This window comes from Peromyscus leucopus, chromosome 1, assembly GCF_004664715.2.
Source record: "Peromyscus leucopus breed LL Stock chromosome 1, UCI_PerLeu_2.1, whole genome shotgun sequence".
NCBI classification, from domain to species: domain Eukaryota; kingdom Metazoa; phylum Chordata; class Mammalia; order Rodentia; family Cricetidae; genus Peromyscus; species Peromyscus leucopus.
This window is the reverse complement of record NC_051063.1, coordinates 36604486-36676574: the sequence shown is the minus strand read 5'-3', so window position 1 is coordinate 36676574 and position 72089 is coordinate 36604486.

The following is a 72089-nucleotide window of genomic DNA, read 5'->3' as shown; positions in this document are numbered from 1 at the left end:
TCTTGGAAGAGGAGTGATGATCCAGAGAGAGGAGAAGAGTCCAGAGTCTCTCCTCTCTCTCTCTCTCTCTCTCTCTCTCTCTCTCTCTCTCTCTCTCTCTCTCTCTCTCTCTCTCTCTCTCTCTCTGAGTTCTTGTGCATTTGCATCTATTCAGGGAAGGGAGAAAATCACTTTTCTATCTACAATTTCCCCAAGATTATGTTTTATCTGTTTAAGTTGCTCTTTTCCTAATCTAGTCATGATCTTCTAGGATATTAGGGGCAGGGAAGAAAATATGATTTTAAAATATTTCAAAATTTATGCTCAGAATCAACATTCAAAGGAGCTAAGGTGTAGAACAAACACCATGTCTACCAACAGATGAATGATAAAAATGCCATGACATATCTACACAGTGGAATTTAAAGACATTCTGTCTTTAAAAAGATAGAAAATTATGACTCATTTTGTAAAATGAATGGGTGTTGAGGACACTGTACTAAGGGAGAAAAGCCACATTCAAAGGGATAAGTACTAAATGATACCACTGAGGCACTTCATCAAAATCACAGGTATAAATAGAATGGTGGTTATGGTCTTAAGGGATTAAGGCAAGAAGGAAGTGGGCATACATTTTTTTCCATTTTACAAGAATAAAATGAGCCTGGAGGTGGATGGTGGCTATGTTTTAAAATGTTCCCAATGCCACTGAACTATACATCCCAAACAGTTACTATTAAAATTTTATATCATGTGTGTTTTACTAGAATATAATATAAACTGGGGAAAGTCAATTAGGATGGAGTGATGGGTAATCTTGTTTTTCAACTTTATTCCATTTATAATTATTAGAGAAATGCAGCTTCTGGGTGTATCTATAAGGATGTTTCCAGAACTGTTTAGCTGAGGAAGGAAGAACCAATGTGAGTGTTGGTGGCACCTTTCTACAGGCCTCAGTCCCAGACTGACTGAATAAAAAATACAAAAAGAGATGAGCAGCAGAATTAAACTTTCTTGCTTCCTGATCATGATGCAATGTGGCCAGCCACCTTTTTCTCCTGTTGCCTGGCTTTGTCTTCTCCAACATGAGACCATATCCTTTCTAAAACCACAAGCCAAATAAAACCTTCCCTCCTTGTTTCATATTTTAGAGCATCAAGAGGAGTAACACAGATTTTCATTCTTTCCCCAGTGTTTATGGATATTGTTTCCCAAACAATTGATATTATGACTCAAACATTCTTGAGATAAGAATCTCACATAAAATATTTTACTGATTTACTTCACAAAACTTGACAGATTTGATTTCCCCAAGAATGCTACCTGTTCATGAGACTAACATGTGTAAAATATAGTTCCTAATGTGATGTTTAACAAGAGCTTTTGATTTTACAAGGATGTGAAGTGACCTTTGACTTTTCATCCTAAGTACATTGTTAAATAGAGACTATGGTACAGGCTACATTACTTAATAAGTGACTTTTTTCTTAGATGGTTCATCTCAAGTACAGAGTAGCATAAGTATCTTGAGACTGTTTAAATCAGACTGTGCCATAGTGCTTCATAAATTTGTTGTATCATGAGTAATTTTAATATATAGTATGCTTGACAGGATGTAATCCCATTGTAAGTTGAATAAAATCAATCATGAGTTCTGGGGATGTCTTCTAGGGGCCTTGCTTTTGCATTTCAGTGAGTTCGTGTCTCTGGTGTTCTTTTTGGGGTTTCACGCCCAGGACACAACAGTATCACACGTATTTTTAATATATAGTGTGCTTGACAGAATGTAATCCCATTTTAAGTTGAATAAAATCAACAATGAGGTTAGGGGATGTCTTCTGGGGGCTTTTCTAAGTGAGATAACAGTTGCAGTTTATGTTTATAACAATGTCAACATGTTAAAAACAATTTCAAATTATATTCTAAACTCTCAGAAATATCTTCAAATTTCACTGTTGAAGTTACTGATGTAGGTTGCTATGGGGATGCTTTTTAAGGATAGAGAAGACTCACCAATCTTATGCAAGGATAATTAAAAAATTTCAAACTCATTTCAATTATGTGGATCTATAATAGAATTCACAGAATCCATTTGCAAGAATCAGTACATTAAAGATCCTTTTGCCATCAACCAAATGATCTTTCCAGGATCATTCAATAATTACCTTCAATTTCAAAGATTAGTGAGAAAAAAAATGTGTGAACTGTTTCATACAAAAACATTTAGGAACTTCAGAATATAAGGGCCCAAAGTACCCAAAACTATAATGTATTATAGTTAGATTTGAAATTTTCAAAGCTGAAAACAACAATATCATACAAACTTAAGTACTTTCACCCTTCACTCTGTTCTGAGAACATCACGTCTTACATTTGCAACATGATGCTTTGCTCCAAGCATCACGGCCTTACCAGGTAAGAGGCTGCAAGTCATAAAGCAAGAAGCTATGTGTGTGTGTGTGTGTGTGTGTGTGTGTGTGTGTGTGTGTGTGTGTGTTAATTTTATCATGGGACAAAGTATTTTCTAGACGTTCCCTCACCACATTTTGCCCTGTGTTTTATGGAATGTTGTCACACAAACAACACACTGCAGCAGGATATCTATTAGCTTGTGTTATTTATCCCTATAAGTATCTCACTTAAGAGAAGTAAAATTTATATAATATTACACATAGCTTGAAAATAAGCTAGCATAGAAAGATGGACTAAAATGCCTCAAAATGAGGAGGATAATCAGTCAGTAGGAACACACCCCAAATGGCAAAACTTATGAATCTGTCTTACTGAGAGGCATTGAACAGTGAACATAACTATTATCTAACTATTTGATTACTGTAAGAACACTTTACAATTTCAAGAAACTAGAGATTTCACTGTTAAGTGCACTCATAAAGGACATAGAAAATGCCAGTCAAATTTCCAGGAATGGAAACCACAGTGTCTGAGACAGAAAACAAATGGTACTCTGTGAATAGCAAATGTAAGGATAAAGAGATTAAAAGGACAGGATAAGGGCTTCAAGTTGCACTTTCTCATCAGGGTTCATTTTCCTATTGTGCCATTTGTGTTTCCATATGTATTATTGGTATACTTTGGTGGTTCTGTGAGGAATGACATTGGAACTTTGGTGGGGGTGATATTGAATCAGCAAATTGCTTTCAGTAATGTAGCCATCTTAAAAATATTAATTTTGCAAATCCAAAAACATGGGAAGTGTCTGTTATTTACTTTTTCTTTGGTTTCCCTTCCCTTTTCTATATCTTAAATTAACATTATAGAGATATTTTAGTTTGGATTTCTTTCCAGATATTTTTGGAGCTGTTATTAATGGATATTTTTCCCAATTTCTTTCTCTCTGACTTCATTTTTATTATATTTGAAAACGATGGCATTTTCATGTTTATTTTGAGTTCTGCCACTTCACTGAAATAATTTGTTACATCTAAAACTTTTTTAGTAACACTTATAGAGTCTTATAGTTTGATTTCTTCATTTCCTACTTTAATGTATTTTTCTTACTTAATGTTGTTCTAGCTAAGCCTTAGACAACTAAGTTGTGTAAGAACGAAGAGAGTGCACATTGTTGCTCATTCTTGATTTTAGAGTAAATGATCCCATTTGTTCATCCTTTGGAAAAATGTTAGCAATAATATTGTGACTAACAACCTTTATTATTTTGATATTCCTTCTGTTCTTAATTTCTCCATGGCTTTTATTATGGAAATATGTTGAACTTTGTTGTTTCCATATCTATGGTGTTTATCATGTGATTTATGCCCTTAAGTTTACTTACATGGCATATTACATTCATTAATTTATGTATGTTTAAGCAAACATATTCCTGAGATAAATTATATTTGACTATAGTGTAGAGTATGTGGGTTTTTGAACTTTGTTAGTATGTCATTTGGCATTTTTGTATCTATTTTCCTCAGTAAAATTAGTTTGTACTTTGTTTTATTGTAGGTCATTATTTGGTTTTGGTATTGCATTTTGTGTAGTCGGACATTCTTTTATTCACCAGCCCCAAATGATGACATGGAGACTTACTATTAATTGTGAAAGCTTGGCCTTTAGCTTAATCTTAATCCCAACTAGCTCTTATAACTTAAATTAACCTGCTTTATTAATCTGTGTTTTGTCATGTGGCTTTTATCTCTCTCAAATTCTCTACATCCAACTTGATCTGAGTCTCGTTGGTACCTCTCAGGCTCTCTCCTTCCTAGAATTCCTCTTTCTCCCTGGAAATTTCACCTATTCTCTCCTGCCTACCTATTGGACAACAAGCTCTTTATTTTAAAAAATCACAAGGACACATCTTCACAGAGTGTAAACAAAGATCCCACAGCAGTTTTGGCTTGATACGATGAATTTAGAAGCTTTCCTTACCTTTCTATTTTTTTCAAAAATTTGAAAAAATAAAACATTGGTATTGAGCCTTATTTAAAAGTTTGAAAGAATTCAGGATTGAATCCAGGTACTTTCAGACTTTGCTTTATGGGGAGCATTTTTATTGCAGATTTGAGATCATTGTATTGTTCTGTGACTGTGTTGAAGTAGTTTAATTTTATAGATTTCATTTTGGTAGGTCATATGCATTTAAAATTTTATCAAGTTTATCTAGGTTTTTTGAGCCATATTTCAAACAGACATCCTGTATTTCACTGGAGTCTGTTCTAACAACTTCCTCTTTCACTGTAGCTTTGTTAACTTGGATTGGTTTTTTTTGCTTTCTTACTTTTTATTTGTTTTTGAATAAGGGTTAGTTAAACTTATCGACTTTATAAACTAATCACTTCTTTGATACTGTGTGTTGTTCTTTTAATCTCTATTTAATTAATTTCTACCCTGACACTTATTATTTCTTGCCATCTGTTTCTTATCTTGGTATTAGCTTCTTGTTTTCTTCTGGTCTTTAGGGTTGTTTACTTGAGATCCTCTTTATTTTTTTCAGTATGATCACTTTTGGTATGGAGTTTCTTCTTAGGATTGCTTTCTTTGTGTCCACAGATTCTGGTAAGTTATTTTCTCATTTTCATTTGACCCAAGTAATTTAAATTTTTTCTCTTTGGTTTCTTTGATTATCCACTGTTCCTTCAAAAATGTGCTGTTCATTTTCTACATATACTTGTAGTATTTGCTGTCTTTCTTACTGTTGATTTCTAGTTTATTCTGCTGTGGTCCAATAAGATACAAGTAATTTTCTTGTATTTGTTAAGGTTTTCTCTTTGGCTTATGATATAATGAATTTTAGAGACAGTTCCATGTGCTACTGAGAATAATGTGTATTCCCTATCTTTGGGTTAGAATATTCTGTGTATATCTGTTAAATCCACTTGATGACAATATAATTTGGTTCTAAGGTTTCTTACAGGTTTTTCGTGTAGCAGGCCTATTTAAATATGAAAGGTAGGTATCGAAGTATCCAATATTTAGGCAGGACCTTTTGGGCTTTTTATGTTTCATAGCTGTTTTCTTTTTAAATGAAATAGAGAACTCATATATTTGATATACCAATGTTAAGGATTGTTATATCTCTTGATGGTTTTTTCCATTTAGTAATATATAGTGCTCCTTTTAATCTCTTTTGATTGGATTGGGTGTAATCTACTCTGGTACACATATGAAGAGTTACACCTGCTTGTATAGAGCTTCTGTTTGTTTGGCATAGATTTGTTTTTGCCTGATTTAACTGTCCTATAATATATACACCCTATAAAACATTGCATGGCATCCCATTAGTATGTACACATTTTATGTTTCAAATGTATCAGTTAAAAAGGCAAAATAATCATCCTTGTTCCACATCTAGTATTCTCCTATGAGTGAGTACATACCATGTTTGTCTTTCTGAGTCTGGGTTACTTCACTCAGGATGATTTTTTCTAGATCTATCCATTTGCCTGCAAACCTCATGATGTCATTGTTTTTCTCTGCTGAGTAGTATTCCATTGTGTATATGTACCACATTTTATTTATCCATTCTTCAGTTGAAGGGCATCTAGGTTGTTTCCAGGTTTTGGCTATTACAAACAATGCTGATATGAACATAGCTGAGCAAGTGCTTTTGTGGTATGATTCAGCATTCCTTGGGTATATGCCCAAGAGTTGTATAGCTGGATCTTGGGGGAGATTGACTCCCAATTTTCTAAGAAAGCGCCATATTGATTTCCAAAGTGGTTATACAAGCTTGCATTCCCACCAGCAGTGGAGGAGAGTTCCTCTAGCTCCACATCTTCTCCAGCATAAGGTGTCATCAGTATTTTTGATCTTAGCCATTCTGACAGGCATAAGGTGGTATCTCAGAGTTGTTTTGATTTGCATTTCCCTGATGATTAGGGATGTTGAGCAATTCCTTAAATGTCTTTCAGCCATTTGAGTTTTCTCTGTTGAGAATTCTCTGTTAGTTCTATAGCCCATTTCTTAATTGGACTGTTGGGCATTTTGATGTCTAATTTCTTGAGTTCCTTATATATTCTGGATATCAGTCCTCTGTCAGATATGGGGTTGGTGAAAACCTTTTCCCATTATGTAGGTTGTCACTTTGCCTTGTTGACCGGATCCTTTGCTCTACAAAAGCTTCTCAGTTTCAAGAGGTCCCATTGATTGATTGTTTCTCTCAGTGTCTGTGCTACTGGTGTTATATTTAGGAAGTGATCTCCTATGCCAATGCGTTCAAGACTACTTCCTACTTTCTCTTCTAGCAGATTCAGAGTAGCTGGATTTATGTTGAGGTCCTTGATCCACTTGGACTTAAGTTTTGTGCACGGTGACAGATATGGATTTATTTGCAGCCTTCTACATGTTGATATCCAGTTATGCCAGCACCAATTGGTGAAGATGCTTTCTTTTTTCCATTGTACACTTTTGGCTTCTTTGTCAAAAATTATATGTTCACAGGTGTGCGGATTAATGTCAGGGTCTTCAATTCGATTCCATTGGTCCACATGTCGGTTTTTATGCCAATACCAAGCTGTTTTTATTACTACAGCTCTATAGTCACCAGCGAGGCTCCTGGAAAACAGACACGGGGATCGCCCAAAGACAGAGAAATGGATGAGATCTACATGAAAAGCCTGGACATGAGTAGGGGTAATGAAGGGCGAGGGTCAAGGGAAAGAGAGCTTGGGGGAGCGGGAGATCCCAGCTGGATCAAGAACAGAGAGGGAGAACAAGGTATAAGAGACCATGGTAAATGAAGACCACATGAGAATAGGAAGAAGCAAAGTGCTAGAGAGGCCCACAGAAATCCACAAAGATACCCCCACAATAGACTGCTGGCAATGGTGGAGAGACAGCCGGGACTGACCTACTCTGGTGATGGAATGGTCAAACACCCTAATTGTGGTGCTAGAAACCCCATCCAAGGACTGAGGAATCTGGATGCAGAGATCCACAGCTAGGCCCCAGGTGGAGCTCCAGGAGTCTAATTAGCGAGAAAGAGGATGGTTTGTATGAGCGAGAATTGTTGAAACCAAGGTTGGATAAGGCACAGGGACAAATAGCCAAACGAATGGAAACACATGAACTATGAACCAATGGCTGAGGGACCCCCAACTGGATCAGGCCCTCTGAATAGGTGAGACAGTTGATTGGCTTGATCTGTTTGGGAGGCATGCAGGCAGTGGGACGGTGTCCTGTGCTCAATGCATGAGTTGGCTCTTTGAAACCTCAGGCTTATGCAGGCTCGCTTGGCTCAGTCTGGGAGGAGGAGACTGGACCTGCCTGGACTGAGTCTACCAGGTTGATCTCAGTCCTTGGGGGAGGCTTTGCCCTAGAGGAGGTGGAAATGGGGGGTGGGATGGGGGAAAGGGGAGGGGGCGGGAGGGGGGAGAACAAGGGAATCCGTGGCTGATATGTAGAACTGAATTATATTGTAAAATAAAATAAAATATAAAGAAGAAAAAAAAGACAAAACAGGAGCAGTGGATCTGGGGCAGAGGAGAGGTGGGAGTGCACAGAGTGGTGGGAGGGGAGGATGTCATTGGGATGTAGTGTATGAGAGAATAGTAAAGAAAAAGAAAATGTCAATTAAAGTAATAGGGAAATTCATAGAAACATCAGACAGGATGATTGTTTATGCCCGGAGTTTTAAGGCAAAGATGACTTAAGGGACATAATCTCTCTGTCTCTGTCTCTGTCTCTGTCTCTCTGTCTCTCTGTCTCTCTGTCTCTCTCTCTCTCTCTCTCTCTCTCTCTCTCTTACACACACACATGTGCAGGCACATAGGCACACACACATACATGCACACACATTCACATGCACACACCCACCCACCCACACCCACACCCACAGAAACACACACACACACACACACACACACACACACACATACACACACACTCCACTAAGGCAAGACACATGAGTCCTATCAACCTGCCTAAGACCATAGTCTATATTTAACATTACTACTTTATACTCTCAAATTTTATTAAAATAATGCATGAAAAAGACAGGAGATATAAACTCATTCTATCACTGATAATTTAATTGTAGCTAGATGTTTCATTCCAAGTGAATGATAAAGACTTTCAGACTTTTCAAAAGCAGTTGTTAGTGTAGTTCAGTTTCAAAAGTATTCCCACAGATTAGGGAAGAAACAGGCCTGGTTTTCCTCACATAGGATCATAAATATAACTTTTTTGTTTTTTCAGGAAAACAGTGTGATTTGAAGATGAATTTGTTTAAAATTTAAACAAAGGCCAGCAAAAGCAAAGGCACTCTAGTCTTTTTTCAATATTTGTTTATTGACTTTTTTGAATTATTCATTTATTTAGAACTTTTCCTCGCTTCTTCACCTTCTTCACGCTAAAGTTCCTTCCTTAGAGAAACACAGGTGACACTCATTGTTTGGTCTATAAATTATAAAATTTTATAACATTATAAAATTTTGTGTGTATGTGTATGGGAGGGGATGGTGTTTTTTTTTTTTTATAAATATCATTTTTTAGTTTTGGTCCTATTGCAAAACAGACTTCATACAGAATTTGAAACTGCTGTCCAAGTCCCTATTGAACTTTGAAATCTGGATGACATATTCTAGTTTCCAGTTGTGGAATAGCTTTCACTCTGCCACTGTACCCAGAGCAGACATTTCGGTTATCAGAGGGGAATTAATGAACAACTAAGTGATGTTACATAAATAGGAGAGGGTTGACTGCTCTTGAAGGTGTTTGTCCAATCAGCTAAAGGTGAAAAAAATTGTCTCTGTAACCCCAATTTCATAAACATAGAAAGACATATTTTTTAGTCATATTTTTTGTACTAATGCTTTAACAAGTTTTAAAATTGAATTGACAAATGATAGCAATAGCTTTTAAATTGATGATTGGAAAAAAAACAAAGGACTCTCAGATAATTTTCTCTAAATAGGTTAGAGATGTGAATGAATGAATTGTGTATCAGCAATTGCTGGAAAAAACGTTTCTCTCAGTGAGTTTACCTGTCAGTGTTTCAATTTCTTACAGATTAAGTGAAATCTTCTATATGAAATAAGACTCTCAGACTAACTTAGGTGTACAAGAAACACCCTGGGAGCAGCTTTGGATGTGTTTAGAATTTTCTACCCTATAGTAGCTCCTTTGATCCAAATGTCTCTCTTCTGATTGTAAAAAACTCAGTAGCGTTTGCAACGACCTACAACAAACCTACTCCAGGTTCAATCTCCTTAATGTGGTTGGCTTTTGCCCAGTGGGCAACCATCATGCAAATATCTCAGCAATGTTCTTTCCCTTCTCATTTTTTTAAATATTAGAGAAGAATTTGTTCCTACATTTCTTCATTCCCAAAGGCTTCAGACAACTATAAACCACATACAGTGACTTGTATTATATAAATTATCTACATAAATACAAATTTGATATAGTTGATTGCATAAGCCCATACAGTGACTTGTATTATATAAATTATGTAAATCCAACCTCGATATAGTTGATTGTATTTATGTCTTTTTTTTTTTTTTGCAGGGGGTAGTGTTGGTTTTCAAGACAGGGTTTCTCTGTGTAACAATCCAGGCTGTCATGGTACTCACTTTGTAGATCAGGCTGATCGCAAACTCATAGAGATCTTCCTGCCTCTGCCTCCCAAGTGCTGGGATTAAAGATATGTGTCACCACCACCAAGCTTTTATGACTATATTTTAATGTATATGTCAGTACCACAAAAAGTCTGGTTATATTTAATAAAGAAATCCAGTAAAATCAATGAAATGTACATATAGTCCAATGTTACTGGATAATTTTTATACATATACATATAATGATACATATAAATATATGTATGTAACAACAATGAAGTAAAAGGCCATAAATTTGCAAAAGGAACAAGGGGATTATGTGGGAGGGTTTGGAGGGAAGAAAGAAAAGACAAATAAGATATATGTATATTGTAATTCCTTCTCATTTTTAAGTCTGCCTTCTCTTCAATATGGCACATGTCCATTTTTATATAGCAGTTAAACAAAAATCTAAGCCACCAAATGTTAGTCCATGAAAATTTGCAGATGGAACTCCAATATATATAGTTCACAGGAGCTAGATCTACCTTTGGTTTATTTCAAAATATTTTAAAAGAAGTCATAAAATTGAATTCATTCTTATACTTGAATTAAAAGGTGTTAAGAAAAATATCTCTCCTCAAGTTAAAATGAATGTTCTGAGTGTAATAATGGTCCCCTTCCCTTGACAAACTGCTTCTTTCACCTGATTTAGTTCACTCTGAGAGATGAACAAAGTAGTTTCCATGAAGAACTTAAGATTTACAAAGAAGAAATGATTAAAGCAAAGTTAAAACTTTAGTTTGAGGCTTCAAGATTATGAAATGAATCCTCCAAGTTTCTACTGTAAACTGGGTTCAGATATCATTATGTGCTGAATCTCATCATGAGAGTTACTCATGTCTTCACATATAGAATGTACCTTAGTTTCAAAGGATTGCCACAGTAAAGTGCCCAAACCTAATAGACTTAAAAGAGCAAACATCTGTCATCTCACAGTTCTGAAATCAATGTATTGGTAAGCCCTCCCTTCCCTATTCCTACACCCTGGTGGAGGACCTCCATCCTACTTTTCTTGTCTTGGAGATGCATCTGACTTTAGGCTCACCTGATGTTCTCCATGCTCGTCTTTGTTTACTCTTAAAAAAAAAAAAATCAACCGTATTATATTAAGGCCTAGACTGATAGCCTAACTTCATCTTTGTTAAATTCAGTCCCTTTTCCCAACTAAAGCCACAGTAATGGATACTCGAGATTAAGTCTCCAATGCACATGTTTGAAGATATAACTCAGCTTTTAATCTACCACAGCACCTTACTGAGAAAGAATGTACCCTTGATCTCTGCTGAGTCACCTGTGTCTTATCTCATATTGTGGATCTTGCTAATTCAATATTGACTCTGTTTAGTATTGATTTGTGGCAGTGAAAGTGTATATCAGTTTAACATAGATTGTAAATCTCCTTTGAACAAATTGATAATAATTTTAAGGGATACTCGTGTTTGTAATAAAAGCCGCTGATTAATGAGAAAACCAGCCTTGGATAAAGAATCAGGCAATCTGGGCTTTAGTCCCATCTACAGTAATTAATTTACAGACTTGGTAACCTTGTTTCATCATCAATCATAAGACATAGTGTCTCTCCTTCGTATCTTACTTGGCTATTGTGAATAGAAGAGGTATAATGGGTTTTCAAACTGTATAATTTCATACAGCTTCCAAGGCATTAGATTTTATCTGGTCCTCTATCATCATAATACTCCTTGGGAGAACTGTGGAAGTGTAGCAGATGACTGTTTCTTTCATAGAGTCACTTGGTTATCTTCTGTTGGCTCTCTGTAACCATATTCTAGTTTTTATAAGTTTGTTTTTAAGGGTCTCCTTCGTGACTGTCTTTAGTATATTACCCAGACACATTTGCTTTAAATAAGATCCAGAAATGCTTTGGGGTTACATCACTCACTTTTTCCATAGTAATTCTTAATAAAGAAATCCCTAGGAAGTGAGCACAGAAGCCCAGATTTCTTTTGTCAGTATACAACACTCTGAAGCATTCACACTCTAGAGATTCTCCAGTTATCATACAGAAAATAGGATAACAACTGAAACCGAGTCTTTGTTTAATTTTTTCTTTTAATTAATAAATTTTTCATCCCCACCACACTGGTTTCACCTTAGAGCATTTCTGTAATAGACCACTTAGGCATGTACTCAACACCGGAGGCTCCTTTGGGAACTGTGGTCTTGTTGCTTCTAAAAATTGAATTTTGGAGTTGGACCCTTCAGTGAAATGCTGGCAAAGCAAATCTTATTATTTGTGAAGTCTAGAATGATGGCATGCTGTGATGTTACTGTTATTGAGGTTTTTATGCCTGTTAAAGTGGAGTAGAAATAGCTGGACAGTTTCTCTGGCATTATGGGAAATTAGCTGTTACGAAGGCAACATAGTCAAGTGGCTGAGAAAAGGAGTAATTTGAACAACTAGCAATTTAAGATAATAGAGAAAATTCCAGTGGTTTACATGGAATCATTTAAGCTTCTCTCTACCAACAGCCAGAGGACAAATGGTGACCACAATGACTGACTGCTTAATCATTAAAGGAGTAGAACCTGAGTGGAGGCTGAATTTACTGCCTTCTCAAAATCAAGGCCTTGACATGGCAAGGGGATAGTTGGTTGAATATGAAAATGGACATCCATTCTTTGATTATCTAGGAGTCTTTAGACATAGAGAAGCAGTCTGTTTCTGTTTGATTCCTTATCTCTCCTTTTAGATATAGTATAGATTGTAACAACTTGTCAGCTACACAACTCTTCTGAACCCAGGATTGCATCCAATCTCAGTCCATCAATAAAAAAAAATTAAACACCTTGCCTAGAGTCCACAGCTGAATCATGGAACAGAACATTGCAAACAGAGACAAAACCAACTTGTGCAATGAAACAGTGAGTTCCATGTGTGTGTTCATAAAAGCTTATCTCTTAACAATAGAATTAAACATCTCTCAAGAGTTATTAGATGGAATGGCCAGCCTAAGAATTACAAACTGAAACAAGTTGCAGAAAGCTCAGAGACTTATTTTTTATGCCATTTTTTTTTCTGGGACCAGAGCTCAAATACGTTGTCTACCATTGTTCTTTACCTTTCTGTGAGGGTAATTTTGCATGAAGCAATGTTTAAATTGGTAGCTGAAGTGCAGTAGATTGCCCTCCACAGCCTGGAGGCTTTTCTCAGAAGTTAAGACCTCCATCAAACAAATAACTTGTCCCCCATCACAAGAAGAATTCTGCCAGTGAAGGCTTTCACACATCAACCAAGACATTGACTCTTCCTGAGAATCAAGCTTGAGCCCAGTCTGCTGGCTCACCCTGCAGATTTTGGAAATGTGATATTGAATGTCTGCTGATTTCATTTCTTTAAAGAATCCTGGCAGATAAAGCTTTTTCTAATAAAGGAAGGACACGGGGTTCAAATAATAGAGTCCTGGCTTAGGCCTGTGCCAATCATTTTACTGGTTTATAAATGTCTACAATGCTGGGAAACTGAATACAGAATTCATTTTAAAGATGCTGCATCACCTCCTTTAGATTGTAAGACAAGATCAGAGATTAGCAGAGTCATAGCATTTTCTGGGACCCCTGATGAGATAAGATTACATAAGGGCAATAGATTTCTAATTTGAAATCTAACACAGTAGTCCTATTTCCTAAATATGTAGTCATAACAGGAATCATTAAAAATTGTCATAGACCATGCCATGATTGACATTTTATAGGAAGAGCCATTGTTACAGAAAAGACAAGAACCTTCAAACCCTACATGTTTTGGCCACATTAAATCAAAACCAGCACAATCAAAAGATTAGATATTTGTGCCATCTTCAGAAACCTAAAGAGGATGGAATTTGTAGTCCACAATACTTCTCACTTTAATTAATCTCTTCAACTCCTCTCAAAACCAAGCTAATCATAGTTAATTTAATAGACTGCCTCAGAATTTACTAACAGCTCTGATGCAGTTTTACTTTCTGGCCCCCTCCCCAAGAATTGATCAGAGTGATCAGGGGTTTGTAAATTTAGCTATTGATTTTCCAGGTCAAGGTACCAGAAGAGGGTCGTATTCACCCATGCTTGGAAACAGTAATACTCACTTTAAGACATGTGATCTTTTTTTTCTATTCTGTTACAGCCTAGTCAGAAAGGATCTGCTTACTCTGGAAATTCCACATACCCTTATGGTGACCACCTGTTTCAGAAATCATAGACCTGTTGAACAGCTCAAGTGTCTGTGCTCTTGGTACTCTGCTAGGACATATGTACTCCAGATAGGATTATTAAGGGTTCTTTCATATTAAAGAAGTTTTCAAGTCTCAAAGAGTTTGGGATATAAGGAGACTTCCTATGAAAGCATGCAATAAGTTATTACATTTTTTAATAAGTAAAAAGAAAGGAACAAACAAATCTTGTTATAGCAATGGGAGCCATACACTTTACCCAGAGGAATACTGCTGTCTTGCTTGTGAAGCAGTAGATTTTAATTTTGCTTGATACCAAAAGAAGAAAGTGCTGTGCATTAAGTATAGGCTGAAATAAAATCAGCCTATTTTCTTCAATAATATTACTTAGTAGATATGGTAGTATGTTGCTGGAGGGCTTTTCTCCAGGTTCCACAAAACCCCACAGTCCCACAATCCACGTATAAAATAATCACTCAGACGCTTATAATATTAATAAACTGTATGGCCATGTCAGGCTTCTTGCTAACTGTTCTTATATCTTAAATTAACCCATTTTTATAAATCTATACCTTGACACGTGGCTGGTGGCTTACCGGCGTCTTTACATGCTGCTTGTCCTGGTGGTGGCTGCAATGTCTCTCCCTCCTTCTTCCTGTTTCCCCAATTCTTCCCTCTCCTTGTCCCGCCTATACTTCCTGTCTGGTCACTGGCCATCAGTGTTTTATTTATATAGAATGATATCCACAGCAGTAGTAGTTTATCTACACTATGTATGGCAGTTACATAAAGACATTGTGTAGGAAGGTAGACAAAGAAAAATTCAGAATTTTAGCATCTTGAAGAATAAGCATGGCTTCTGTAGAAGAAATTGTTTATCATTTGAATAACAATCCTGGACTAGTGGACTATGGTAAAGACTGAGTAACTGACCACAGAATAGTATAAGAATATATAACATGTACTGCCCGTCAAGAGTGGAGAGCTCCCATATCTCAAATCACATGATCAGACAGGGCTAGTAATAGTCTATTATAGAATTAAAATGGTTCATTGAGAATTACCCTTGAGCAGAATAAAGTGGCATAAAGAAGCTGAATGAACATGGTCCTCGACTCACCAGTAATCCACTATTGTTGCAACACATGATTCCTGGGGGAAGAAACAAGCAAAAGACTGGAGGTCCACAATTTATTACGATATAGCAATCAAAAACCTGATTATTCATTCCTTGTGTAATTAGAGACCAGAGTCACTATTAAAGGCTTGCGAGATTCAGGGAATAGTGATAGCTATCAATCATTCTTTAAAGTCTTGTTTGCCTTGCTAACCAGGCAGATGAATCTTAGTAATATTGAACCTAGTTAGGTGGTAATTCCAGATGTAGACTCACTGGAGTAAAACAACATCGATATTAATACTTAATAGTCATTCATTTATCTAGTTAATGCTTTTTCTTTGCAAACATTTAGAATAACCAATAATAAAAAGCCCAACTTTACTTTATTCAATGGAATTAATTCATAAAAATATATCATATATCACTTTCAAACTCTATGAGGATTTATCAAAAGATATACTTCTTTTATTAAGGAAATGACATCTAGTGTACCATGTAGTTCTTTTGATTCTGGGACATTTTGGGCATCTCTTTATCTGTCTATTATCATGTCTGATTATTGTCAGGTAACTGTAGATTCTCAATGAAGTATATGTGTGTGTTTGTATTTATAAATAGCAGGTCAGACTGCTGACTAAGCTAATGGACTAGCTGTGACTAGAAGACAGTAGACCAAGAACATTCTACATTTTGCTGTGTTACTTTAGCATCTAGCCAAATGTCTAATTTTCTTATTGTCTTACTTTTGCCTTTCAAATTCCCAAGTTGGTCATTTTAACCAAAATAAAGGTGAGAAGGAGGTTCAAGGAAATGTATTTATTTTCCAAGCTTGGATGTCATGGCTCACTATATTGCACTGATATGCTTTCCTTTGGTATGGCCCATTAGCTTATAGGAGAGATTTGTTAATGCTGCACATAAAATTGTGGAGTTTTCCATCCTCACTCTCAGTTCTCTCAACTTTCACTTCATTTATTCCCACACTGTAGATGGAATTTATTATCCTCAGGTTAAATTCATGACTATGATCGTGCTCATTGTCTTAATTTAAGTTCACTTGATGAAATATTCTTTGCTGGATTTTTTAAAAAGAAGAAATGCCTCCTTATGTAGTCCATGCTGGCCTTGAACATATCGAGATCAGCCTGCCTCTGTCTCCCAAGTTTTGGGATCAATGGTGTGTACCACCATGCTTGGCCCCTTTGTTGGCTTTTTAAATGTTGCCCCAGATATTCAGCATAGTTGAGAGTAGATCCATCAAGGTGTAACTGCTTTTTATATGTGCAGAGCTCTCCACAGACATGATCATAAACTTTCTGTTCGTTATTTGATATTATTAGGTAGGAGTATTTGCCTTTTTGAACCTGGCCACATACAACAAGATTTTAGTGATCCCTTTTCTACTTTGCGAAATTCTCTCCTAAGCATAACTCTTATCTTATTTTTTATGCTCATACCACTTGTGTTGATTCTATTACTAGGAGAGAAATTTAAGTTATTCAAAAGGTATGGATTCAGAAGATACAAAGGAAACTATTAACCTCTACTTATTCATGCATATTTGTGAATGTGTGTATGTGTGGGGGGAGTATGTGTAACAATACACAATATTAAGTCCCGAATCACAATAATTAAGTTCAAATAAGATTGAAGTTCACTGAATGGAGACAAATAGAATAGAATTAATTACAAGTTATTAATTACAAGACTCAACAAACTAAGAACTAGAGAATTTCTTTACATAGTAAGATAAAGCTATATCAAACATCATGAATAATAATAAAATAATAAAATGACTGTTGTTTCTCTCCTATAATTGAAAACAGGAAGCATGGAGATGTCTAATGTCATTTATTCTATTCAGTATTGTAGTGATAAAAGGTATACAAACTAAAATAAAAAAGATTTAAAAAATTAAAGTAATTACTATATGTATTATTATGTAATTACCTGTTCCAAAATAAATTACACACAAGTTTAAGATTATTTGGTATTTCTAAGAAGTTTTTAGAATATAAAATGCCATTAAAATTCAATTTTATATTTATTGTTTCTCAAGAAATAGAAAATATAATATATGCATTTGTAACACTAAAACAAAATAATGGAATAAACCTAAGGATGAAATAGATGCAATATTTTTACTCTGAAATTGACAAATCTCCATTGAAAGTGACTAGAGGTGACTTCACATTGTTAAATAAATATGCCCTGTTTGTGGATTTGAAATCTCTTTATTTCAATTCAATTTTAATCAAAAGTATAGAAGTGTATTTTTTTACATCATTTTTACTGTAAAATATCCATGGAGCTGCATATGGCCAGGAATATACCTGGTAATATTGACAAAGAAAGTCAGGGGATTTATTTAGACTTTCAGATAACAAGAACCATTGTATAGACCCATGTAGGATGTAGCAGTCAATTGATACAAGAATAAATGGAAAAGCATTTGTTACCAGTTTTTCAAACTACCCATGAACATTAGGCTTTTTAAAGGAAAACAATACAATGCACAAATGAACTCAATATAGGCACACATATGCTAATCAGGGAGCACAGTTTGTACTTAATTTAAAAATGTGATTTGAGGGCATGAGATTGACAAAATACTCTGTCTTAAAATGTACTGAGGGAAGGGATATTCAATCCAAAAAGAAGTAGTATTAGTTCTTTTCTTTTTTTTTTCATGTAAACAGTTTGGTAAAGACTTTATTTTTTTTTAGACTTCTACATAAATTTATTCCCCAAGATGATTTATGGGTTTATCCAACTCTATCCACTTGTTGGCAAAAACTTAAGAAATAAAAAGAGAAACTATTTATAACCTGCTACCCTGAAAAAATTGTCATCAGGATTTAGTGGGTTTTCCCCCTCATTTTCTAGGCATGATACAGAATAGCTGTATAGATTTATTTTAAAGTTACAAATAAAATTACACAAACAGATAGTTTAAAATATTATGCTATATATTATTTTCCATTTTCATTTTTTAAGTATTACACCAAATGCAACAAATAGTTTTATAAAAATTGACATACTAATATATATACACATATATATGTATGCATGTATAACTAAAGTTTTTAAAATGTATTTTCTTTTTATAATTTTATTTCATTTTGCAGTTACAGTGATAGCTATAGAACGTGCTGATAAAAATGTCATTTCTCAAGCTCATGGATAGAAGGCTGGGCTCTGGATCCAAGTACCACCCAAAATTTCTGTAAGGTTTACTATTATTTTATTTTTTAATTTCATGTGCATGTGTCATGGCACTCATGTGAGGGGTCAGAGGTCAATTATGTGAATTGGTTCTCTCTTTCTAGCAAGCAAGTCCCAGGAATACACTCAGGTCTTAGGTCGACAGTAAGGTGTCCTACTCACTAAGTCACCTGCTACCTGGCTCCCACATTCTATAGGTTCTGATGCTGCTTTGGGCAAGGTAGATAGAGACTGATGTTTTCTCCTCAGTTTTTGTCAATGTTATGAATGTATTCCTTTTTTTTTTTATTTTTGTATGTTAAGTATTAGTTACTTTCTATTGATATAATAAAACACCATGACGAAAGGAACTTCTAGTAGGAAATCTTTATTTGGGCTTAAGATTCTAGGGGGTTAGCATCCAAGATGAAGTCAAGTACAAAAGAACACATACTGTAGACTGTAAGTTCATGTAATTCAAATGTGGTCAGCATTAACTCAGTGACATGGGCAGAGCTGTAGGAAGGTACATAGCTTTAGTGTAGTGATGGATAGATTGCATGAGGAGAGGACACTGGCACTAAAGATGGTCTGCTTTGTGTGCTTCCTGTGTGGGCAAACTGGACTGTGGAATTCACAAACTTTGTGTTTTGTTCTGTGCTTATATTACATGTCTAATTTATATGCCGCCGAGTATAGGGATCTAAGAAAAAATGAACCAGCCTGCTAAGCTCTAACGTGGAATCAATCTTTTGTGAGATAAATCCAGTGCTTGCTCTATCCTATTACCTGGCTTTTCCTGAATGTAAAACCACATTGTGACAAGGCAGCTGCAGTCAGTTACTGTGAGGCTGATTGAGTGGATATGGGTTTCACTTTTATGGTGTGAGCCTTCATGATGACATCAGCTCTGCCCAGAGACAAATGTTCTAGTGGCCAAGGAGCAACACTCTTAGATCTTTCTTTCTCCTTTTGTCAAAAATCATAATAACAGAATGCCCCTCAGTATTTCCCTCCACAGTATATATTATACCCAGGAGCTGAATCTGCCATCTGCTGTTCTCTTGTTCTGAGCAAGATCATCCTCATATTTCTTCTGATTGCTGCTCTTATTTATACTTTGCAACATAGATGACACTTACAAATGACAGAAGAATGGCTATTATTCCCCTCGAAGGAGCTGAGTAGTATCTGTATGAAAATGGTTCTTGCACAAGAATTCGTGACTGGCAAATCTTCCAGGCAGTAAGCAGCCACACTTCACCTCTCACCCTAAGCAAAGGAAGAAACACTGACCTCTTTTGTTTTAGCTCAATTGAACAGGGATCTTAGTTGTCATGGCAAGACTAGTCATTTAATCTTAGAGTCCTCTCTTGTGAAAGAGAAAATAAACATATAAATCAGTTAGTCATATCAACTTAGATTCTAACTCCATAAATTGGTGTTCTACAAACTCATGCACACCGAGAAACACTGTTGTGGAAATTTAGAGACCTGTTTTTTTTTTAAATATTTATTTTTGTTTTTAATTATATATATGTGTGTGTGTGTGTGTGTCTGCTTGTGCATGTGGTGCCTGCAGGGGGTAAAAAACAGGTTTATTATTCCATGGAGTGAGAGACATAGACTCCTGTGAGCTTCCCAACAAGGGTACTAGGAACCTAATCCAGGTCCTCTGCAAGGACAGCTGCGGGCCAAATCACAGAGTCATCTTTTCAGCCCCAATACAACGGGTCCTAATCCAATGCTTTCAGAAGTTTGACCTTGGTACTTATCCAAACTGAGTTTTGCATTTCATATCTGTAATAAATAATGATAACAATTCAGATGCAAGGGGCTCCGAACTTCCCATCTTCTTTTGAAAAGTCTTAAATAAAAGAATCCCTCTTTTAAAACCATATGTTTATTTTCAAATGACATACATGTGAGAAGATAATCTCATTAATGATATTGAACTACTCAACCCTGCTCCATATGTCTAATAGATACTAAATGCAGGAAAAATACTGTTATAATCTTTTATAGGGTTTCTGTCTTTCACTTAATTGTGATAGATGTCTTTACAGTTATGAGGTCATATAATATATATATATATATGCATATTATATTTATAATATAAATATATATAATATGTATGTTTTGCATATTATTTCTTAGTTTTAGGAATAGTTCCTTTTATTCTCATTAGCATAACAAAGGCTATAAAAGTGGCTGATATATTTTGGCGATGTTATTCATTTCATTATCTAGTGACCATCCCCCATCCTGTTTCTCTGTTACAGGGGTCATTCACTGACTAGTAAGGTGATCTTGAATAACCACTCCATTTCTCTATGCTTTATTTTTTTGTTTTGCATATTTTTAAATCTCCCTTAAGTTAGTACTTTCCAAAATATGTTCAGTTTGATATAGGAATTCCACCAAAAAAATCTGTGAATGAACAAAACTGAAAAACCTTTAGTCTATATCTACTATGTCTACACATGGAGGATACCCATGAGTATTCTAAGGGCTTTTACAAGTTCAGAAGCATAGAAACATGATTGGTTCATGTGACTGAATTTACCATTGGTCATTTTTTTTTTTTGTGGGAATCCTGCATCCTTGCCTAACAACCATTAGTAAATACCTTCAGATTAAATGGTCTAATTTACATTTGGGGGCATAACCTAAAGCCCCTATTATCCAAGACCTTTAAAATTCATATTTCAATGTTAATAATGAATATCAGTCTCTAGGTATATTAAAAATATGGAAAGTGGGTTTGATGCCAGTGATGCTGATTGTGAATTCAGTTTGCAGTGACCATTGTGTGGGCTAGGGGAAAACAATAATTTCTCTGAGTCTTTCTTCAGTTAAACTTCTTTACTGTGTAAAGATGCTGCTGGGTAGAATAAGAACAGAGAAATAAATACGCTTTACCTGAGAATTCAAAGCTCTTAAGTGGAAAATGAAGCAGAATGAAGAGCTCTATTTGATGTTATGACACGTGCAAGAACATAACCCATGCATGGTGATTTTTTGAAATATTATTAGAAAGGTTCCTTTTAATCTGAAATCAGAATGGTTCAGGGCAGAAAACAAATAAATTCTATTCTCTGGTTTGATGTCTCCATAATCAGCAAAACAACTATCCTAGTTTGGGGTGTCTAGAGATGTTCTGGCGAGGAAGTGCCAGCATTCCTTAAAGGAACCATTGAGATTTAGAACACAGCCTCTAGTTCTAAGAGATGAAGCTAAAGATTTCAGAACCCCATTTGGGCCAGTGCTCTCCCCACTCCTTTAAGTTAATCCCATATACACAGTGCTTAAGTTGGGGTCAATATTAGAGAATAGACATACAACTAACAACTTGGATATGATATTCTTTTGGAGGAAAATGAAGTCTTGCATGACCTCTATACATTCTTGCAGAAAAGTTTGATTTAATAAGAAGAATAGAGCTGTAAATCCTATCCAGCAAGGACATTGTCATGTGTGACACAGTTTGTACTCCTCCTGCACCTCCCAGAGGAGAGTTGTGATAGCTGAAAGCAACACACATCTCTAAAGGGAACTCACTCTGACACTGGATTGGAAGACTGCATGAAATGATTAACATTCAAATGGTAACACATGTCAAATTAATTGATTTCTGTGTCCTAGAAATGAGAGAGAGAGAGAGAGAGAGAGAGAGAGAGAGAGAGAGAGAGAGAGAGAGAGAGAGAGAGGATGAGGAAGAAAATTCTATGATTTTCCTACTTTTCTTCTTGCCCACTTTCATTCACAGTCTCCCTCAGCTGGAGCTGAGCTCTGGAGAGACCACCTATAAGTGCCTGTTTCTCCCTACTCTGCAGATTCATTTCCTTAGGTGCCTCACACTAGATGTAATTCTACTAAATCCCTTGAAGATCAGGAGTTGACCTTGAACTTACTTTTATCCTATTTTGCACTTAAAATAGAGGTTTAATCTCAAAGTCTGGACTCAGTTAAAAGTGTTATTGTCATTATTATTCATTTTTAAAAGTGTTTATGAATACAGCAGATTGTCATAGAATTTACTATGTATCCTAATCACAAGTAGCCTTGATATTGTGGCAATCTTCCTGCTTCAGTCTTCTCAATACTGGGATTATAGAATTGAACTACCACATTCAGGTTCAGTGAGCCAGCCACCTTGCCTAGGTTCAGTTAGAAATATCTATATCATATGTCTATAGTAGCATCTCTCTATACATCCTATAGAATAAATGCACAGATAAATTATAAATGAACATATGACAAAATCCTAATGTTCCATTCAGATAAAATGCTTAATATTTTCATATGGAATATGCTAAACTATATTCATCAGTGTTTCCAGAAAATTTATCTATATATCTAATTGACTCATATTATTATTTAGACTGACAAGCCCTACAAGCAGAAAGACTTATTCGTTTTGAGCTAAAGATCTTCAATGCTAAGGACAAGAGAATATGGTTGTTCTCAATGAGAGATTAAGAGAGGGAGAGAGGATGGAGGGAGGGAAGAAGGGAGAGAGAAAGAGGGAGAGACAGATGCATACAGAGAGAGAGACAGAGAGAGACAAATATATAGAGGCATATATTTATCCATTTTAAATTACTTAGTTGTTACTGTGCTGGCAAAAATAGTCTTTCTTACCTACTATACCAAGTCAGAAATAATACCCAGAAATAGTGTCTAACCAGATTCTAAGAAATATTCCAGCCCAATCAAGTTGACATGCAAGATTAAACATCATTTAAATGTTTGTAACAAGTTCTATAATTTGGCAAATGGCCAACTGAGAGCTTTAGATAGGGACCACCTGCCTATGTCTCCCTGCACACTCAGAAATACTAATACACTGATCTCAGTGTTTTGATTGCTATACATATATTCTTATGTTTACTACTTGTTTACATACAAAGAACATTTCAAGCTTTTAAATTTTGTATTTTTTCTATTTTGCACTTTTTAATATTATGATAAGACTTGCCTTTTGATTCATCGTGATGTTAGGAAATGAACTCTCATGTACTTATTCTGGATGCTGTCATGGGCTGCTGTCTCTTAGAATTTCAATTCCTGCCTCTTCTTATTCCTTCATCAGATAGGCTTGCTGGCTGGTAACCACTCTGCTGAGACATCAGTAGCTATTTCTTTATTAGGAACTTTGGGGAGTCTTCCCTTAGACTTTCCTATAAGTAACTGTGTAATGACTGTTGGATGAAGGCACAGAGGTATGGATTCCAGGCCTGGAGTTTAGATGACTTTGGAAAGCAATGCTCTTTTGCAGCTCCATATGGGATTTGGCAAGCTCTTATTTCTGTTTGCATCATAGTAGAACATCTCTTCTACCAAGCCTTTCCTAATTTATTCCTTGACAGGTATTGATTCCAAGAGTAATCCCAAACAAACTTCCTGTGTGGAATGAATGAGTCAGAGTCTGTTTCCTAGGAAACCATTGATAGTTTTTTCTACATTAGCTATTTCACTGCTAAGTTAAGTTCTGTTCCAAATCCAGAACCAGGGGCAATCTACTATTGAAGGGAATTGAGATTGCTTCACATGATTTAAAAATATTGAACATTCTTTTAGATATATATCATAGTGCACATATGAAAATTTTCCTCTTGGGTAGCCCTAGAATTGCTATTGTAGAGTTATAGTATATTTTACACCAATTGAACTGGTTAGTTTTTTTACAACTTGATATACACTAGAGTCAATTGCAAAGAAGAATCTCATTTGAGGAACTGATGATATCAGATTGACCTGTGGGCATATCTGTGGTGATATTTTCTTTATTATTAACTAATGGAAGAGAGTCAAGTCCCCTGTGGGTGTTCACACTGCACAAGGGATGCTAGGTTGTGTAAGAAAGGTAAATGAACCTAAGTCTGGAAGTAAGCCAGTAAGCAGCATTCCTTCATGGTCTCTGTTTCAGTTCCTGCCTCTAAGATCCTGCTTGAGCTCCTTCCTGACTTCCCCTGATGATGGATATACATAGATACAAACTAAATAATCTTTTCTTCACAATGATGTTTGGATAATTTTTGTCTTTCACAGCAACAGAAAATAAGCTAGAGCACCAACTTTATAATGGAGTGTGAGATAACTTTCCATTATTTTTCAATTTGCATTTCCACGAATGTTCATATTATAAACTGCAACTTTCTGCCACTAGCTCTCAGTGCATGGTTCACTGGCTCCTACCAAAGGATTTTCTGTCTTGTCAGACTTTCCTGACTACTGTGCCTTGAGAATCTCTTGGTGTCTATGAAAGGTCCAGGCACCTGCCTTCCTTGATGTACTGGTGTTCCTTAATTACAGCTTAATGCCCTGAGGTCACTACAATTCTCAGTAGCCTTTCTCTTAACCTTGAACTCTTCAGAGCTCTCTCATTTTCCTTTTGGTTCACAAACATAATTGAATTTTGCCTTTAAGATCAAATGAAGACTCTCATTATCTGAATGCTATCAATGTAAACAGGCCTTTGGGATCCAATTCATATGCTTGTTTCTTCCTGTGTTCTGACACCCTTAATATCCTGTTACATTGTACTGCGGATTCTGGTGAACAGTACAATAACCTCATTGTGACTATTCTCTGCTCTATGCAACAATAGGTTTTGGCTTAGTGACACTTATCAGTTCGTTAATATCCTTTGATATTTGTGAATGTTCAGGATACAGTTTATTAAAGCAATTTGAACTTTGGTGTAGTCATGCTGTACTTCTGAATGAAATCTATGTTCTATGTTAACTGACCATTTAAGGATTTACTGCTTCAACTTGCCTTTTCTGCATCAGAGCTGCCATTTTTCCTGATATTCCTTTCTTTACTAACAGTCAATTTTTTCTTCAGAATTTTATATCAGTCAATAGTTCCTGCCAATAAAGAAGGCTTTATTGAGTATTTGGAAAATATTGTATTGTGTTTCCATTAGACTTTTGACTATTTACTTTGGACTTTTTTTTTTTAAAGAAGCCTTTAAGTTTTTTGTAATTTAAATCAAGTACATATCACTTAAACAAGCTACTTTTAAATAAATGACATTAGAGAGATGCAAGGGGTACTTCCCTCTTCACTCAAGGAGACAGAGGCATAGGTTAAATCACTAACCTCCTTGATATCCTATTTGTTTCCAGTTTATTGTCTGACAGTCACCCTGCTGAACTCTTTCTTGACACAAAGCAAGTGATACCATGACATTAGGTGTGCTTACCTATACTCTATGGAGGTGGTCAAGAATTTTTATTTCATTTACATAGGCCCCCTTTCCACCTAGCATCTATCTTCACCAGAGGTTTTGTGACTCTGTTTTCAATCTTTGTGCCATAATAGATAAATGCTTATAAACCAATATAGCTTTTAATACTCCATGGAATAAAAAGAAAGAAAAATCCTGTCCTCAATTTTCATGAACTTATATTTTGGAGATACTTATATAGTATCATGGTATATATGTGTTTTATATTAGAAATAGTTGAACAAATAAATTATAGAAAGAGATAAAAAATATTAAAAACCTTTGGCAATATGTGGCTAGGACCCAGAGCAAAGATAGTTTTCTCAATTTTCCTGACAGAAAAAAGCCTTATTGGATACCAACCCAAATTAACTTATTGCTTGATATTTTAATAACGGTTGATGTGGTAAACTGAGTTAAAATTTCAGAAAGTGATTAATAAGAGATTTGGCCCCAGTTTTACCATGCATAAAATATGCATGGTGAATGAAATTGGAGAAATTACCCTTGTTTTTAAATTATTGGGTTTTTCTTTGTACTTGAAAACACAGCATTTACCAAAACTACAGGCTTAGGATTCCAGATAACATAGGAAAATAATGTAGCTGTTCTTGGCTCATAAGAAAATTTACAAGTAAGTGAAAAAATTAAAGCTAATAATGTGGTGGTAATCATTCCCATTATACCTATGCATTCTCTAATCCCATTCTCCAAACTCAGGTTGGGGCCAGAAATTCCCATTTTTAATGTTCAGTCACGAAAGATGGTGTTAGTGGAAAAGCCATTTGTCAGCTTCAGGAAGTATATTCAGCTGAAAAAGGAAAGATGGATTCCATGTAAATGAGAAACAAGAAATGAGCAGACTCCAGAAACACTGACATGCAGTTGTCAATAAAACCCAGCGCTGGACTTGAGGATACACTGTCCAATCTCCCTTTTTCTAGTAGATTCTACTTTTCTAAAGTCACAGGTAGACTTAAGATATAAGCACTCCCTTTTTATAATGATACAGACTTCCAAGTGGAGATATGAAATGTTTAACTTTAAAATATTCCCCCTACTTGTGTTTGTGTGTGTGTATCTCTGTCTCTCTGTCTCTGTGTGTTTCTCTCTCTCTCTCTCTCTCTCTCTCTCTCTCTCTCTCTCTCTCTCTCTCTCTCTCTCTCTGTGTGTGTGTGTGTGTTATGCAAACACAAGGATCATGTCACTTCCTGCCCTCAGGGCTTTGTATCTGATAACGGTCTTCTTTTTTTTCTGATTTCATTTCCTTGTCTAGACCTTGTCAGCTTTCACAGTTGCCTTTTAGGTTCCACCTGTGGCTTCTTGTTTTAGTAGGAAACCAACAGACCCCAAACCAGACAAGAATTTAGAGAAAAATGATTAGGGACAATGATTTTTGAGTGACAAGGCAGTGTTTTTCTCACACTGGGGATGAAATACTCATTTTCCACCTTGCCTGCCCCTGCTGTGATTTCTCTGAGATACAATTTACAGACCAGGAAGGAAGAGGCTATTTTGAGAACCCAGACTGCTCTCTTCCACAGACTCCTTATCCTGGCATTCAGTTCAGGGCAGATTGAAATCCTGAATATTTCTATCTGTTTTGCGGGGTCTTCGACTTCTTTGACTTTTTCCTCAATTGAGCTACCATCCCAGCTACATAGAAAGCAGAGTTGCCTGGGAGCTCAAGCATTTGTTTCAGTCAAACTGTGCCTCTTTAAACATTACTGTCCGATTAGTCTTCCTTTAAAGGGCACTGGACTTGGATTCAGGATATGGGGCTAGATCTTGGCTCTGTCTTTCACTTTCTCTATGGCCACCGGGAAGTGACTCAGTTTCTCCTAGTCTGAAGTTTTTATTGTTGAAATATAGGTAGACAGCTACTTCTAATCTTGTTCATCAATAATGATTACGAATATAAAATGTCTGATATTCAAGATACATGTCTTAAGCCAAAATTAATATCATGTCACTCTTCTGCTCAAGAAAAATAGATAGCCCCTTATTAACTTCTTCACTGTCAATCTTGTTTACACAGGTTTCTTCAATGAAGATTTTCTTATATTCCCAAGTCTCATATTTCTTCACATGCATATCACTCTCCATGGGCTGGTCATCTTTCTTGGTTTCCACACATATTGTGCCACCTTTAACCTCATTGCTTCAGCTGACCTTTTCCATTAGGATTTATGTTCACATTGAGCTACTGACAAAGGATTTACCATGGTTATATCATCTGACAATTTTCAGATGTGTATGAAATTCTAATTTGCGTATTGGCGGCATTTATTCATTCTTCAGTAAGTCATTTCCAGATCTCTGCTTCAGACAAACACTAAGGAATTCAGGAATGAGTAAATAAAGCACAGTTCTTTCTCTCTAGTAAGGTATAACCAGGGAAAGAAAATAGCAAATGGATGGTGTAGAAAAAGTTGCTCATCTTGACAGAAAAATCCAGCTTGACCATTGCCATTGGTGGGATACTGAATCTACTTGGATCATTTCAGTTAGAGTCTAAATATTCAGGATGACTGTGAATATCAAATGCTGACTTAAAGAGTGCTAAACACTTTTTCACATAATCTCCACTACTTTTGGTCCATGGTTTTCTCTTCACAATTGATACCCATGGGCTAATAGCTGGCACAGCAAAGAAATTTAATGAAGAGTCATGGGAAGTAACGAGAATCACACTGGTGTTCTCATTGCCTTCTTACGAATAAGGGCGGATTTAATTCCTGATCCTCATCCTTGAGAGCTTCATAAGGAAAATGCACTTTAAGCAATTCTATATTCTCTGTAGCTATGTCTGATTTGCTGTGCATGAATCTAACTTATGCTTTTCAAGTACATGTGTAACACACATATGTATGACCTTTTTGTGTTTGAGAACTAACCTTCTACTTTCTGAGTACTTATAAAAGATGGAATTTGCTTCTTCCTAAAAGGGGAAAATGTCACTCTTCTGACTTTTTTAGAGGTAAGGTGTAGATGTAACTGAGAATCTTCTAAACAACTGCTTTTGTGCAAAATTTGAGTCACAAACCAGTAGGATACAAAAGATGAACAGAACCCCATAGAAAACATTTTTGATGGGACAGTAACAAATGAAGTGTTCAGAAGCAACATCATACTCCCCATCCAATGCATGAATATAGTGGAATTATGACACAGGACTTAAGCTACATGTTTTTACTTTTATGGCTGTGTGATACATAAAATTCTATGAAATTTAGTGATTTACTTATTATCCCTACTAAATTTATTTTTTTGTTCAAATTAGTCAGAGTTATAGTCTTTTAATTATGAAAGAGAAATCTGACTGATTATCCTTACGAAAATCACAGTCTGGGAAGTAAGACTTTAATAGGCAATTATAATGTAATGGTAATCCAGAATGGATTAATTAAAACCTGTTTAGAAATGGTCTATATTTTCTGACTGAAATAGGCCCTGAGTCATATTAGATTCACTAGTAGCTTGCCAATATTTAATAATGAGTAATATTTTTTAGGAAGATCACATTTAACATGAAATATAGTTTCTACTTATTTGTAAAACTTTGATTCGAATGAGTTTTGACTTTTCTAAGGGATAGAAATACAGAGAAAAAGCATATATAGTTGCATTGTTTGTCACAAAATTCCCATGTTATATGATTATAGAAATCACCATGATTATAAAAATTACCCTGTCTAGAAGATGTAGTAACACACTTTTAGCCTCAGCAATTTGTGAGGAAAAGACAGGAAGATTTCTGATTTCTGGGCTAGCCAGGGTTACAGAGATAGTTTCAGACAGTGAGGACTATAAGAAGGAACTCTGCTTCAAAGAAGAAAAATAAGTAAATAAATAAACAAATAAGAGTAAAAAAGAAATCATCTAGCCTAAGCCAAGTTCTTGAATTTCCTTTACTATATAGAATACAGTTGTACATTTGTTTGACTCTCTGTAGTAACTAATAATATTTATATCTTATAAAGAAAACTTTACTATTGTGGAATAGCCCTATATTTAGAATGCTTTTGCTCATATTAACCTGTATTTTTGTATTTACTACATTCATAGAATGTAAGTCTATGATTTTTCCGTCAGTAATCAATATATGGTGTTTGTCATCTTATTTTCCTACATCTTTTTTTCAATCTATATTAAAATAATAGCACAATGTTAAGTATAACAAACAAGTATTAATTCTTCCAGGTAAAATACAGAAAGTCCTAGAAAATTATTATTCCTATTTTAACAATATAAAATTATAGAAAATAAGGACAAACCAAAACCTTTGTATAAAGCCCTTGAAACTTCATACACAGAGGAATTCAGAAAAATCAGATTTCAAAAAGGATCAATTCATTCCAAGGTGAACAAAGACTAATGGCTGCTTTAAGCTTGAACTCTGTCTTCTAGTTTGTTATGAGATATAGAGGAGCCTACAGTTTGTTTTTGATGAGATAGAAAAAAAATCAGACAATTTTTAATGGCATGCGGGTGGGTGAGGGTTATTACAATGAAGCTTCAAACATCAACATCCATTCTTTTTATTTTTAGTGCTTTAACCTCAGATCGCCCCTGGAGAGAGAACTGGAGCTTATCATTAAGACTTTCAAACTAGAGAATAACTGAAAGCAACTAAAGTTCCAAGAGTCCCTACTTAGACAGTGACTTAATTAGAAATGGATGATGAAGTTTCACCAGCAGCCTGTAGAGGACATGTCACACCATCTCTGAAGAAAGTAACATGCCTCTCCTCTAGATAAGTCTTTGTTTCACATCATCTGCCATATATTAAAAATGATATAAGACAAACATTGAGGCATAAAACTACAAGACAAAAATCAATAGCCAGATCCTTAAAAATCAATGTAAACAGGCTCATATATATCCAAATAAATCAACAAAGACCCTACATCTATTAAGCATGTTTTCGAGACATAAGGTAGAGATGGGCATGCATATAAAGAGTTTGAGGACAAAAATAAAACAAACAAACAAACAAACAAACAAACAGAAAAGGTCTCAAAGAGAAACATACTGTCATATTTGCATAGGAAAAAATTCCTGAAATTGAATGACTCAGAAGACAAAAGGCAGTTGACATCACATATACCTCAATCTAAATTATCTTGGCTGAAAATAAGTAATTAAACTAATATATAGTATATGATACATCTATGGAGGACTAAATCAAATACTTCAGATGACATCCTGCATGTAGATATTTTAACCGTAAGATGGCAAAAGCATCCCAAAGTAAAACATGACATCAGTCTACAAATCTGAATAACACATAAAAGCAAATAGATTACATCAAGGTAAATAAAAATAAAATGTAAAAGCCATAAATTAGCCATGAAAAAATACTTTTCAGGGAATAAAACTGTGAATGATCTTTGACATTTTTCTCAGGAACAAAACAAAATGAGATGTCTTCTTTTTGATGTCTAGGAAATCTGACAATTGAGTCCTACATTTCATGACATAAAATGAAACTGAAATATAAAATAAAAATAATAGCTTAAAGAGTCAGACACTATGGACCTACAGTGGCATGAAAGAAAAGTAGGGAGCTAGAGTGACAAGTAACGTTTTCAAAATTTGTGCTAAAAGAATGAATATCTATACAAAGCCGATGAAATTATAAAACATTTCATGATGCAACACAAAAACAAGGAAAATGTGTTTCTCCATATCCTCACTGATAATTGTGTTTTTGATACTAGCCATCCTAGCAGGTACATAGTGACATCTCACTGTACCTTTGATTTGCATTTCTCTCTCTCTCTTTTTTTTTTTTTTTTTTTTTTTTTGGTTTTTCGAGACAGGGTTTCTCTGTGTAGCTTTGCGCCTTTTCCTGGAACTCACTTGGTAGCCCAGGCTGGCCTCGAACTCACAGAGATTCGCCTGCCTCTGCCTCCCGAGTGCTGGGATTAAAGGCGTGCGCCACCACCGCCCGGCTGATTTGCATTTCTCTAATGTGTGTACATTGAAGTAAGAGAACAGCATGGTGAAGTCTATAAGTGAACATTATAAAAATCCTGCTAAAATTTGATAGTAGAAATACTAACTGCAGCATGAATCTTAAAGGTACTTATTAATAAAGTCAAACCTGAGGCTAGTTATTGGGGTGAATGCTAGAAGATCAGAGAAGCAGAACAAGTCACAGCTACCTCACCTCGCCAGTTCCTCAGCTTACCCTGTTTCCTCAGACTGGAAGCCTCTGTGTCCTCATCTGAATGTGTCTCAGCTGAACTGCTTCTTGAAAGTCTGAAGCTTAACCAGGTTAATGGCTGAACTCCTGCTCAAAATCCTAAAACCTTAACCAGCTAAAAGTTTCTAGTTTCTGGTACTCATACCTTATATACCTTTCTGCTTTCTGCCATCACTCCCTGGGATTAAAAGCTCACTTTCTGGGATTAAAGATGTGAGTCATCGTACTTGACTGTATCCTTGAACACACAGAGATCCAGAGGGATTTCTGCCTCTGGAATGCTAGGATTAAAGGTGTGTGCTACCACTGCCTATCCCCTATGTTTAATATTGTGGCTGTTCTGTTCTCTGACCCCAGATAAGTTTATTAGGGTGTACAATATTTTGGGGAACACAATACCATCACAACTAACCCTACTTCTAGTTATTTATTCAAATAAAACCTTAGCAGTAGTATTTTAATGAGGCATAATTTATAGATAAGTAGCTACACATTTAATGTAAATAATATGATAAATCTAGATGTGTATAAACAACTGTGGTGATTTCACAAATATTAATGTAGCAGGCATATGTAACATTGCAAAATTTGTGGTATTTAAATATATACAAATGGAGCCATGTTCATCTCTTGCCAAAGGTGGCCCCATCTGTGAAATTCCTTACCCTACTAACAGGTCTGTGGCTGTTAAATGTTTCATTTCAGCCAACCACTCTTGGTTGCCTATGTAACCATAACTACACACCACTGATGCAATGAGTAACAAAGAAAGTATCTTATATACTCAAATAACTCAAAATGTACTCAGAAAATAATCATCTGTATCACAGTAGGAGCACTCCAGTACTGAGGAACTCATTGTTCGATATTTGATCAGCTTTTAGTAAATATGTGAGTGGCCATGTCACATGTACTGTTTGAAAAAAACAGCTTTGCTTTTATGAATGTATTTATTTCATGTGAATATTAATTGATGTGTTTAGAAAAATGTGATCCTAAATAAGTGCTTAATGTTAACTACTAACTATTATTAGATCAAACAATACCCATATGTTCTAAGTGTCTTAAAAACCAGAGAAAGGGTTGATGTGAAGCATCAGGACTCAGCTCCTTAGCTTGGCTGGTGGTGCTGCACAGTGCTTGACCAAAGGCTCTGCTTTTTCTCTTGTCATCTTTTCTTGTGTGAAGTTCTTTCCCAGTAAAGTTTCCCATTGTGAATTTGAGCACTGGAGATATGATAATTACTGTAAGTTGGGTTTCAAGTCTGAGAGGTGAAAATGTTAAGATAAATGTCACTTTCAGAATCTGTCATAGGGCTATTATGAGTGAGTATATATTATGGCTTCTATCTTGGTGTTTTTGTGGGACTCCTAACAGTGGGAACAGGTGTATCTCTGACTCTTTTGCCATCTCTTAAGACTCTTTTCCTCCTATTGGATTGTGTTTCCAGCTTCTTTATGAAGGCTTCCATCTTGACTTGCTGTGTCTTGTTTTGTTCTGTTTGGCTGTTGTCTCTTGGCGGCCTGCTCTTTTATGAAGAGGAAATGAACAGGGAGTTTATCTAGGGCAGAGGGGAGGTAGGGGGAAAACTAGGAGGAGTAGAGGGAGGGCAAAATGTGGTTGGGATGTATTATATAAGAGAAGAATCTATTTTCAATAATAATATAAGAATCTGTCATAGGGCTAATGTTCAATAATTTAAAGTTGCAAAATAAAAAATTTGTACAACTATGTTATTTCATCCACTATAATGATCTTGTTCAGATGATTTGAATGAAGGATGATTATTTTCTTCCTTTGCGAGGTGCTGGAGATGGAGCCAAGGCCCTCACAAGTGCTAGGTCAGCCCTTTATGCCTCAACTCCCTCCCTTCCTTCACGCCTCCACCCCTCTATGCCGGGTCTAACTGTGTAGTACAGGCCAGTCTTGAACTTACTGAGCTTCTGCTTCAGCCTCCACACATAGGCGTTGCAAAATTGTCCAGCATGTCTGTCCTTTTCACCTATCCTTTTACTATTGAAATTTTATCCACCATCATAAACAAGAAGTGAAAAGTCTAGTTTACTTTATCTTATGGGGATTTTTATAGAATCCTCCTGTCTCTAAGACATATTTGACCACCTGATCTCATTTCTCTTAGCCACAGCTGTCTAACAGTTCATTACATTGGGAATGCATAGTTGTGACAATTATGTATGTGCCATAGAGAAATATATATATACATACATACATACATACACACACACATGTATGAAATATATCACTTGTAAAGTCACAAGCTCTGGTGCTTGACTGCTTGAGTTTGTATCTCATCTCAGCTGTTTAGCTTGCTCTTTACTCAGGCAAATTATTTAACCTTTAGGCATCACTGGTTTCTCATGAGAAAAATGTATGCAAACCATTGCCAATCCATATAGATAACATAAAGTTTATGAGTTAAACATACAGATTGTTTGGAAGAGTATATAATAACATATTAAATTATACATTGGTGAACAAAATTAATTAAATTAATGATAACTAATCAGGACCAGAAAGTTTCTACTTGGATATAAAATCCTTAAAATTATAATTTCTGCAACTCAAACAGTACATCATCTTCAGACTCACCCTATCCCATACTCTAGCAGTAGATTTTCATGCCTTCATTCTGAATGTTGAATGTATCCCCTTAGAAATTCCCTACCCCTTTATCTAAGATGGATCAGCTGAAAGGACCTGGGGCTAGTTTTTGGAGGAAGAGAAAACAAAATAAACATTAATAATACAAAATTTTCCTATAGCTGGGAATTAAATTATGTGTCTTTTGCTGCAATACAAAGATGTTTCTAGAAACTACTGGAATGAAATATTCCAGTTTTGTGGTAGTTTATTTAGTTAATATGCTCCTATTTTCTTGTGGTGATACAAACTTTCAAAGTTTTGAACTTGAAATACACATTTCAAGTTAACATTCTACTTAACATACTTTATAATTGTTACCAGTCCTCAATTCTGACAAGAATTTGTCATTATTTTGGCTTCTCTGCATATACCCAAGGGGCTAGGATCCAGTGAGTGCACATTAGTGTGGCTGGCCCAGATTTCTTCCTCTGATGCACCTCACTAAGGTGTACTGATTAAAGTCACTTAATATTCATGGCACCTTAATCTGGTCTTTTATCTAAAAATCTTCTGGGAAAAAATTCAGTACATCTCTCTCTTCTTATGTCCCACCTTGGGAAACAAGAGGCAAGTGCGTCATTAGTTAGATTCCAGCCGACTTTTAAATGTAATGCCCCTTAATCATCTCTAGTTCTTTTCCCTAATCTGAGAATTCAGTTATATTGGCTTTCTGTGGGATGGTAATTTAAGCCAAATTTATATCTGCCCATGGTGATAATTCTTCAAAGAGTTACTTGTAGGAGGTGGTGTAGCATCATTCAGGGGGAAAGCATTTGGGGGCTTTTGACATTGGAAAGGACAAGGATTAAACTACAAATCCATTTGGTTCATCTTTCTTGTACACCATACTGATAAAGGGAAGTACAAATTCTGAAAGAATTCATAAAATTATTTTAATTTTATTATTTTTCCAATTTCATAGATGCACAGATCATTTCTACCTCTCACTTTCATACAACCTATGTCGACTTTTGCTGTGAATATCACTCTGTATAAATAAAATGCTGATTGGCCAGTAGCCAGGCAGGAAGTATAGGCAGGACAAGCAGAGAAGAGAATCCTGGGAACAGGAAGGCTGAATCAGAGAGACACTGCCAGCCTCCGCCAAGAAAAGCGGGATGTAAGGTACCAGTAAGCCACAAGCCATGTGGCAACTTATAGACTAATAGATATGGGTTAATTTAAAATATAAGAACTAGATAACGCCGGGTGGTGGTGGCGCACGCCTTTAATCCCAGCACTCGGGAGGCAGAGCCAGGCGGATCTCTGTGAGTTCGAGGCCAGCCTGGGCTACCAAGTGAGCTCTAGGAAAGGCGCAAAGCTACGCAGAGAAACCCTGTCTCGAAAAACAAAAAACAAAAAACAAAACAAAACAAAAAAAGAACTAGATAACAAGAAGCCTTCCACAGCCATACAGTTTGTAATATAAGTCTCTCTGTGTTTACTCAGTTGGGTCTAAGCAGCAGTGGAACTGGTGGGTGAGAGAGAATTTGTCCTGACCGTGGGCCAGGCAGGACTGGAGAAAACTCCAGCTACAGACTTTCTCCTAAGATGTCTACCATCCTCTTAAATATCTTTCAAGTTCATATCTATTTGTTTTGTTTTGTGACCCAAAAAGACTAACGAGGGCCATCTTTGTCACTACATCTTTGGAACTCTCTGGTGGTGCCTGGTGGATTCAGCAGTTGGCAACTCCAGACAGTGATTTCTTCTTCTCCCAGAATCTCCTGATTAGCATGGCTCAGAGGTAAACGGTAAATCGTTCACATCCATATACCCTTTGGGTTTATTCAGAGAATCCAAAGTAAAGATAAATTCTTGTCTGAATTGCAATAATCTCAGAGGTAATCTATGAGCTGCTCCCTCTGCTTTGACTGATAGGGCTAGTCTTATGTGAGCCCAGTGAAGGTAACTGCATTTGACGGTAGTTAATGATTACAGTAGTTGCTTCCTACCCCTTCATCTTTTCTTCAGGCTCTTAAATACAGACCTCCTGTATTCCACAATGTTCCCCAAACCACAGGTGATGCTGTATGTGTGACATGTTCAGGGCTGTGACCACATCTTTCCCTTATTTTCTGCATTTTGTGCAGCCATGAGTTTTCATATTCACTACTGTTCCTTGTAAGGAGAGGCCTCTCCAATGAAGGCTGGAGACTCTGTGTCTACAGGTGTCTTAGTTATGGTTTCTACTGCTGTGACAAAACACCTTGACCAAAAAGCAAGTTGGGGAGGAGAGGGTTTATTTGGCTTACACTTCCATATTGCTGTTAATATTGAAGGAAGTTAGGACAGGAACTCAAACAAGGCAGGAACCTGGAGTCAAGAGCTGATGTAGAGGCCATGGAAGGGTACTGGTTACCAGCTTGCTTCCCCTGGCTTGCTCAGCCTGCTTTCTTGTAGAATCCAGGACCACCAGCCCAGTGATGGCACCATCCACCATGGGCTGGGCCCTCCCCCATGGATCACTAATTGAGAAAGTGCCTTTTGGCTGCATCTCATGGAAGCATTTTCTCATTCATGAGAGAGGCTCTTTCCTCTGATGACTCTAGCTTGTGTCAAGTTGACACACAAAACCAGCCAGCACAATGGGTATGAGCATAGATGTTTAAAAGCAACTTACTACTATGTCAATTTAGTAAGATATCAGAAACATTCTCCTTACTAGAGCCTAATATATCTCCAGACTTGGGTTGTTAGTCAGACCTGTAAGAGCAGGCAGTGACTAGCTCCCCTTCTCATGTTTTCCATGGAAGACAGTAGGTTACCCACACAGCAGTCAAACCACTCTTGTACACATGGGCATACCTTGTTTTCCAAATGGTGTCTATATACTCCCTTTATCTCAGTTAATCCTCTTCTAGCCTGAACCCTCTTCTCTTTAATCACTCTCTATTCCCTCATAAACTTTTTCACTCACAGTATCCACCTTCTGACCAGAAAAAGATAAAAGACATTTGTATATTTATTTATGCAATATTTGGGGCTCAAAATTGTGGAAAGGCTTTGACTCTTCCTATTGTGAAGAGCAGAGAAGATTATTGGTTCCCCAGTTCAAAAGCCAGTTCATTATAACCACAAGACAGTTCTTATGTCAGGATGAAATGGCAGGGTTGGGGAGGGATGGGATACAGAAACAGGAAGTCATAGCTCCTTTAATACATATTAAATTCTTTCTTACAATTATTACTTTTGTGTTGGTGAAGCATAATTGAGTATTTTCCATCTTGAAAATTCTAATGGAAATAGTTCATATTATGTTTTCACTCTATTTGTTTTCAGATTTATTTGTTCATTTTTGAATTTATTCACATAATATTTTAATTACTAGCTTTGAATCAAAGACTCTTGGAAACAGTATAAATAATGTACAAATATTCCCACTTTCAAGAGGCTTAAAACCTAATGGCAGACATAAGTAACTGACAAAATATTTACAAAATAAATCCTTGTTGTGAAAGCTAATTAACAAAAGGCTGGCAGAAAGTATATTGAAAGGGCTAAGGAGTCACATAGCTAGTTCTATCCAGTACAGATGTTGTCTCAAATCTGTACAGTTCTGAAAGAAATCCATCCATGCATCTAGGAAAGGAATATTGACACATGTGAAAAGTTGGGAAAGTAGCAGAATAGAGTGACGGAAGATTAGCCAAAAGGGAATATTGAGCGAGTTTTCAAAGCAGTTTGCAATACTCTACTTCATGATGTTTTACTAACAAGGTTTGTTATTTATAATATTACATTTATTTATTTATTTGTTCATGAAGGAGGTATTAGTATTCCAAGTTTCCTGATAAAACAGTAAGTACAGGGTTGGCATAACAATTCAGTGGAAAAACACTTGCTTAGCCTGTAAGAAGTCCGGGTTCAATTCTTACTGAAGAGGAGCAGAAGGAGGGGAAGCAGGTGAAGCAGGAGCAAAGGAGGGGAGGAGGAGAGGAGGGGAGGAGCGGTGGAGGGGAAGAGAGGGAAAAAGGAGGAGCAGAAGAAGGGGAAGGATACTAAGGAACATTATGGAGATTACACAGGTAAAGGGAAGAAGCCCTGGCCTATCTATGTTACCTACACTATCACAATCTGTTGGCACTTTGCATATGACTGTGCTGGCTCCTGAGAAATGCTGTCAAGCTTGGTAACAGACTCCAGACTTTTCTGCCAGGGCCAAAGTCTTCCAACTACCTTAGGGTACTGTGAATTCAGAGGGTTGCACTGTGGCTCCCAGACTAGCACAGAAGTAAAGGTCCTGAGTCCAAGTTCCTATTGCAAACCTGTGCTGGCTCTTTGCTGCTTCAGTATGTGTGAACCCCTGTGAACCCTGCTTTTGATTCTGTGGCTCTGCTCTCCTGGTGTCCTTCTGGACACCTTCTGGCTCTTACAATCCTCCTCTCCCTCTTCCAAAGGGTTCCTCAAGCTCCACCTGATGTTTAGCTGTGGGTCTCTGCATCTGCTCCCATCAGCTGCCAGAGGAAGCCTCTCTGATGGTGATTGGTCTGGGCACTGATCTATGAATATAATAGAATATCATTAGGAATTTAATTGATTTTTTTTTGTTAGTTGTACTTGGTTCTACCTTAGGTCTCTGAGCCATCCAACTTCCAGTTCCTGACCATCCAGGCAGTATCAGGCATGGACTCCATCTTGTGACTTGGGCCTCAAGTTAGACCAGTCACTGATTGACCACTCAGACAAGCACTGAGCCACCATTGCCCCAGCACATCTTGTAGGCAAGGCAGCTGTGGGTCAAAGGTTTTGTAGCTGGGTTCCTGTCAGAGTCCCATCACTGTGAGCCTTGCCTGGTTACAGAAGATGGCCAGTTTAGGTTCCATATGCTCCATTACTGGGAGTCCTCACTAGAGTGATCTGCACAGGCTCCAGAAAGTTTCCATTCTACTAGATTTCCACCACCACCACCACCACCACCACCACCACCACCACCACCACCACCACCACCAGTAAGTACCCCTCTGTTTCAGTCATCTCTCCCTGTACTCTCCCCCTCTGTTCCTCTCTACCCAATCTGATTGTTCCTACCCCTCACCCATCTGCCCCGAGTTCACACACAAAATCTATTCTATTTCCCCTTCCCAGGGAGATTCATGCATCCCCCCCACCCTAGAGCCCTCCTCTTTAATCTCTGCGTATGTGGATTGTAATGTGACTTTCCTTTACTTAACAGCTAATATCCACCTGTAAGTGAGTACATATCATGCTTGTCTTTCTGTCTCTATGTTACCTCACTCAAGATGAGTTTTTTCTTGGTTCCATCCATTTGCCTGTAACTTTTATGATGTCATTTTTTTTTCTAATAGCGGAGTAATACTTTATTGTGTAAATGTAGCACAGTTTCTTTATCCATTCTTTAGTTGAGAGACAGCTCAGCTAGATTGTTTCCAGTTTCTAACTATTGTGAATAACGCTACAAGGACAAAGTTGAGCAAGTGTCCTTGTGGTAGAATAGAACATCTTTTGGGTATATGGAAAAGAGTGTTATAGCTGGATCTTGAAATAGACCTATTCCCAATTTTCTGAAGAAATGCCATATTGATTTCCATAGTGGCTGTACAAGTTTGTATTCCCAATAGCAATGGAATATGGTTCCCCTTGCTCAACATCCTTTCCAGCATGAACTGTCACTTGTATTATTGATCTTAGCCATTCTGACAGGTGTAAGATGGAATCTCAGAGTAGTTTTGCTTTGTATTTCCCTGATGGCTAAGGATGCTCACCATTTCTTTAATGTTTCTCGGGCATTATAAATTCTCCTATAGAGAATTTTGCTCTGTACCCCATTTTTTAATTAGATTTTTTAGCTTGTTGATATCCAGTTTCTTGTTAAGGTTTTTAAGATAAAGGAAATCTGATAATGGCATACATATAAAAATGTTGACCAAATTTGACTTTTGACTTCCAGTTCTTGATAGGTCCTTTCATGTATATATGTGTGTGGGTGGGTGTGTATGCACATGGTTATATAATAAATACTATATAATGTAGGATTTATTATACATGTTTTCATATATAATTTAAACAAAATATAAAGTATCTTATAAGATAAATATATAATATATAATTGATATATAATATATTTATATTTTTATCAGTTTTGTTAATTTAGAGAACCCTGAATAATAATACAAGTTTTCCTTTTTGATTATGAATCTTGCATGTCTGAAATAAGGTTCAACCCGTGCTCCATGCAGTGGTCCCCATCTGGTTTATTTCATAATAATAAATATTAATATTTCATAATAATAAATAGTAAATAATAAAAGCATGGCTTTCTGTTATTGTTTTCTCATTTTCCTGAAGTATTGATGAACAATATTAGATGTATGCTACAACTTAGTTAATAGTTAGAACCTTCTCCATTTCTTACTCTTACATGTCCTGTATTCCAGGTTCTGCTTGTCAGTAGATAATGACTGTGCGTATGGATTTCTTCTGGCTTTACTATCAATTAAATTACTCCTTTCCTTTTGCCATGTCATCAGTCATCAGAATATAATTTTAAGAAGAATGATAAAAATTTTCATATTATTTTCATCTTATTTTACATGAATTTCTATGAATTGCTCTCTGAAGTTGATGTGGTTCTTGAAGATACTGTAAGAGATACAATTACTCTTGACTTTCTGTTATTAATTATTTGCAGTCCTAATTCTTTTATAATATAGTTCTATGATAGGAATAGATGCCTTATTAAATGTTAATAAAGTTGGATGAATGTACATATTTGCAAACAGTTGTAAGTTTTCTTGGGCCTGTTAATAAATGCTTTCATTTTGTGGAGAAAAAACTCATGACTCAGTGAGATTTAACACCTTGATGGAGGCTACATGGAAAGTCACTCACAGGTTTGGGTGACACCTGAGGTCTCCTGTCATCACTAGTAATGTTCTGTAAGTATGGTACCATGAACATGACCAATACTTAGTTCTTCTCTGTGTCACATATGAGGTGTTTTAGGTAGAACAGTCTGGGATTAGCAGATCCTGTGTTCTGCTTATTCTATTTATAAACTTTTCAACCAGTAGAAAATGCTTAATCCACTCTGTAGTTTTTTTCATTATTAAACTAAGGAAGTTGGGTTGTATTGTCTATGGGCAGTTTGAAGTAGCCCCCAATGTATTTGGATAGTGATATTCTGACTTACATGTTGGAAATAGAAACCATCAATGACATAAGAATAATATATATTATTAAACCCGTACAGAAAGTCAGGCTTAAAGGTCTCAGACCTAAGTGTATTGTCTTTTTTTCACTATAAACTCTTGAGTGTTAAGAATCATTTATAACTCCACTTTGCCAAGTAGAAAAGTAAGTTTAGTAGAGAGAGAGAACTTGCCAAGAATTACTCATTAAGCAACTATTTATAACTTTGAACAAATCCTGCGTTTGACCACTTGCTTGCCTGGTGAGCTGAACCCACAGGAAGATAGGAAAAGTGTGTTGTATCTTTATGCCTTCTACAGTACAGACTCCACCTGGTGAGGATATTTATCATCTTACAAGTTGAGCCATGGAGATTCTGATGTATCTCCATAAGAGGAATGCAAAGGGAGAACACGAAGATGTATTCAAGTATTTCCTTCTCAGAGAAGTAAAAAAAAAGGGGGGGGATTGATTCCTATCCTCTAGGAGCTCCGTTCAAATCCACCTGACAGAAAATGGATTTTACCCTGTGATATGACTTATGAGTTACTGTGTCAAGTGCCAGCATGGAATGCAATGGACACAAGCAACTTAGAAGAACAAATTTAGCTTGCAAGGTGTGAGCTGTGGAAGTATTTAATGGAAGGAGCTTTGAGTTAGGCTTAAGGTGGCTCTCATAAATTGACTATCTCCTTGTCTGTCTGTCTGTCTGTATCTCCTTCTCTCTTTCCCTATCACCATCTCTCTCTCTCTTTCCCTCCCTGCTTTCCTCCTCTCTTCTCTCTTCTTTTTTCATTTTTGATCATTCAGGCATAATATCCAGGCAATCATTTACAATGGGCAGAAATCAATAGGGGGAAGGATTGCATAAGAAAATTAGAGTCTGCACATTCATACCCATTGTGCATTCAGCGCATCATCATTTATCTTCCACCTGTTATCAAGAGACTCAGGTGCTTAAAGCAGGTCTCATCAACAGAAAAATCTACCTCCCTCTTCCTTTCCAGAAATCAGCTCTACAAAGGTCAAATCCTCTTCATGGAGTATTTGAACATTAATTTCAGCTTCTAGAGGTGTTATTTTTCATCATGGACCACTTTCTAATGACTATAGGGGAAAATGCTGAGGAAAAATTGGTACTGTCAAACACAGACCTCATATTTGATAATAGACGTGGAGAAAATGACCATTGTACTGCTATCAGTGCTGCTCAGGCCTGCATCTCTCCACCTCTGCTTGTGTGACACTCCATACAGCTATGATTCTTCCTCCAGGGAATCTAAGGTACTGATAAAAGAATACCAATCATTGTCACTCTGTACAATGGATGTAAGAATAAAACATAACTGCAGTAAACATAGCTGTCAGAGTGTACACTAGGTCCATTATATGTGCTTTCCTAGTTTCAGACTTTAAGTGTGACATCTGAATGAGAAAAGGTGATTATATATTTACCCTAGTCTGGTTGCTCAGGAGAACATCCTGAGATAAGGGGTCAGAGTGAATTGAAAAATGATCCTAGTAAAATAATGAACCAGAGAAGAAGCCACATTCTCCCAGGGAGTTCCCTGTAGACTTCCTTAGTATGCTTTATTAGTATTATATATGAAAATGAATCACATTAAATCAACTCTTACATATATAATCCTAATTTATATCTGTAATTCTCTCTGTAACTGTGACTGTATATTTAAACATCTTAGTATGTACCTCATAGAAATTTGTTAAGTATCAATTATAATATACACTTACATACCATATATTTAAAATCTATTTGATTTTAGGGTATGCACTATTATTGTTTTTTAGAAAGTTTGCAAGAGATGTAAAATTGCTAGTACAAGATAAAATTAATGACTAAAAATAGAATAAAAATAACATAAACCAAGAAACAGCACAAGTAGTATGAAAAAGAAAGTATATTTGTGTTATTATTTAGATCAGGAATATCTCCAAAAACATATGTTTTAAAGGGCTAATTTCTACTTCATGTGATTAGGAAGTGTGAAAACCTTTAAGAGATTGCTTCAAACAGGCTTTAGGTCATTGGAAGTCTATGGCTTGTTGGTCAGCATGTCCTTTTCCCACAACGTGCTATTTAGCCACAGGTTCAAAAGTAACAAATCCAACAAATTACACACTGAACCCTCCAAAATTTTGAGCCAGAGTAAACATTTCCTTTTATTATCACAGAAAAGCTTATTATCACAGAAATGAAGAGTTAAGACAAATGGCCCATTAAAAATTGAAAATGGGATTCTTCTATAATGTTATAGTCCTACTTTGGGACATATATCCAGAAGAACTGAGTACAGTCTCAAATGTGTACACAGGAATGTTCATAGCATCATTACAAGATTCAAAAGGAAAATTAACCCAACTTCTCATCCACAAACTGACAACAAAGAAATTGTTATACAATACAGTGAACCCTGAGGACAATATGCTAAGTAAAATGTCAATCACAGACAATTATTGTGACCTCACCTGTGTAAGACAGCTTGCATAGACAAGTACAAGTGAAGAGAAAGTAGAGTGGTGATTTCAGGAATTATGTAGAAACAAAATCAAAGTTTTTTTTGTTAGTTTAAAAATTATTTATTCATTTATTGTGTGTATATGAAGAGATACATGTTGTGGGGCATATTTGGAGTTCAGAGGACAATTAGAAGCAGTCAGTTCTATAGTTTCATAATGCAGGTCCTGGATATTGAACAAAGCTTATCATCCCATCTTTCAAGTACCTTACCTTTACCTGCTGATCCATCTCACCATCCCCAAGTAGGTGGGTTTTTTTTTTGTTTAGATTTTAATAAAATTGCATTATTTCATCTTTCTCTTTCCTCTATTTTAATGCTCCCATATATCTCTCCTGGTTCTCTTTCAGCTTCATGGTCTCTTTTTTTCATTAATTGTTATTACATGCATACATACACACACACACACACACACACACACACACACACACACACACACACGTGTGTGTGTGTGTATGTGTAGCCTGTTCAGTTTGTATCATGTTACTCATATATATATTTTCAGTACTGACAATTTGTTACTGGATAGTCACTTGGTATGTTCTCCACTGGGGAAGACTCTTGCCCCTACTCTTAGCATTCTTAGTTGTCTGTAATTCTTTATTTCGGATTGAATGCTTATGGACTGTCCCCATCCACTATGTCTACTGTTGTCCTTCTTCAACTCATGTTTAGACAGTCATGTTGGTGAGATTTTTGGTGTCACTTAATGACTACAGAGTTTCAGTTTCGATGATGAAAAATGTTCATGAGATTCTTTGTACAACAAAGTTGCTTAATGTTTAGAATCTACATGTGAAATTATTCAGACAAAAACATAACCCTTAAGTATGTATTTTAGATATGTAAAAATAACAGTGGGTTGACTGTACCTCAATAAACCTACTACAGAAATATTTAAATAAGTTTTTAGCTGCTTTGTTAGGACTGGAAAGAGTTTTGCTTTACAAGTACTCAAATCACCCACTGGATGCAGGAAACTCTCCATTCACAGATTTTGAGACAAAACTCTCCATTCTAGATTGCTAAAATTTCCTGAGGGGAAAAAGGCCTTTTTATTGACTCCTAATTCCCAAAATTCACAGTTAAGAAGTCCCTCTAATCAGAAGATGTGAAAATAGTACTTTAATCACACTGTACCCAATATCAAGGCTGGTTCTCTACTTTTGCTTCAGAACTCACCTTTTGCTCTAGCTCAGCTTCTGTGATTTTGTGAAGGTATTAGCGAAGAAGACGCTGAAAGTTTTTAATTGCCAATGAAGAACTATCTTAAAAATTAGACTGGATGGCCGGGCGGTGGTGGCGCACGCCTTTAATACTAGCACTTGGGAGGCAGAGGCAGGCAGATCTCTGTGAGTTCGAGGCCAGCCTGGGCTACCAAGTGAGTTCCAAAAAAGGCGCAAAGCTACATAGAGAAACCCTGTCTCGAAAAACCAAAAAAAAAAAAAAAAAATAAATAAATAAAAAAATAAAAATAAATAAATAAATAAATAAATAAAATAAAAATAAAAAAAAATGGGCTGATTATTTAGGCTTGTCAATGAAAGAGATGACTTCTCCATACTTCACATTTGTGATATTTGTTTTATGAAAACTTTATAATCCATGGACTATGCAAGAAGTAAATGTTTTGGAATGTCAGCTATAAGGATTTTGCTGCTGTTTCCAATATCTGTACAGGGTTGCCTCCACCATGAAATGTATTATTAGAATGTCTAGTGTGTTTACCCAAAGACTTCAAAGTCTTTTTCCATGTCCTGTCTGCATAAGACAGATATACTGACCATGCCCCGAGTAGAGTGGTGATTAATTAAAATTTGTAAAGTATTTAAAATTTAGAGTTGTGAACCAAGTGTGCTGTTATTCCTACAAATGCTATTGTAAAATACAATCACATTCTCCCTGTAGATCATTGCTTCCAATTCCACTAGGCTATGATCAGGTGATAACATGCACAATGTAGCATCACAATTTATTTCTATCTTCATTCTGGAACAATGATTTAACCTCTTGAGGAAAAAGCTGGAGTTAAGATGATTATAATTTTTTCCATATGTCAACTCAATGCAGTTTGATTCAGAATAGCAGATATTTTCATCCCTTCAATTTTCCACAGGCAAAGATAAATCAAGCTAGAGATGAGGTCTCTTTTGTACCAAATGCATTTTACTATCTAATCTTAAATTGATTATTGTACCAATGCCCAGCAAGTTAGACAAACTCCAAAGAATGTGTGCATGCTGATTTGGATCAAAAATGAAACGTCACTAAAGGAAATAATAAAAAATAAATGAAAGCAAGACTGATTAAAACTAAATTCCTTTAAAATATGAAACCAAGTTTTTATTATTTAATTGCAGATAAGTGATTTCAGGCAAATTGCATAATCTGTGTAGTGTTTATTTTCTTCAAAGTACCTCGTGTATGTGAAAATGAATTAAAGAAATTCTTACTATGAAACCCAAGGGCAAATGACACACTTGGAAGCAGTTGCTGGAAGCAGTTGATGACAGTGGATATGTTGCTGAGTTCTGAAGTCAGATTACCAGTTATAAATTCAGTCTAAGTTATTTACAAATTATGAGATCCTACCAAGATTATTTAAAAAATTTTTCCAGCTTTTTCTATTCTCCTAAATGGTATAGTGATATTGCCTCCCTTTTGTGTGTTTATTCATGTATTTGTGGGTTCACATGTCTGTGTACATGCATACATGTTTGCAGGATTATGTGTACTTGTGTGTGCATGCACATGGAAGACAGAGGTTAATGAATGTAGATATACAATAAAGTGGTGAGACAAGTAAAGGGACAGAAAACAGGTCATTGTTTGCCAATGGGTCTAGAACTAGGGACAGTTACAATAAAGGGGCAGCAGGAGTTCTAGGTTTTTATTTGGATTATTGAAGTCTATATGAGACTGAATTTGTGCCCTCAGCAGTGCACTGCAGAAGACAAAAATTTACTCTTTCATGAATACCTTTCAAAAACAAATTAAGATGCATTTCCCATTGTGTGTTTAGTTTAGCTCAAAAGGAAGTCTTTGGAATACAGGGCTTCAGATTTTGTTATATGCTTAAAAAGAGCATATAATTACATATCAGTCTAATCTTACTAAGGAACTCTAAAATCAGCATCAGACTTCCTAAATCACCTGAAATTGTGATGTTACTTACTTGGCCTGCAAATGACAGAAATTTGCTCTTTAATGTAGTCACATTTTTCTCTTTGGTGTCCTATATTGAGACTGTGAAGTGTTTGACTTTAAAGGAAAGGAAAAGGAAGATATGCAATGACTTTATGGTTGAAGTAGTAACACAAGTGTACTATGTGTGACCACACTCAACAAATTTTGTACATGACATGCAGCTTTTTTATATATTGATTCTCAGTAGAACTTGAAAAAAATAATCTCCTAGCATTGGAATGCCTGCAAGTTATGACATCTCATGCATTTGCTGGTGAATTAACAATTTTTAATATAGAAGTTCCTAAATTATTAATGTTTTGCAGGGAGATATTTGATGGCAAAAGTAATATCTCTGTGAAGCATTAAGTGATTTTTATGAAAAAAGTAGAATAAGCTGACAGAGCCTAATAATTACACTGTCAAAGAACACAAGATTCCATTCTCAAAGCTATCTATATTGCCTGGTTTCAGTTATTCAGGTTGTCATCAAGGTGGTGAGATTTATTTCACCTCTAATTACATCATAGCAGCGGGTTTCATATAAAGCTGTATATGATGCCCACTATTAGGGGGACACAAAATCCATGGCACAGCTCAAATAGATGACTACAGACACAAGCAAACAATGACTTGCTTGGCTGAGGGAGCCAGAGAATAGAGCCTCTAAAGAGCCCCTGGGGCACTGTTCAGAAGTTTTAAAATATAAAACAACTAGTGATTTATTTATTAACAGGAAGATGAAAAGTGTTTTTATTTCACAATAGTTTGTTCCAGACTCTAAGCTCAGAGGAACTGGCCACAAGAGATACAAGTTTGACCTCTTTGTGCAATTTCTGTGGTTGTCTTTCTCATGCATTAACTATAGAGGATACATTATTAACTCATTATGGAAGTACCAAGGTCAGCATGTGGCCTGTCTTACAACCTTGGAGATTTCTCACTTAAATTACAGGAGATGCACAGTGGCAGAAGCAGGGAACATACTCAATGGGCATATTGTTCTTTTACTAAGCTACTTTTGTCACTGGAGTACAACCTGGATAGTCTGCCTCTATTTTAACATCTTTAATGGCCATTTGTGTTCAACACCACTGGATGTAATTTGTAAGATCCATGAGGACATTGTGCATTTTTTGTCTAAAAATTTAGGGGTGACACCCAGCAGCATGTAGTATTTCTCAATGTTGTGAGGCATTAGAATAGTATTAGAGAATTAGCATTTACATTTATAAAAATATTATAGGACAAACTCCAAACTATTAAGTGCAGTGATTAAAACAAAACAAAACAAAAAACAACTATATGTGTCCACAGGTGGTACAGTAGAGCATAGTTCTTCAGATTGCAGTGTTCATCACCAGCTTTTCTAAGTCTGGATCAAATGGCTTCATGAATAGCTAGTTGCATGTCTGTGTGTCAGTAAAGATACTACTTGCTCATCTGTCAAATTAGGATTATATTATTTGCTTTATTAGCTATTTAACAAACAAAATGTTAGTATCTGTGTAAGACAATGAGCAAAGAAACCAGTGTTACTTTAATTAAGTTGTGCATGGCAAATGAGTTGAAAATCCTGTCATCTATTGGGGCTTCATCATTGACCCCTCATTTCCACCTTTTAGTTTAGGATGACCCCTTCTTCTATCAAGCCTCAAGACTTTCCTAAATTGTTCCATCAGCTAACCTCCTATCATTTTGACCTTGAATATTAAATGTTCTTTTTCTTTCTTTCTTTTATGGGTACTAGGAGCCCATTCTTTCTTTCTTTCTTTCTTTCTTTCTTTCTTTCTTTCTTTCTTTCTTTCTTTCTTTCTTTCTTTCTTTCTTTCCTTCCTTCCTTCCTTCCTTCCTTCCTTCCTTTCTCCCACCTCTCTCTCTCTCTCTCTCTCTCTCTCTTCTCTTTCTTTCTTTCTCTCTTTCTTTCCTTCTTTCTTTCTCTATTTAGCTCATTAGATGATCTAATTTACAAAGGAACTCTTTGTGTGCCATATTTCCCCCCAAGCTGTTCTACCAGAGATGCATATCATTAGCAATGAACTATTTCCTTAGTGACCAATGTACTCAACTGTTTCCTGTGCATATTAACCTAGAGACCTTACAGCTGACTCTACCATCATGTGTTTGAACTCCTTGTATTCTCCTTTTTATAATGTCACTTGATATGTAGCAACCCTTCCAATCCAGTGATGGAAACATACTTCATGCCTGTGCTTTCTGCCCTTCATGTCCACTCAGTCATGGAGCAGCACTATTGGTAGTTTCTGATGGATACCTCACACTTCTTTGAAGTCTCTTCTCAGAGTTGCCTCCATGTCACCTCCTTGTAGCAAGCTTTCTTGTTGGACTATCTTTGGACTACCAATCTACAAATAATGACCCAGAGAGTTAATAAGCATGAAAGCTTGGCCTTATCTTAGGCTTTTTCCCAACTAGCTATTATATCTTAATTAACCCATAATTTTTAATTTTCATTCTTCCATGTGGCTTGGTTACCTCTTCTTAGTATAACACATGTGACTTGCTCCAAGTCTGCTGGTGGAATTGTGTACCTAGATATCTCCTCCCAGTTTTTCTTTCTCTCCCCAGAAGTCCCACCTATTCTCTCCTGCCTAGCTATTGGCCATTTAGCTCTTTATTAAACAATCAGAAGCCACCTTAGGCAGAAACACCTCTTTACAGTGTAAACAAATATTCTTCAAGACCTCCTTGTGACCTCAGAGACTCCTCTGACCATTCCTCAGTTTTTTTTACACTGAGTAGAATCACTACTCATTCCCACCTATTCTAGTGTAAGAAACTTATAACTGAGATTCTGCTTTCTAATATTACCTTTCTCTGATTCCTTCTCCAAAAAGATCATTGATTCAAAGACCTTTCAAAGGTTCCTTCTTAAAGCACATCAAGGGTTTTCTTTAGTTATCTGTCCCTAGGAAGCAGGGCCAAGGGAATTCCCTTATAATGTAGATGCCACCAGTTCAGTAGCTCCTTGATTGAGGAATTATATCTTCATTTTGTTTACAGTCAAAATGCACAAAAATAATGAGTCTAAAACCAACAAACAGCTGATTATTTGGCAGTGGGCACTAACCACTTTGATTCTTTCTCTGCCTATCAACAATCTACAATACTCCAAGTTCAGAAGACTGGTTGTAAGTCTTCCATATTCCTTGCTGTTTCTTCTTTTTATGTGTTTGTTACCTATTCATTTAGGCAGTGAACTTTTACAGAATGTCAACTATATCCTGGGGACTAAGGAGTGAGCAAGATAAACACTGCTTTGTGTCCCTAGGAAGATTATAGGTTAGTGGATTAAAACTAAACACATACTTTAAATATAAGTAAAAATATTATTGAAAGTGTCTTGTGTATTTGGTGAGCAAAGGGAAAATGCTAATGCTTAAAATGTTAAAAAATGAAATAATTAATTTCATCACTACACTTTTTCCAGTAATTATGAAACCAACAAAAACAATGGAGATCTTTAGTAATTGACAGTTATATATACACATAAATGTTATAAAACATGTGGGTCTAGACTCTTTATCCAACCTAAGTTACCTTGATATGTATTCTAAACTTTTAAGTAGTTATCATCTTTTATTTCAAATTATTCGCTGTCTCTTTCAGTCAATTTTTACACTTTTTTTGGATCTTTTAGTGTGTGTGTGTGTGTGTGTGCGTGCGTGCGTGCGTGTGTGTGTGTGTGTGTGTGTGTGTGTGTAACTTAAATGAACATAGGTACTGTATTGGTCTTTTTAACTTTTTCCTTTGAAATCCACTTTCTGGAGATCAGTTAGTGGCCAGAAAGCCCCAGTTAACCCATTCTATGTCCATTGACACAGCACTGGGATTACAGGTTCATATCACTACTCCAAGCTTTTCTTTTTCATGAAGTACTGTTATCTGAATAGGTCTCCATGCTTCTGGAATAAGTATTCTGAATCACTGAGACATTTCTCCACAACGTCTATGAACCTTTATACTATCCTATCATAGAAAAGTAGACATTTAAAAATAACCATTAATTTTATATTGCAGAAGAGTTGAGAAACTATTAGAATTCCCTACATAGTTAATCTCCAGTTATTACCTTAAATTGAATTGCCATGCTATGTTTATCAAAATGATGTTCCACACTGAGCAAGGAACCTTGTACAAGAAGAGAAAAAGAAATTTTGTCAATTATTGTCCAGTGCAGACTCCCCACATCATATACAGTGCAAAGAAAACAATGGGCTGCTAGGGGATGTGTTTCTGTACTCTGCAAATATGTTATTCCCATTGGTTAATAAATAAGCTGCTTTGGGCTATGGCATGCCAGCTTAGAGGCAGGTGGGAAATCCAAAGAGAGAGACAGGAAAGAAAAAGGCAAAATCTGGAGAGTCACCAGCCTGTGGTCCAAGGAACAACATGCCAGCAGACAGATAAAGCCACAGAACATGTGGCAAAACATATATTAATAGAAATGGGTTAATTTAAGATATAAGAGCTAGCTAGCAAGAGGCCTGCTATAGACCATACAGTTTGTAAATAATATTAAGCCTCTGAATGATTATTCTATAAGCAGCTGAGGGACCTCGGCGCCTGGTGGGACCAGAGGAACTCAGAACCTGGGAAAAACCTTCTGGCTACAATGGGCACCCCATCTTTTGGAGTGTGTGTGTGTGTGTGTGTGTGTGTGTGTGTGTGTGAAGTATAGTAATGTTTTCTGAGTATTTACCTCTTTATATCACAACTTGCAACAAAATGCAGTAAGTGGGCTTTATGAAGAGACATCATAGACAGTTGCTCAATTCTTCCTGTTGCATCATGAGCCTGTAAATTTTCTTCTTTTGTTTAAATTTCTAAGAGTTATACTGATTACCATCCATATCCTTTCAGAATCCCTTTAAGAGTATCAAAAGCAAGTAAGTCAACATCATTTAAAACAGTTGAAGAGTCTATAGATACTCAAGAACTTGAAAAAGCATGCATCACTTTCAAGCAGTTTACACAGTATCTCTATTTAATTAATCATTTATTTTATTTGCTCATAAAGACTTGAAGCAGGTTATGAATTCTAAGTTTTGACATTAATATGGATTGTTATTTTTGGCTTAGACTCAAATGGGCCTCTGAATCAAAATGTTTCTATAACCTCTAAATCAGGTTCATGAACATTTTCTAATCTTGACCTATCAGATGATGAGTGAGACACCCTGTACTACTGGATCCTGAGAGAAACAATCCTAAATTTAAAACACTCTGTCAGGAAGTGCAGAGTTAAATTCTAGAATTTGTATTTTAATCTGAGCCTTAAAAGAATTGGTGAGTATTGTTTGATAGTGTTATTTTACAAGAACTAAATGATCTAACAAATAATATTGACAATGACATTAATGTTCATAGCAGTAGTATTTATATAGCACTTTTTCGGAGAATGTTCTTTTCATGAATATAGTGGGAAAATATCTATGTACTAACAAATATTATACAATTTAAAAAGTACCTCATTTCCCCAAATATAAAGATGATATATCAAGAAGAGTTTAACTATTTTAGATGAAGTGATCTTCTAAAATGAATTTTGTGGTGTAGGCTTAATATGTAAGATAAACGTAGAGCAAAGGAAGATCAGAGTTGCTTAGTGAGTCAGTAACTGTGTGGTGCCTGAGAGGGAGGGCATCCTTACTAAAGCTGTTGTCATCATCACTGTCTTCCTCTTGTTACTTATCATCATCATCATCATCATCATCATCACTATTCTAACCTTGACACTTTTTACTTTGATCTCCATAATCACACACCTCAGGCTGAGCACTTAAAATGCATTATTTTGCTTAATCTTCTAAATTTTAATCTTTTAAAAAGCCCTAGAAAGTAAGTATTAACATAAAAATCATAAAGCTTATAAATGATAATGAAGAATTTGATCTGTTCTTTAATGACATAGAATCAAGGTTATTTCTATCATTTCTCATGACCTTTCATTGGAGGTAAATGTGCTAATTTTTGCCATCTGATTGTGGTTTCATTGGCAAGGTTATTGTCCACTCTGGGTTTCCTAAAGAAAGCTGAATATACTAGAAATAGCAAGGCCTAATGGACATAAGGTGATTTATTTTTTTAAAAGAGAATGTGATTAATTTTAATGAAGAATAATTAGTTCTCTACAAGAGAATACATAGTATCTGCACTTACTTTCCATTATCAAAGTCTTGCAATTTTTAAATGTCTCCTCCTCTTCTCTTCATTGGTTTTTCCCTAACAATCAAGGATGCATACTAGATTCGGGGACTTCTTCATATTAGTGTCACAGGGACATGATATCCTTAAGTATAGGGGTAATGCTTTTTATTCATGTAATTTTGGCAAGGAGATGGATGTGTGTCAGTCACAGCTCTAACAAATTAAATGAAGTGTAGGAATTGTTTATGGAATAAATTTATATTTCACATCATTGTTATTGTGCTTCACTTAATATGTAGTTCAGATATCTTATTGTTCTCATTGGAAAAATTTAGATTATATTTCACTAGAATAATATTGCAGAAGTAAAATAATCCACAGTCCAAAAACTATATGTGCTGATCTCTTGTTTGGATTAGACATTAATAATCAATATTATTATTTTTCTCAGGGGGCCCAATCAAACTTCAGATATCTTCTCAATGTAGACCTTCATAAATCTACCAACAAATTCAAGTGTTCCTGTAGTTTATAATGTTTATTCTGTCATTTTTTCATAAAAGAAACAAACCAATAAATCAACACAAATAATTAAATGGAAGACTATAATCAAGTTATTAATATTAATCTGTACTGAAGAAAGAGAAAGCCATCAGAATTTTTTTTCCAAGGACTTATGTAAGACTCAATATACTGGCAAATTGAACTGAATGAAGGTAAACCTATATGAAGACAGGAATAAAGGGCACATACAGGTAAACAGACAAAAGTTATATAGCCAATTATACATCATATAGAAACTCATAAACCAAGTGGATGCACAGTTGGTAATGAAGAGTAGATCATAACTGTGCTTTAGTAAAGTTTATGAGGCCACAATCTAAGCAGATTGCTTTACAGTAGGATTTGAGCTGGGAGACCTATTCAGATAATGCAATGGGAATATTAGGTTAGAGCAAATTTATGTTCTCAACTAAAATAACAGCTGTGTTGAGATTGGGAAGGGGTCAGAGAGGCTTAGCAACAAGAAGACAGTAGCTCTTCTGACTGCCTGTTCCTGAGAGACAAGGTATGTGCCCAAATTGAAAAGTTTTAACTTTAATAGAGATTATAGATATCAATGGACAATGAGGTTTTCTGGTAAGGGCAAACGGGTCTACTGTTAAGATTACATGATGGAAAAATGTCTACTAGACATGAATATGCCCAGAAGTCAGGGAGAATGCCTTATTTAAGGTTAAAGAAAGAGATGAAATCCATCACTCCGTGTTAACTTTTAAAAAATAATAAGCTGCAAAAGATGGAATCTAAATTATAACTTTAGCTTCCAGCAGTCTTAGATTACAATAACGAGAAGAGGGAAATAGAAAAATAAAGAAGAAAATAGGCTGAAAGCTGAACTTTGAAAATGCAGACTTATAGCTCCTAGTGAAATAGAAGTAGTCATTAAGTCTCCCAATCATAGAAAGCCCACAGCAGAAGGATTCAGAGCAGAATTCCAACAAAAATTCAATAAAGTGTTAAGGCCAATACTCCTCAAATTATCCCATAGAAACAGAAATATTGTTGGTCAATTCTTTTTACATGACCATAGTTACCCTGATACTCAAACCACATAAATACCCAACTTTTCTTTACAAACATATAAGTAAAATAATACTCAGTAAAAATACTTGCAAGCCAAATACAAGAACACATCAAAAAGATCATCTACCATGACCAAGTGGCCTTCATCCCAGAGATGCAGGATGATTTGACATGCATAAATCAAAAAATGTAATTCACCATACAAACATATTAAATGACAAAAACCACATGATCATCACATTAAATGCAGAAAAGATTTCACAAAATCCAACACCCCTTCATAAAAATACTAGAGAGATTAGGGATACAAGGGATATCCTCATTCTAATAAAGGTAATTTATAGCAAGCACACAACCAACAAAAGCCTAAATGGAAAATCTCAAAGATTTCTACTAAAATCAGAAACAAGACAATCTTGTCCACTCTCTCCACACTTTTTCAGTTGAGTATTTGGAGCCTTAGCTACAGCAATAAGGCAACTGAATGAGATAAAGGCAATAAAAATTGTATAGGAAGAAGTCGAAGTATCTTTATTTGCAGATGATATAATAGTATACATAAGTGAACCTAAAAGTTCCACCAGGAAACTCCTACAGTTGATAGACACTTTCAGAAAAGTAGTTGGATACAAAATTATATCACAAAAATCTGTAGCTCTTCTATATATAAATGACAAATTGCTGAGACAAATCATGGAAGCAACACCTTTCACCATAGGTTCAAATAATATAAAATACCTTGGGGTAACTTTAACAAAGTAAATGAAAGACTTGTATGATAAAAACTTTAAGAGGTTGAAGAAAAAAAATTCAAGTAGATATCAGAGGATGGAAAGATCTCCTATACTCATGGATCATAGGATTAACATAGTAAAAATGGACATCCTACCAAAAGCAATCTACAGATTCAATATAATCATCATCAAAATTCCAACACTGTTCTTCATATATCTAAAAGTATAATTTTCAGCTTCATATGGAAACACACACACAAAATCCCTCACAGGATAGCTGAAACAACAATGAATAATAAAATAACTATTGGAGGTATTGCCACCCCCAATTTCAAGTTCTACTACAGAGCTATAACTGCATGATCTGGCATAAAAACAGACACTGATCAAGGGAATTGAATTTAAGATCCAGATATAATTCAACACATCCATGGAACCAAGTTTTTATGAAGAAGATCGAAATACACACTAGAATAAATAAAGCATCTTCAAAAAATGGTGCTAGTCAAAATGGATGGCTTCTTCGTGTAAAAGAATGCAAATAAATCCATACATATTACCCTGTACAAAACTCAACTTGAAATGGATCAAAGACCTCAACATAAAACCACATACACTGAACCTGATAGAGGAGAAAGTTGGATAGCCTTAAACTTATTGGCATAATAAAAGACTTTCTGAATGGAACACCAATAGATCAGGCACAAAGATCAACAATTAATAAATGACCTCATGGAACTAAAAACCTGTTGCACAGAAAAGGGCATCATTATTTGTACAAAGCAGCATCCTACAAAATGGGGGAAAGATTTTTTTTTTTTTTTACCAACTACACATCTAATAGAGGGCTAATATCCAAACACATAAATAACTCAAAAACTATATATCAAGAAAACAAATAACCCAATTTTAAAAATATGGTACATATCTAAAAAGAGAATTCTCAAAATAGGAAACTCAAATAGATGGCAAACCCTTAAATATTCAACATGCGCAGTCATCAGGGAAATGCAAATCAAACTACTTTGAGATTTCACTCATGGAAGTCAGAATGGCTACAATGAATAAAGCAAGTATCAGTATGCGGAGAAAGGGGAACACTCATTCAGTATTGGTGGGAGTACAAACTGGTATAGCCACTATGGAAGTCAATGTGATGGTTCTCATGAAGATGGTAATTGATACTACCTCAAGATTCATCTGTACCACTCTTGAGCATGTACCCAAAGGATCCTCCATCCTGCCACAGATACTCTTGCACAGCCTTGTTCACTGTTGTTCTATAAATAATAGCTAAACATTGGAAATAGTTTATATGTCCCTCAATAGATGAGTGGGTATAGAAAATGTGGGATATTTATATAATCTAATATTACTCAGTCATTAAGAATGAAATCATGAAATTCTCAAGTAAATGTATGGAACTAGGAAAAATCATACTGAGTGAAATGACCCAGGCCCAGAAAGACAAATATGGTATGTATTTGTTTATATGTGGATATTAGCTGTTAAGTCAATGATAACCAAACTATAATCTGTAGAACCATGAAGGTTATGTAGAGAGTAAGGGAGTGAGGGAAACAGATAATTCTCTGAAGGAAAGAAAAATAGACTAGATAATATGGATGGCTGGCGGGTGTGGGTTTGAACAGGAGGATCAAGTAGGGATCTGAGAAGGGAACATAGTAGGAACAAAGAGGAGAGACAGCTAAAATTAGGGGCAATTCAAGTATGGAAACCTAACACAGTAGATATTTCCTAAAATATATGCATATATTAAAGTGATATAAAGCAAATCACGGAATAATGGTGGAGACAGAGTGTTAGCTGGCCATCTCATGTCACCAAATCAAGATTTCAGTACCAGGATTGGGTTACATCTAATAGAGTTGTTGGCCAAAGGAGTCCCATGGGAAGCCCCCAATAACCTAGGCTGTTTCCAAGACTACAGCCTGCAGCCCACACACTGCTCATAAGACCCTATTGCTGAAGATAGCACCTACACAACTCATTAAAATGAAAAAGCTGAGCTGGTGCCTACACTTCTTCATGCTAGCTTCTTTGGTACAGGAAGGTACTCTTCATGCTACCAAAGAAATGTAAATACTAAGCCAGCCACAAACCTTTTGATCTACAATGGTACCCTGTCCCAAGATATGGTAGTGCAATGGGGACACAGAGCTGTAGCAGCAAACAACTAATAACTGACTTGACTTAAGGCCCGCTCCATGCGATGGAACCCATGCCTGTCATGCTTGGGTAACCATGAATCTGATACAGGTACCCAAAGTACCTATGGTAAAACCTAATGCTGCTCTTTTTAAAAAATAAAAAGTAGCAATACAATGACTACTAATGACTCTGTTCAATAGTCATAGATCAATTTCTTGTTCAACCATCATCAGAGAAGATTTCTCCTGCAACAGAAGGGAATAAAAACAGAGACTCACAGTCAGATAATATGCAGAGAAGGGGAGACTCTGAAACACTGAACCCTAAATAGGATGCTTCTATCAAATCCCTCCTTCAGGAATCAGGAAAACCTGGGAGTGAGGAGGTGGAAAGAATGTAAGAGCTAGAGATAATGGAGGACACCAAATAATAATAATAATAATTAAAAAAAAATAAAAAAAAAACCAAGACCCTCTAAATCAACCCAATATCACAGATATGAAGGCAAAGAAACTGAAGCAGCATGCAGAGACTGCACTGGTCTGCATTAAATGGGGTCCTTAGAACTGAAAGTAGAAGTGAATATATGCCCAAATCCCTAACCGATAAGCAATCTCCAATCAATAATCATTTGCAAATGATAATTTAGTTTCTTCCAAAAGAGATTCACTGGGGAAACAAACTACTCTTAAGGATAGATAGGCTGCATGCCCAGCAGTTGATGGCCAACAGAACACAAACTCCATGAGATTCTTGGAGATTCCTTGTTTCAAAATGTTGTATAGGACAGTAGTTTTCAACCTGTGGGTTGTGACACTTTGGTGGTTGGATATCAGATATACTGCATATCAAATATTCATATTGTGATACATAGAAGTAGCAAAATTGCAGTTATGAAGTAGCAACAAAATAATTATATGGTTACCACAGCATAATAAACTGCATTTAGGGGTTACAGCATTAGAAAGGTTGAGAACCACTGCTTTAGGGCTTTTACTTTAGAAAAAATTATCTTATTATTTTTAATATTTTATTTTATTTCTTCTTGTTTTTACCTTATAAGTCCTTTGCATATATATTATAGATTCCAGTTTAGTGCTTTTAAGGGATTCCCAAGGGTGCTAATGAGCATGTCTCTGTTTCTTAGTCCTTCTCTTGGGTTCTTTCCTTTCTTCTTCTTTTTTTTCTCTAATGTCAAAGTTAGTTTTAGAAAATTTTATTTTATTAATTTTTATTTGAGTATGTTTTATTTTATTAAAAAGATATATAAACAAAAATGAAGAGAAGTGAAGAAAACTGAGTCTTTATAGCTTATTAATGGAGATGCTAAATTTCTTGTGTGTGAATGATAAGATGATTAATTATTTGATTGTAAACAAAACTAGAGCCCTTTCAATACTGACACAGGGCACTATGCATCATCAAACCTAAGCATGTCCTTTACTCAATTGTTTTCAATTTATGACTATAACATGTCACAAAATTATATACTTTTGGAAATGGTAGTCCTGCTTCAGATACTCCAGAATTTGGTAGAAGTCCTACAGCAAACCCCAGTATGTCTCCACAGGTGACTGCTCTGCCTTTCCTGGGTCTGGGACTTGCTGTTACTATTCTGAAGTTTTTATACAGAAGAAAAGCTCTTTATTTTCAAGTGGCTTTAGAATAATAAATTGAAGGATTTTCTTTGAATCCTGTCTCTATTCCTCTAAAACATTCAAGAGCCATCTTTCCTAAATGGTTTTTGTAATAGAGAATACACTTCAATATAGCTTTCTCATATCACAATTTGAGATGTGATCCAGGGCTTCTGTCTGTAACTGGGAATTTCTCCTTAGTGGTAATGTTATTTGCCCTCCTTAGGCTGTAAGGAGATCATACATAAAAATTTGGCTGATAAAAACAGGAGTTGGATGACAAAAAACAACTTTGGCAGGCACTTGGTAAAATGTGACTCACAGATAGATACTGTTTGGTTGGCACAGAATCTGCCAGCTCAATATTTAATATTCTCTTCCAATTAGCTATGAACATTTGAATTCAATACATAGGAATCTGGATTTCTGTTTTCGTGTGAAACTTTGGGAACCTGCCACCACTGGGCTCACAAGAATTCCTTGCAATCATAAACATGACTGAGTCAGATTTTGCATGGTCTAGTGGCACATGGAAAACTTCTTCCTATTTCTTCTTAATTCTGAGCTCTACAGAGAGCCATGTTTTCTTCTGTTGCTGTTGCAATTTGAGATTTTCTTATCATAAGACAGAAGTGAAAGTGAAACACTCTCTGGATACAGGCTTAGGTAGAAGCAAGCAAATCAAGCAAAAGATTAGCATAATTCAATTAAGACAAAAAGATGCAGGAAGCGAAGGATACAAGAATTTTCAACAGTGGTATCATGTTCACTGTGCAAGTTAAATGCAGTTGGGTATGAAAAAATAGGCTAAGTAAGATAAAATGCTATGTAAACAAAGGGATCAATATATAGATATGAAAGAAAAAATATGTGAGGGAATAGCAAGTCTGATTTTTTTTAATGGTCTTGGAGACAAGATTTCTCTGTGTATAGCCCTGGCTGTTCTGAAACTCACTCTATAGATAATGCTGGCCTTGAACTCAGAGATTTCCCTGATTCTCCCTTTGGAGTGCTGTGCAGGGATTTAAGAGCTGGGCCTCCACTGGCCAGCTGCAAGTCTAATTTAAATTCCTGAATTAAGAGTCATTTAGGAACAAACAGTTGAACAGTCATTTACAAACAGACAATTAATCCCAGCACTCTGAAAGCCAAGGCATGCTGATCTCTGTGAGTTCAAGTCTAGCCTGGAACAGAGCAAGTTCCAGGACAGGCAGGGCTATACACAGAAACTTTGTTTCAAACAAACAAACAAACTACAAAACAACAACAACAAAAAGATAATTGTGTGGGGTAGAGAAGGTAGACACAGGAAAAATATACTGAGATAGCAAGGAAACAGCAAGACAAGGATGCACTTGTCGCTTCTTGGCCAGAAGAAAACTAGAAAATAACCTGGTAAAGGTGAAACCAGTTTCTGCCAAAGCGCCAGTGAAGGTGCAGCCTGGAGTGTCACAGAAGAGAATGAGGGCTGTGTGGATGTCTTTAAGTGGGGTTGAGCAGGTTTATTTTGTCAACCTGCACAATCTGCAAACGTGCACTAACTACATTTTAGGATATACTGCTGACACTGAAATGGAGGGAGGTTGCTATGCTGACACTACTACATTAGAGGCAACAGCAGAATCCAAACAAACAGGAACCAGAAGCAAATTAGCCAGGAAATTCCTCCTACCTCTACTCCAGCCTTCAAATCACTCTCTAGTGTCCCCTATGGGAAGATCCTACGGTAACTGCTTAAGTAAAAATGGGGTTCTCCAATTCCTGTTGTTGGTGTCCAAAAAACAAACAAACAAACAAAAACAGCTAGTGTATGATCTGGTGTTTACAGACCAGAGTTTGTGATCTTGACTCTAACAATGAAACTGAAATGGTTTTGAGAAAACTTTATGTTTCTATATTACATGTGGTCTACACATTCTTTCACAATTAGTTTGGGTCAGCTTAGTGCATTTAAGCATCTTAATTATGTATGAAGGAAGGATAGATACAGTCTCCTACATTGTCTATATTGTCTACATTGGTAGATAGAATTTCATTGATATATCAATGGCCCAAGTATCTCAATGTCAGGATTGCAACCAGACACTGTTTACTATCCCTTTGTGAAATCATTACATCAAGATGCTTCTATAAATCTACACGTAATTACACTCCTAAAAAGAATGAGGTCCACACATCCAACTGCACTGGGGGAAAGAACTATGATGTTTGGCACTGTTCATTGGCCCAGGTCACAGATAAAAACCCATTTGTTTGCTGGCTGATTTTATAACATTCCAAAGAAATGGGGTGTCCCTCCAGTTGAAGATATTGAGCTATGGGGGCATGGGGGGAGAATGTGCCTCTAGTTCAAGGTATTGATGCATCCAAGGGCAATTGAATTTAATGCTTCCTGGAACACCAATTTTATGTTCTTCAAAAACCCTGCAGGAATGCAACTGGGCTTATACCCCAAAAGAGCTATGGCTTGGTATTTAATATTTCCCTAAGTGGTCAGTGAAGGGCATGGCCTCTGAGATGCATGATGAAGTTTTCCTATCATCCTCAAAGGCTGAATTATTGGGAAGGAAACATCCATTCCTTAAGAAATTGTGTTGCCATCTGCTGGAAAAATGGAATAACAGCTATGCCTAACTAAGGAAACAGTAATCCTTGGGTTTATCCAGAGTACAGCTTGAACAATTGTCAATAGTGGTCCATGATTTCTCAGCCACTAGTTCCAATGGCAATTAGCAAAGTATTGTATAGGGAAGCAGATCATTGATAGTTATGTTTAACTAATGCCTTATTTATTTCTATTGTTGTATTGCCATATCTTCTAACAGGCTAATGGATTTTATAGATTTCCTATGAGTACTTTTCCAGTTTTCTTTGCCCTAGGGGCAAATATCAAATCAAGTCTTTGGGAACAAAATATAAGGAAATGATCTAAGAAACAGATTTTGGCAATACTCATCTAAAGTTAAAATGCATAATCTTCATTTTTTAAACTACTTTTTACCTTAGCTTTCTTACAAAGGGGAATCCAACAACTAATGTATGTACACTAATTCAGGATAGGATCACTGCCTCTCATACTTCCTGATTACTCATGATTTTCCCTTCAGCTCCCCTATCCATGCAGACATACTCAGGTGCATGTGGATACCTAGCACTTTTAGTTCATTTTAGCAGTTGTATCACTTTCTACTCTTTCTGAGTAAACAATTGCTAGTCTGGTAAGAGTTATATGATATCTACTGCATTGTCTCAAACAGGAGGGCTAGGACGCTCTGCTCAGAGACAAGAAGTGGTTTTCTCTCTGTGTCTGTGTGCCTTTCTCCCCCACTTTTTTTCTTCCCCTCTCTTTCTCCCTCTCTCTCCTCTCTGCCAATTATGATGTCTTCCTTCCATCCTGGAAACTGCAAGTCTTGGCTTTCTCATATAGCTGTTATCTCCTCATTACTGGAAGGATTAAACTGTAACTAGGTGAGTGCTTGCCAACTGTACTGGAGAGGTCTCAGACTTAGATGCTCAGCTGGATGGCAATGAAAGTTGTGAGCCATCCAAAGATAATTCTGTAAATGAATTCCACAACATTTTCAGCTCTAACATTTCAAAGAGCTGGAAATGTAACTTAATTACAGGGCATTTGCTTTGTGTGTGTGAAGCCCTCAGTGTAATCATCAGGATCACAAAAGAAAAACAAAACAAGCAAACAAACACACAAATTAAAAAAAAATAGGAAAGGAAAATAACACGAAAGAAAAAAAATCAAGCAAATATACTTATGACAGTCATGATGGTAAAGCATTAAAGATTCTGGAGAACTAGAGGGCCAGGAACCAGAGGCTGGATAGTTTAGAGACCTAGGATAGAACCAAATATGACTGGCAAAAAAAAAGTCATTGAAATAATATTCTGCTGTACTCATAGACCAGAGCCTAGCTTACTCATCATCAGCTAGAGGCTTCATCCAACAACTGATAGTAGCAGATCCAGAGAACCACAGCCAAACATTAGGCTGAACTTGGGGAATCCTGCTCAAGAAGGGGAGGAAGGATTGTAGGAATCAGAGAGGTCAAGGACACCACAAGAAAATGACTCACAGAATTAACAAATCTGGGCTCACGGGGGCTCACAGAGACTGAGGAAACCTGTATGGGTCTGAGCTAGGTCTTCTGCATATATGTTATGATTGTATAGCTTAGTGTTCTTGTAGGACTCCTAACAGTGAATACAGGGCCTATCTCTGACACTTTTGCTTGTTTTGGGGACCCTTTACCTCCTAATGGCTTGCTTGGCCAGCTTTGATATGAGGGCATGTACCTAGTCTTATTGCAACTAGTTATGCCGTGTTTGGTTGATATATCTTGGAGAACTGTTCTTTTCTGAAGAGAAAGAGCAGGAGTGGATCTAGGGGAGAGCTAAGTGGAGAGGAGGGACTGAAAGGAGAGGAGGGAGGGGAAACTGCTGTCAGAATATAATATATGAAAGCAAGAGAAAGAAAAAAAAAAAACAATCACCAGCTCAGTATCTTCACTCGAGTCTCAATTCTGCTACATTTTTTTCTTCATATTTTGAAAAAGATTATTTAATCTTTTCAGAGTCTTGGTTTCTTGCATATGAAATAAGAATACTAATGGTATTATTATATAGAAAAGAAATGAAATAAAGCTGTTTGGAATTGTGCCTCATATATTACAATCGTTTGCTAAATATTAACTGTTTATTAATCATAATTGCTGAATGCAATCAATACATGAAAAGATGAGAAAGTTTTTATTCTCAGAAAACAAAAGCAAACCTAACCAAACAGTAGCAGGGATTGAAGAGGACAGGGGGATTCAGATAATTTCTTTGCCTGAAACTTGTAGAGATTTGGGGGTAATTGTCAACTTACTTATGTGAATCCCAGTGGAATGCCCTCCTTTAACATGACTTTGCAGTTCCTTCATCCAGAAATTGCATCTCCTCCTAGAATCTTGAAATATAAACCTGTGTTATTTGGCCAATTGGATAACAGGAATATGCTTCATGTGCAAACAATGGGCCTTGTCATTGCTTAAGTCTGCGCTCTAGGGAGCCCTACACTATCTGCTTATAAAAGCCAAAAACTTATTTCTTGGATCAGAAGTGTATTGGGTTTGATGTGACATGACAGAGCCTTCTGAAAATATTCTATCTTCATCTTGGTGACAGTTATACAGGTGTGTGCAAATGCAAGCACACTTACACCTTACAGAATGTCTTTATATTGGTGCATATGCACACACATATGCATTATGGTTGAATTTGAGATGTTATCCAGAAGCTTGTCTTCTAACTGTCCAGTCTCCAACTCCTGTTGTTATTTTGAAGGCTGCACATCCTTTAGCATATGGGAATGGTTTGGCAGAATTAGGTTGATTGCTCAGCCTTGTTTCTTGCCTGAGTGTTCTGCATCTGGTTCACACCACATGAATATCCAATGGATGTCACTTTCACTGCCAATGGCAAAGCCATTTCCAATGTCATGCCTTCTCCATTATGATAGATTATAATTTTTCAGAAACCATGAGACAAAATAATTCTATCCTAAGTTGTTTCTGGCAAATATTTTGTCAGAGAGATCAGAAAGGTAATAAGCACAATATGTAACTAAGTAGGATGGTCAGTGAGCAGTAAGGAATATTGTGTGAACATTATTTTTCAGAAACTAGAGATAGAAACAGAGAACCATAGTGGGTGTGGCTGAGGTAGAGGAATGAGAAGAATTTGTACTGAATGGAGTTATTTACACTTGATGGAAAATGTTTTCTTAAGAACAGTTATAAAGAACTTCCATTTTGAAGTAGGTCTAAGTCAAATCCATGAAGTTTTTTTTAGATTTTTAGCAGGATTAGGCAAATCTTGTGAAGAATTTGACTGTAAAGAATAATAAAAGTTGATTGGTGATGAAATTGACTCCCAGAGAAATTCCTCTGTGATTGGCATGCTGTGTGTTAGTCAGAAAGATGGGAGATGAGACAAAGTTTGAGGATCAGAGGAGAGCAGGGAAAACAGAGACAGAAGCATTTAGAAATTGATAATTTTCAAAAAAACTGCTATTGCAACTGATATTCTCTATTAACAGATATCTAAAATATGTCAAGCATTATTATTATTGCAATTCTTGACCTGCCATTTGGTGTCTAAGGGACCTAGACCCACTCAAACCCTGCACTACCTCTAATGTGAGATCCTGGCACTAAGACCTTGCTTGTCATCCTGTGAGAGATCTTTGAGCTCTAGCTTCTTATTTTATCTTTGTTACTTTCACTGTGTAAAATACAGTTATAGAAGATTAACTATTGAAAATAAGATGAAGAAACCTAAGGCAATTCAGTAGAGTTGTCTTAGGGAAGAATTATCTTGAACATCCTCCAAAGGCACTCGTGGCTCTTTAAGTTTTAATCTCCCACTTTTATTCTTTCAAAATAAGTACATCTCCTCCTTCATGTATTGTCACATGTGACATTTTTATACAGAGAAAATTAATTAAAGGTGGTCTTTGCTTGTCTAAATTGTCCACTGTGCCTCATCAAAGGCACACACAGCTGTAGAAGGGAGAACAAGGGCTCTGATTGTAGATTTTAAGAAAAGTGTGAGTGGAAGTGGAGACAATCATTGACCAAGGTCCCATGTCATTTCTCTTCATACCTCTTTCTCTGGCATAGAGCAGAGAATTTTAGAGATGAAAGGAATATTGAAGATTCTCTAATATTGCTTCTATGCCTTTATAGATATAGGAACAGAGCAACTATGTGGCTAGGTATGTGGTTAACTACTGATGGAAGATATCACCATGGTTCTCCATGGTGTTCTAATGAACTGATGAAGGGCCTTGTTTATTTGTTTTGGTTTTGATTTTGTTTCCTTGTTTGTTTTTTCCTGTGAATTGGACTATGATGTGTTCTACATGATTCTAATTAGTGGTTCTCTGCCATAAATGATCATATGACTTGGTCTCTCTCTCTCTCTTTCTCTCTCTCTCAATCCTGACTGTGTATTCTATTTATATTATTTCAATTAATCCTGGCCATGATTAAATGTTGTGGGATATTTCTACACTGTGTGAAGACATATTTTTGTAATTGGTATAATAAAGAGCTGAATGGTTAATTGTGTTGCCCAAAATATTGTGTACCCTAATAAACTTATCTATGGTCAGAGAACAGAAAAGCCACTAGATGCTTAGGATGGGCAGTGGTAGCACACTCCTTTAATCCTACCATTCCAGAGGCAGAAATCCATGTGTTCAAGAATACAGTCAAGCATGGTGACTAACGCCTTTAATCCCAGGGAGTGATGGTAGAAAGCAGAAAGGTATATAAGGCGTGAGGATCAGAAACTAGAAGCATTTGGCTGGTTAAGCATTTGGCTGGTTAAGCTTTCAGGATTCTGAGCAGCTGAGAGCCATTCAGATATGAGGACACAGAGGCTTCCATTCTGAGGAAACAAGACCAGCTGAGAAGTTGGCCAGGTGAGGTTTGCTGTGTTGTTTGTTTTCTATCTTCAGTGTTACTCAATCTTGCTCTGGTTTGTTTTATTAATAAGAACTTTTAAGACTCCTGCTACATCTGGTGCCCAATGTTCGTGGTATGAATTCATGAAAACTCTGCTTGCCTGTGGCCTTGTGGGCCCCAGTTTAGGCCTAAGCTACACTTGGCCAGTTATGGTGGCGCACAGTGGTAGGATTTACTGAAGGAGGGAGAGACAGGAGGATCCCGAGTTTGAGGCTGGCTAGGAGGCTTGGGAGAAGCTTCAGCCCGGGATGAACCACAGTGGTGGGACCATGGAGGCAAAAGCTCTTGCTCCGAGTTGCTGGCTCCTTCCTATCCTGTTGGTGCTACCTGGGATGAAAGGTTTACTGCCGCTTGTTCAGAGAATTACCAGGACCATCGTGTTACCAGAAAGTATCCGCAAAGGTCAGTTTGGAAAAGTTTGGCAAGACAAATGGTGGAGAGAAATTGCTGTGAAGATTTTTTCTTTTAGGGAGGAATGTTCATGGTCATGAGGGACAGACATTTATCAGACTGTGATTGCTCCAAACCACAGAGGAGTCACAAAAAAAATTCTGCAGGGAACCATGACCACACCTCACAGTGACTTTGAAATCTTCAAAGACATGGGATCCCACAACGATGATTCCACATGGACTATGATAAAGCCATTAAGCTGATTAACACCACCAAAATATCGACTTTGGACTACAAACTACTCAGGACAATTTTGAGATGGCTAGCTGAGATGATCCAGCCTGACAGACTACTTGAACAAGGACTTGAAACAAGCCCTGCACTTTTTCATTATACAGCAGCTGGACAAATGATACAGGACTTGACAATTAACCCAAAAATTTTCTTTTCAGGATTCCTTAAAGATGTCTTCACCCCTAGAAAGCGGGAAGTAATTTTAAGAAAAAGACACCCACATTCCCAAGAAGTGGGGTGGGTAGTTTTTGGTTGTTTAATAAGTTATGGATATTATCATTGTTTATGATGGTTGGTTACAAGTTGTTAATTGTTAATGGTCAGAAAAAAAGCTGAACAAGGAGATTAGATTCAGTGTTTTTGTTCCAAAAAAAAGAAAATGGAAAAGGAAGAAGAGAATATAGAATAATATAGAATATAGATATGAGGTAGATCATTGACTTTGAGAAAAAAGATAAAGAAATAATAGGATAAATGGGTAGATGATTGAATCTACTCTAAAGAGAAAAAGGGGAAGATATAAAAATGACAAAAGGGAGATTACTGAATCTATTATAGAAAGAAAAAATACTTTTAAAAAGGAACTACTTGTTTTACATAGGCTAAGTAATGAAAAAAATTTTGTCTGAGTTTATCAAATGTTACTGGACTGGACATTGTTGATATATATAATGGAGTTTTTTATCTGAATCTGTCAAATGTTAATGGACTCAACATCGTTAATGTAATTCTTGACTGTATATATTGTATATACTTATTGGATCTTTTTTTTGTATTAGTTATAAGCTTTTTTAAATTTTAGACAAAAAGAGAGGAAATGTGGTGGTATTTTGTTCCCCAAAATATTGTGTACCCTAATAAACTTATCTGTGGTCAGAGAACAGAAAAGCCACTAGATACTTAGGATAGGCAGTGGTAGCACACACCTTTAATCCTATCACTCCAGAGGCAGAAATCCATGTGTTCAAGGATATAGCCAAGCATGGTGACTCACGCCTTTAATCCCAAAAAGCAAGCCTTTAATCCCAGGGAGTGATGGTAGAAAGCAGAAAGGTATATAAGGCATGAGGATCAGAAACTAGAAGCATTTGGCTGGTTAAGCATTTCACTGGTTAAGCTTTCAGGCTTTTGAGCAGCACAGTTCAGTTGAGAGCCATTCGGGTATGAGGACACAGAGGCTTCCAGTCTGAGGAAACAAGATCAGCTGAGAAGTTGACCAGGTGAGGTTGGCTGTGGCTTGTTCTGTCTCTCTGATCTTCCAGTGTTCACTCCAAAACTTGGCTCTGGGTTTGTTTTATTAATAAGAACTTTTAAGACTCCTGCTACAGTTAATAGCTAGGCAGTAGAGAACAGGTGGAATTTGGGGAAAGAGAGTGAACTTTGGGAAGAAAAGAGGTGTGTAGATGCCAGCAAGATGTGAAACATGTCAGACATACTGTACAAAGGAGAGGTAACTGAGCTGGTGTCATTATTTGTGAGTGAGTGGTCCCAATGAGAAATTACACCTACAATTAAAGTCATACACTACATCATTGGAGCCCTTCACAAACACTGCACTTGTGAGTAGACTTTGGACTGCTGTAGCAGGTTGTGTCAGAAGTGATAATGATGAAAAATGGTTGACAGCAAAGTATCAAAGTTCCTTCTGCTGTATCTTTGTAGCTATGTTTGGAAAGTTCTGAAGTAGACAATGTAGTATGAGGGTCTTGAGTACATTCAATATTTTGTTGCATAAAAATATTTAATAGTAAATACTAGTGTATTACCAGATACCCAGGGTGGTCTCCCCTTAGGTATATGATTGATATCTTAAACTCAATAATCTCAAAACTAACATGTTAATGTTTCTTCCTAATTCATATCTGCTGATAATCGTTTTTTCAGTGGGAGTAAATGGAAGTTCTCTATTCTTAGTTTTCTCAGGCCATCGTGTTACAAATCATTAACACTAACCTTTTATTATGACCCATGTGGCATCATGAATACTGTAGAAAGTATCATCAAAATATCATGCTTTCATAATGCTCCACTGATTACTACAGATTAAAACCTACTTAGCATATATAGGTAGGGGACAAGTAGAAATAGCCCATCCCTTCCTTAAGCAGAAGGCAACAATAAACAGTGAGGAGCAAATGTATATTAACTATATATAAATACTCTGCTTATGACAAAGCTATCCAACACATTGTATTCAATATGTACTTATAAGGAGAAAGAGAGCAGTATGATATAGCGAAGAGTCACTTATGAGGGAAAAGCTTGTTAAACCATACAAGATAAATACAAGTTGCCTGGACTCAATGAAGGAGAGGGCATCACATGCCTAGAGATAAAGCAAGCAGGTTGAAGCATTTTCAAGTATGTTATATACCTGGCAGTAAGTAGATCCTGTTAGCTGGAGCAAATGTCTCTTGTTTAGATGAATAGAGAAAGGAATAGCACTGGCCTAGGTTAAATTCTTGATATTATGCCTTGGGGCAAATTTAAGCAGGGTTAAAAGCTTTCTCTTCAAAGAAAAGTTACATCTAAGCTTGCAGGGAGACACCCAACACAAAATTCATCATAGGAAAATCAAAGTGAATGGAACAGAAGTAGGATACTTCTGATGTTTTATTTTAAGTTCTTATTCTGTGTACATGTATAAAGAAGCCATTACAGAAGAAGTGGGCTTTATGAGGCTACACCTGGAACCTATTTGTCACTTATCACCAAATATCAATGGGCACATCCCTGTCCCTATATAACAGGGGTATATACCTGACCATACTGTTGCAGTGCTCTGACAACTCAATGAATGGATTTCTTTGAAAATTCTTTGCAATCATCACAGCAATGGGAGAGTGTAAAATGTAAAATAAATCTGGTATTTTTTAGCTTAGTTAGCTGTGGGCTGAAGGCAGAAATCATAATTGAACTTCAATTTCCCTTGTTCATCTTTTACAGAGCAAAATTACTTCACTACATGCATTATAATATGTATTTCATATAATTTTCTTTGTCTTTATTTTAAAAAAATATTGTATGTCTAGAATGCATGCATGAGGTGCATAAAAACTGATCCAATTGCTTCCCGTATTACATATAAAGAAATTGGTGCTAAACCAGACACATACATAGTCCATTCATACATGAACTTATTCAGCAGAGGAAACACTTAGTTATTGTCCATCACTGTTGGATACCAAAATTTTGGCTAAATACTAATTGAGGTAGATAATTACAGAGTCAGACCCCTCTGTTAATGTATCCATAAAGTCTTGGGTGCTTTATTGTAAGCTGAAACTATAATGCAAACTGTGCATCCTGGAAGTATTCCTGTCTGTCACTATAATCTTTTAATCATGTGTTTCATGCTCTTAAAATGAGAAAGCTCAGGAATGAGTCAACCCTTATAGAAATGTGTACAGGCTCCCCACACTTCCTTTGTTTGAGGAAGCTATTGCTCTGCCAATAACCCCGTTCTCATTTGCCAACTGAATATGATAAATCTTTCTCTAATCTTTTGCTTGTTTTGGTTTTTACTTGTCTGTAGCAATGTTGACTTTTTCTTCAACAAGATGTGGACCATTGCATTTTGCTATAGTTTGGTGACGAAGCTTTAGTCTAGAACCTCCATGGAAGAGACACACAGTATTTTCAGAACCTATAGGGAACAGCTATCTACTTGTTCATCCTTGAAAGGATACTTGGGATTTAGGGGTCCCAGAGATCCACACAGCAACTCTCTTCCCGAAGGTTTATCTCTGCGTATATTAAATGCACTTTTCATTCTCTTTCTAACCAATCATTTGTCATTTTCAAAATAACATCTTATCACTGACAAGAAAATAAAACACAGCTATAAAGCATAATTTCCTGGAAAGAATAGCCACAGTGATGAGGCAGGAGTGTAGTGAAGAGATTGAGGTCCTGAAAACACTTTGAAGTCTTCAAAATCAGCATGGGAAAGAAACCAGTCAGCAAAGATTAAAGCTAGAAACCCGCTAAATCTTGCTACTGGCTCCAGCACAGAGATTCTACAGAGCGACTGAAGGTAACCCAGAAGTCACTAT